This window comes from Eumetopias jubatus, unplaced genomic scaffold, assembly GCF_037043125.1.
Source record: "Eumetopias jubatus isolate StellerSeaLion01/CBP00866 unplaced genomic scaffold, mEumJub1_p1.0 scaffold_8, whole genome shotgun sequence".
NCBI lineage: Eukaryota > Metazoa > Chordata > Mammalia > Carnivora > Otariidae > Eumetopias > Eumetopias jubatus.
In genome coordinates this window covers 122,325,954-122,394,139 of record NW_028274814.1, presented here as the reverse complement: position 1 = coordinate 122,394,139, position 68,186 = coordinate 122,325,954, and the positions used below count along the sequence as shown (strand labels likewise).

Below are 68,186 nucleotides of genomic sequence, written 5' to 3'. Positions count from 1 at the left end.
GGATTCCTCCAGGTGTAGCTCCCTTTTACAGTGGGGGTATTCCTGAAAGGCCACTGGAATTATAAACACCTCCTTGCTCACTAACTTTATAATTTCAAAAGGCCTATTTTTTTCTTTCATTGTTGCTCACTGACATTTCAGCTTCTTTGTCAAGTAGCAATGATCTAATAATTCTATATCATATAACTTTTTAAAATGTGTGAAAATTCACCACCTATTTTTCCCCCGATATCAATATCATGATAATCCAGGGGAGGGGTCAATGATATGTTCAGCTGACTTAGAACAAAACAAAGATATTTTTGTATTTTACTGGTCCACATCACCCAATTGTTTATGAAATAATCTGTTAGAAAAGACCCTAACTTTACATTTTCTAATTGATTTGAAAGGGAAATGGGAGAAGGAGAGAAAGATCTGGATATTTTTTAAGAACTACACTTTTGCAGGTTATGCTAATGATGAGCAAACCCTGTGCGTCAGAGTATAAAATCGGCCCCAGAGAGGCCAAAGTGGAATTTTCACAGCGCTACCTGGGGTAATTGGTCAAATGTGTCATAAATTGTTATCTTCCCTTTCCTGCCAAACCCAAATGCCCATCTTTCTTATCTATTCTGAGAAAATCAGATGTGCTTGAATTGTTCTTTAAGAGAGACAAGAACTCTGTCGGGACATTTCCATATTTACAGAAAAGGGAAATCATACATTTCCATTTCTCTCTTATATTTCTCTTCAAGGTTTATTCAAGGTCGTATTAATGTTCTTTTTTTTTGTAGGAAAAACTTTACAGTCGCTTTGATCAAAATGGCTTTTTTAAAAGAAAGTAAAATATTAAACTCTTACACTGAGCTTTTCTGATACATTTATGTTAAAAGACACTGCTGCCTACCCAAAACAAAATGATGTGTCATCACATTTTTAAAAAATTAGAATTTGCTGTTCCTTCCTTCCTCCTTGGCCATTTTAAACATGTATATTTATAGGTTTGATGAAATGCATACTTTGTATATATTTATCCCATCAACTCTACAAGACTTAAGGAGATTTATGGAGTCCTTTTCCCAAGCATAATGGACTGAAATCGCTCTTCGTGACCTCTCAATGTCCCTGTAGCTCTGTGTTCCCCTCTGTAAACTGAGCGACCCTCACAGGAGTCTGAAATTTTCTGAGAGAAAGGGACAGCTCTGCAGGTTTAAAAAAAGTTCTCCCCTCCAGAATTTCCCAGTTTCTAAAGACAGAGAACTAGAGACACTGGTTGAGAGGCCCTCCTATGGGGGAAGATTCTTCATCCCAAAATAAACTCTTCCTGCTCAAGTTAGAGCCTCGGGCTTAAAGTCTCAGCATCCTGGAACCAGAACAATACAAACATGGGCTAAGTGGAATGAGACAGGAGCATTTGTACATGATGTGATCATCGCTTTGTTAGTTGCAGGCTCGGTGACACATCGGGAATGTGTGGAAGTTAGGGGGGATTTTAGTCAATATAAAGGAAGACTAGGTGCCATCTACTGGTGAAGAAACGGAACACTCTCCATTTTTCCAACAAAACTTACTGTCTTTTCAGACAATGCAGTGTGCCGGAGCTGGTTACAGGATATACAAATCATCATCCTGTAGTCATGATAAGCTGGAAAGTCTGTCGAGCACATTCCCCAGCCTGCTTTGGAAACTTACATTTTCAATTCCAAAAATTTACTCTACAAAACTCTGCACAAGATGGTAAAGATTATGGAAAAGAACATTTACTGTGGCACTGTTTGCAATTACTAAGAAAATGAGCCAAGGGACCAGTAATAGGAGTCTGATTAAATATATTATATCTATCTGCTGCACAATGAGAGGGCACATGCAAAGGAACTTATAGCCATCAAAAAGAAAGAAGAGGGGCGCCTGGGTGGCTCAGTCCTTAAGTGTCTGCCTTGGGCTCAGGTCATGATCCCAGGGTCCTGGGATTGAGCCCTGCATTGGGCTCCCCACTCTGCGGGAAGCCTGCTTCTCCCTCTCCCACTCCACTTGCTTGTATTCCCTCTCTCGCTGTGTGTCTCTCTCTGTCAAATAAATAAATAAAATCTTTTTTTAAAAAAAAGAAAGAAGTAGAGTTAAACAGTTTGTCATGGAGCACCATGTTTGACATATCAGGGGGAAATAAGCAAGCAGAACAGTAATATATATATATATATATATATATCAATATATATATGATACATATAATGTAATCCTGTTTTGTAAATAATATGGAGGACTATTCAATAAAGTAGTGACAGTTTTTATACCATGTCCCATTTGTAACCAGGATTAAAAAAAAATGAATTTTAAAGGAAAATAAGAAATTTGCAAGATTTAGCTACGTAGTTTTTTTTTAAGATTTTATTTATTTATTTATTTGAGAGAGAGAGAGAGAGAGAATGGGAGATAGAGAGCACGAGAGGGAAGAGGGTCAGAGGGAGAAGCAGACTCCCTGCTGAGCAGGGAGCCCGATGCGGGACTCGATGCCGGGACTCCAGGATCATGACCTGAACCGAAGGCAGTCGCTTAACCAACTGAGCCACCCAGGCGCCCCTTAGCTACGTAGTTTTTTATTATTTAAATCTTTTACATTTCTAAAAAATGGTTTATGCCCTTTTTAAAAACTTTGATTTACCTATGCACTTCCTTTTCTAGGAATTTATTGTACAAAAAAACACTTGCACGAAATAGCAAAGATTGTGTAAAATCATGCAGATATAGAAAAGCTAAAGAGGGGTGCCTGGGTGGCTCAGTCAGTTAAGCGTCTGCCTTAGGCTCGGGTCATGGTCCCAGGGTCCTGGGATCGAGTCCCACATTGGGGGGGGGGGTCCCTGCTCAGCGGGGAGCCTTCTTCTCCCCCTCCCACTCCCCCTGCTTGTGCTCTCGCTCACTCTTTCTTGCACGTGTGCACTCTCTCTAGCAAATAAAAACAAATAAAATATTTTTTAAAAAAAGAAAAGCTATAGAAATAGAAAGGGGAAAAATCCCACATGATATACAAAAGAAAAAGATAAATCACCTGAAATTCCACTCCCCATGTATTCAATGTTGTTGGTATATTTCCTTCCTTTTGGTATTGGTTTCACACTGTTCTTTACACACACATTTTATGTGCTGCTTTTCTGCACCACATTACAGTAACTCTAGAAACTGCCCAGTTTTATTTTTTTTTAAGATTTTATTTATTTATTTGACAGAGAGAGAGACACAGCGAGGGAGGGAACACAAGCAAAGGGAGCGGGAGAGGGAGAAGCAGGCTTCCCGCCGAGCAGGGAGCCCGATGCGGGGCTCAATCCCAGGACCCTGGGATCATGACCTGAGCCGAAGGCAGAGGCTTAACCGACTGAGCCACCCAGGCGCCCTGAAACTGCCCAGTTTTAAAGACTCTCCTTTTCACTTCCTATGCTGCATCTTGAGGTAATTTCAAACAAAGCATTCACAGTTTTACCGTACCGTCTTAGCCCCTTCTCTTTGTTAACCTAGTTGAAATATTGTTTTCATGCCGTCACTAAGGATAAAACTCTAGCATCTTCCAAAATAGAGACCAAGGAAACGATCAGATTTCTTTAATGCTCAACTCAGCATAATAACTTGGCTGATGGAATAAATACATGCTGAAGAGTGGCACAAGGGCCTTGTAAATAAAGGGCTGGTTACAAATATCACAATTCTTGCAAAATCTGACCAATTAAGAAAATAAGATCCTTTGGTGAAATGAAACCAACTGGGAAGATAGACTTAATCTGGTTGAAATCTGAGTGAAGAACAGTGTAAGCCACTAGGAAAACTTATTTAGAGAAGTACTTAATTAAGTCTGGCTTATGCACTTTCTCTTTAACTGGCAGGGAGGCTCCTAGTGGACTTGGAAAAGCAAAAAGCGGGGTTTATGCAACCCTGAGTGTTGACGGAAAATTTTATTCAAGTGCTTGGCTCGCCTAAGAAAGGAGAGAACAATTGGGGTGACAATGATAGCGAGCTGGAGGCTTGAAGGTTTTGCTACGTGAGGCCCCACTGTATTACACTGTGAGTTATTTTGGGATGGTCACAAGAGTACTTGAACCCTGAACAAAGAACCTCTCCTTGCCTTATCCTACTGCAGATGGGAGTGAAGTGTTTCAAGTGCCCCAAATCTGAAGCAACTGTGAAACTCCAACCAAAAGGCTAATGGATGGGGGTCTTTTCCATTCTTTTGGTCTGCCTTTCTACTAAAAACCAGTAACATTTCCAAACGCATGTTAGCCCTGTTTTCTCGTGACATTTATAATCGTCTGCTTAGGGGGCATTTGATAGGACTGTTGAAACAGAGTGGGCATCTGATACAGCTGGTGACAGGTACAGTAAGGAAATGTCACTAACTCTGGTTACACTTGGTTTTAGCCAACTTTGTCCGCCTTGGGTACTGGTGGGAGTTGAATTTAGAAAAGGAAAAACAGCACTACCAAGAACACATGCCCGAAGTCATTTTCCCTTGCCGGTAAGCAATTCAGGAATATTCAAGCCTTCAAGACTTTCTTACAGGAGAATAAGTTTTAAATAATAATACAGAGAAAAACACTTTTTAAGAAAAAAATTTAGTTAACATACAGTGCAATATTGGCTTCTGGAGTGAGGGAAAAAAACACTTTAAAAAACAAGCCACACTGTGGGTAAGTTGCGTAATATTAGCTTCCCTTTAAGTTCAACATTACTCAGTATCCACTCTGGAAAATATCCCCGTAACAAGTGAAAACATAGATCCCAAGCCCTATTATAGATTAGTACCGGCTACCTAGAGTCTTCTTCCCCTTCTTTCATTGGCCTGAACTCAACTTGGATCCCAAATGAACAAGGACCTTTCATCTAAGCAACAGACTTCCAGGGCAGTTATAAATATAGGCTCAAACTGCCTTACTCATGGGGTTAGGTTTAACTTCTGATATACGAAGTGCTAATAGTTTCAGTGAAGACCTGGCAAAGTACCTGTAGTGCTCTCTTTCCTTGTACTATATTATGATTCTATTACCCAAGCTAATTCCAACTCATTCAAATGAAAATTTCTCCTAGCCCCTTTGCTTTCTATGCTCATCCCATTTGGATTTAATTACAATGCTCAAGTTCTATTTCATCAAAACATTTAATATAAGAAGAAAACCATTCTCAACTCTCCATCTCAAGAGGACTAATATAATATTACTCTTTACTATTTATGACTACAACAATCCTATGTGGAAGGTAGTATTATCATCCTCATTTTTCAGATGAAGGAACTCCTTTTGCCCAAGTTACACAGCTAGTAAATGGTGGAGATGAGATCTGACTCTGGACTATCAGGTTCCAAGCCCATAGTCTGAAGCTTGGAGAAAATATAAGCTAACTAATACCCTCAGGCTTTCATTTTATCTCCCCCAACTCAATATCAGCTTGTTCATATATTTTGAGCACAATTCAGTGATATGTTTGTTGCTGATACAATTCTTCAATAATTCACTTTCACACATAATACTTAAAGATTTAGGCAATAACATCTTCTCCAAGGATACCAGATTATCTTACACCTATGGATAGAATTCATTCACTGGCTGTGCAAATTCTACCATACTAGTAACATCCAATAGCCATATCAATAGAGTAAAAAAGATACTTTAAGTTACAGTCAGGTGGTTGGGTCACCCCTTTCTCCTTTCCATCTTGGCAACCTACCTGCTGTTGTTACTCCTTTCACATGCCTTACCTCTGCTAACTTGGTTCTCCTCTTCCATTTGACTCTGACACATTCCTGCCTGCAGGTTGCCAAACACCCTTGTGATGGGGCAAAAAAGAAAAAAGTCATGTAAGAGTGTCTACAACTTTCCTTTCCTCTCTGCCAAAGAGAATTCTCCCTCTTCCCAAAGCCCTAAAAAAAGGATTCTTGCTTAATGGAAGAAAAACTAGGTCAATTCAAAGATGAGGAAACTGAGTCATAGAAGTTGCTTTCCCTAAAGTTCATTGTATGGTTAAATGATAACACAAAATTCTAAATCTAAATGTTGCAGGAATTACATCTTGTTAATGCTTGTACCCCCATAGCAAGGTGCTAAATGTGGTAGCATGGTGCTACATGTCTGGTCAAAATTTGTTGTGTGAATGAAATAGATAGGAAAGAAAAAAAAAAAGGAAAAGAGAGAAGAAAAGTGGGGCATCTGGGTGGTGCAGTCAGTTAAGCGTCTGACTCTTAGTTTTGGCTCAGGTTGTGATCTTAGGGTGGAGGGATCAAGCCCCACATCGGGCTCCACGCTCAGCATAGAGTCTTAAGGAAACTCTCTCTCCCTCTCCCCATCCCCCCATGCTCTCTCTCTCTCTCTCTCTGAAATAAATAAATAAATCTTTAAAAATCTTTTTAAAAAAAATCTTTAAAAAACTGAGAGAGGAGAAAAGAAAGGAAATTGCTAGCAAGTGCTATTTATTACTGTGCTTGAACTCATGGGAGGCAGTGATAAATTAGGTGAAATTATCATGGTTGTTTTTGTGCTTCTTCTAACTAGAACCCCTTGCGTGACAACTGAACATACCTAGGTTTATGCCTAATTCTGCTTTAGAGTTGGTTGTGTAATAGTGAGGTGTTGAATTAAGTTGTCCTTGGATGTCACTGAATACCCAATTTTCTTTCTGGGTTTTCATTCCCCATGGATTTTGCCAACCAACAGATTTGGAGGCCTGTTATTTACTAGTGACTATGCAGGGTGAAAGAGGAACAAAAAATGGGTGGGTATGATAATCTTGTTGGGGGCATCACAATATAGAACCAAATAGTTACAGTATAGGATGGTAGGTGGTCTGGTGGAGAAATGTACCCAGTGCTGGGCACAGTGGACAGTAGTTCCATCTTCTAGGGGAAAGAAGAAAATAATCAGGAAAACATTTCCAGAGGAACCCTGGAGGGTATGAAGGACATTCCTGACAGAGAAAGAAGCCAGAACAACGGCACGGAGGCATACACATCATGCTGTGTTCAGGGACTGGTGTAAAGACTGGTGGGGCTGGTGCAAAGTGCCTGGTGGGGCCTGCACAGTGCCAGCGGCAGAGGCAAACAAGGAGGCTGAGCCAGATTCTGAGGGGCCTTCTCTGCTCAGCTAAGGAACTCAGGCTTCTTCTTTCTTTCTTTTTTTTCTTTTTTAAAAAATAATCAGGCTTGGAGGCGCCTGGGTGGCTCAGTCGTTAAGCGTCTGCCTTCAGCTCAGGTCATGATCCCAGGGTCCTGGGATCGAGCCCCGCATCGGGCTCCTGCTCAGCAGGAAGCCTGCTTCTCCCTCTCCCACGCCCCCTGCTTGTGTTCCCTCTCTTGCTGTGTCTCTGTCAAATAAATAAATAAAATCTTAAAAAAAAACAAATAAAAACAAACAAACAAAAATAACCAGGCTTATCTCATTTTCTTGCATAGATTAATATCTGTGCATTCCTTGTTCTCCAGTCTCCTTCTGAGTGGACCTGCTTCACATGCCTTCACCAGCCTGTACCTTGGTCCTTCTGGCAAGAAGTCCTAGAAAACTCTGTTTTGGTAAGACTGCAACTGCCAGCCACAGCTTGATGAGAAGCCTGGAACAATGGGAATATTCTGGAGGGGTGTGTGTGTGTGTGTGTGTGTGTGTGTGTGTGTGTGTGTGTGTGAAGGGGTGTGGGGAGAGACATAAGTCTCTTAAGTATGCCACAAAACATTATTTTTGTTGTCCAAGGAAAAACTTCCTAAGAAATGTTGTTTCTTAAATCGGCTTTCAGTATTATATATGTATTTTCACTATTACATAATTAACTAATCTTAAAGTAAAAGGTCAATAAAATTAAAGAGGTAAATAATTCCATTTAAAATACCAACTACTAGCATTTACAAAATTTTTTGTCTTTTTTATTTTAAGCATTGTGTAAATCATTTTTTATGTAACTAGTATAAAGCACACATGGCCTGTTTTCTACTTTTTCACTTAGGGTATCTCAGAGTTCTCCATTTGTCTATTCATTTGCCCATTTATTTTATAAACTATAAAGTAGTAGTAGTAACCAGAAGGATATGCATATCTTATCTAACCATCAAAGCAAATCTATTGGTTAGATACTCTTGTTATCCCCATTTCAAGATGAAGAAACTAAAGCCCAAAGAAATTAACTGACATGCTTCAAGTCACACAGCCGGCAAGCGATAGACCCAGGACTCAATCATAGGCACAGTATATATCTAGTTCTGGCCTTTATGATTCTATTACAATGTACTTAGTACATTATGGTTTGCTTAATTACTCCCTGGTTTTTCGCCATGTGAGTTTTCTATTGCATTGCTGAAGAAAAATTTACACATTTTTTAAAAAACTAAAAGGGGTCATAAAGAGGGGAGAGGTAGCTATTTCTTCAGGATATATTCCCGAAGTGAGTACCATTTATTCTAGGAAATTTGTTTATGTGGCTCAGTTCCTTTCAACAATCATGCTACTGATTCTTGCAGCCCCCAATTACCTGTCAACATATATGCTGCTCAACAGTCCTGCCAACAACAAGGGCTTTTTTCTCACACTTTATTTGATTTTCTTTTCAAATCTCAAAAGAAATACCTCCTTTTTGCCACAAGCCTGAATAAGCGAACATTCTCCTCTGTAGGATTTCCTCTACCACAAATACCATCCTCCCTCAGATCTCAAGGTAACTAATAGTAACAGTTGAAATAAATCCTTCCATACCTTTCTCTGTCATATACAAATATATTTATACATATGGAAGGCTTTTCCTCTTACCTTTTTTAACTTGAATGGATTGAGCTATACACATTATAGTACAACTTGTTTTCTCACTGTATCATGAATATTACTTAAAATAAATACATACAGCATTACTTTTACTAGTATGGATATACTACAAATTTTCTTTTTTTATGTTAATGGATATAATATTTTTGCTCAAATAATGCCACACTAAACATCCTTGTATAAATATCCTTATATTCTGGTGCTCCAGAAAGAACCAAAGGGTATGAATGTTTTTAATTTTATTGTATACTGCTACATTTCTTTCCCTAAAAGTTGTAGTAACTCAAAATTTTTTTTAGTAATTCAAATTTTTAATAGCAATGCATGGCAATGTCTATTCCCTCATAATCTTGTCAACACTGGATATTACTAATATTTTTAATGTTTTCCCAAATACTTCCCCCCCAAAATGGTATCTCATTGTTTTAATATACATTTCCATGATTACCAGTGAGGTAGAGTATCTTTTCATGTATTTAACATGTTTATTAGCCGTTGAGGGAAGTTTCTCTTCTATGAATCCATTTTTATTTATAAGCACTTTATAATGTATTGCTCTAATTGAAAATCCATGCATGAGAAACAACAGTTTTTATAAATCTTTATAAATTGATAAATGTAGACGTGCTTATTTCAGGTGAGAGAGGAGTTGTATAGATGGGTTGATTGTGAGGTGTTTCTATTTACTATTTAAAAATTTTTAAAGATACTACTCTATGTGCACACACAGAGTTGTTTCTGTGTTCTCTTCATTTTGCTCTTCACTCTGCTTTTCTTTTTCTCCATAACAGATCCTGTTGGTGCCCTCCCCATGACCCCTGGGCACTAACCATTCCAGTGCATGCTTGTAGGAGTCGTCTCCACTTAAGGGCCTGTTCTTGGCCCCCTGGAAGCAGGCTAAGTGGTTGGGAATTGGAATATAAATACCTTAGCTTCCTCTCCTCTGGGGAAGGCAAATAATTTTGAGATGCCTCTGAGATGGTCTCTCAGAGTTCCCCAGTGTAGTTGCTCAGTGACACACCATTATTGCCCTCCTCTTCCATGTCTTTCTTCCCCACCTCTTTATTAATGCTTCCTCCAGGAATATCTACTTCAAGCCAGGCATTTTGTGAACTGCTGGCTACACTCTGTTGAATAAGATGCCCAAGGTTCTTCTCCATGTGAACTTAGTTTTATTATTTTTTTATTCTTTGTTTCTGAACTTGTTGAATAGCATCAGCAAGTGCAAGTTGCAGAAAACAGATGCTACAGAGCCCAATATCGTTCATTCAGAAGGAGGTCTAATATTCAGATGGTGTTGGAGTGAACTCAAAGAGGCAGAAAACTTGGAATCTGCTCCTTTTCCCATTCTTTGCTAGGAATTTGGCATGAACACGTCTAACTTGAGACATGTTTCCATAACCAATCCCAAGTGTTTACATCCCTTACCCCAACTCTACCCCAGCCCCATCTCCCAATTAGGAACCCAACCTGACTGATAAGTAAATCCTCAGTCACAGGAGATCTCAGAGCACAGTGTTGGTCTTGACCCCACATCCTGTTCAATGGATTGTAAGGACTCCCTTCTACACACACACACACACACACACACACACACACACACACACATTAACAAAATGAAGAGTCAGAGTACAAGCTTCAGAAAATTTCTCTTTGAATATGTGGGTTGCTATGGGGATGGGAGTGTGGCAGAATTGGAGAGGGGCTTGTGGAAGTGACTATAAATGAAGCTTAAGTAATTTTCAAGAACGTTTTCCTCTCTAAGTCAGGCTTGAGCAAGAGCATCACGTTGGGCTCCCTTGGCTTGTGATGAGCACATTTTTATGTTCACTTATTTAGTAACTTCAGTGTGGTAGGTAATTGATCAACCATGGTGAACACATACCTGCCTGCCAGGGGTTGATGGTGAAATAAGACACCTTCCTTAGCAAGTAGAGGCATAAGTGAGATATATGGTACCAAGCAAAGAACAGGGGCTATAAGAATAATTCTATTTTATATTTGTTATTTATTTACATATTACATTTGTGATAGCATAAAAGGGGAAAACAGAGAGAGGCTTGGGGAAGGGAAGCTTTCTAAGGAAGCATTACTAACTGTGGTCTTAAGAATGAGTGACAGTCCTGAGCCATGCCTGAGAATGGAAATGGAGAGCAACAGCACTGCAAGGGTTAAGGGGTGGGAAAAAAGGTGCTACATTCTGGAACTGAAAAGCACAAGGAGCATAGAATCTAGTAAATGAGATGAAGAGTGGGGAGTTGGGGTTGGAGTTGGAAGTGGTGCCTTGTGGCTTCATACCATGTGTATTCACATGTCTGTCCCTAGAAGATTATTTCACTCCTAGAAGTCTCTTAAACTTGGATTTTCTGTGCCTCAATTACCTCTCTGAAATATGCACCAAGGTTGATAACTGGGCCACCTGTTTGGGAAAAGATGAACCTGCTTTGAATAGAGACAATTACCAGGAAGGAATAAAAAATGATGTGTGCCAATAATCCCACTAAACCTTCGGGAGTATGTCCCTGTGTTGATACATGAGACCACTTGCCAGGATCACCCACATAGGCTTTCTGTGCTTCCTGAAACACTTCCTTCCCTTGGCTCCCATGACTCATGCCTTTTCTAGTTTCCTCCTATGTTAATATTTGCTCCTTTTTCTCCTTTGCAAGCTCTTCACTGGCTCTGGAAAGGTGGGAGTCCTTCACAGGTCAGCTCTCATTTTTGCTGGTTAGTGCCTACTTATCACTCAAATTTCATTCTAAGCATCAGTTCCTTGGTAAAGGGCTTTCCTGGTCTCCTTGACTAATCAAACCCCCTTGTGGACTGACATTTGTGTCCCTCTAAAATTCATATATTGAAGCCTTAATGTCCAATGTGCTGGTATTTGGAGATGGGGTATTGGGACATAATTAGGTTTGGATGAGGTCATAAGAGTTGGGACCCCATGATGGGATTTGTGTCTTTTTAAGAAGAGGAAGAGACCAGAGCCATGTGAGGACACAGAGAAGGTGGCCATGTGCAAGCCAGGAAGAGAGCTTTCACCAGAACCTGACCATGCTGACATGCTGATCATGGACTTCCGGCCTCCAGAACTATAACAGATCTCTCCTGTTAAAGCTGCCCAGTCTGTGGTATTTTGTGGTGGCAGCCTGAGCTGACTGATACACCCCCTCTTCCAGGCATGGCACCATTCTCCTGTCCTTCAGATGTCCTTATAGTCATGATTTTCATTTAATTGGTGTGATTAATGGATTTCTTTCCAGGATTTAGCTCCATGAGTACAAATGCTCATTTCCTAAGGCTTATCATAAGAACTAGCTTCATGTAATGTAGTCACACAGTCCCCATGCTCAGAAGGACCCCATGCTTGGTTTAATGCTCTGAGGTCACCATCTTGAAATTCTTAATGCTTTTTGAACAAGGGGACCTGCATTCTCCTTTTTTACTGACCTCACAAATTATGTAGCTAGTCCTGCTTATCTTTTTTTTTTTTTATCTCAGCACTAAGCATAGTATCTGGCACATAGTAGATCCTCAATAAATATTAGTTGAATGAGTGGGTGAATGCATTAGTAACTGACTGGTTGAATATAAAATGCCAGAGCTAAGAATTATGGCTGGGTCTGTCTGACTCCAAAGCCTATGCATTTTCTGCCTCCCCATATACTGCTATTTGTACTTACATATGGAGCTGGGTTTGACTAAATCTGCCCAAGGACCTTCCTCTCTCACTTATTTTCCAAATTATTTTCTCCCGGGGCATCTCTGGGGTAGTGTTGCAGTGGCAGCATTCTCTGGCATAAACATCCCTCTGAGTCATAGAGCAATGCCATCGCAAGGGGCCGGGACAGCTGCAGCTGTTAGGCATCTGTGAGTTACTTTGAGATGGCATGAAAAATATCCCCCGATTGGTTAAATCTACCTTACGTCCTGCCCCCAGATCTGTAGGATTGACGTTTCCAGAGAATACTTTTATATACATATGAAAATACACCACCTGCCACTGAAAGGAATGTACCTTCTCAAACTCAATGAAGAGAATCTTTCACTTCAAAATTAATTCAGATTTTTATCTGAAACTCTTTGACACCTCCCTAGTCATAGTTAACTAACAGGAGTAACGTGAAGGGATTACACTTGGAATCAGGAAGTTGGGGCCGTCCGGGAGAATTGATTCAGTTTAGGTAAAGGAATTTGCGAATTGGCTTGCCTCCCCAAAACCGAGAGGTCTGTCTCCATGGTTAAGCGTGCGGTGAGATAGATTGGCAAAATCCTACCTTGAAGCAACCATCAAAGCTAAAAAGCTGGGGCCGCCTTTGGTGCAGTGCCCACGGGGCAAATATTTAGCTCTTTCAGCATTCCAGAGATGAGCTCTGTGCCCATAAACCATCTTCCAATGGCAAGCTGGGGAGAGGTTCAGGCTCAAAGAGAATTAGCTGGTGTGCTTTCAGTCATGCATAAATCATACCCTGGGTGAGGGGCAAGGGGCAAGGGTTGCTGGGCAAATGGATCAGCTCCAGGAATAGCAAGGCCTAACATTCTTTAAATAAAAATCGGACCGGGGCTTTTTTTGTGAGATTGTGCTTTGCGGCATCAACAATGTCACTTACCCTATCACGGTCGTGCCACCTTTGCTTCAGTTTGTCCTCTTGGTATTATGATGCAGGGATGGATAAAAAATCCCATCTACTTTGGGCTCCTTGAAAGGGTGGAGGGTATTATCTTTTGGATTGATAGGTTTAAATGGCTGGTGGTTAGAATCTCAAGGAATCTTCAGTCTGCTCAGTAACTCTGTGTACCCTAAAAAAGTCTCAAGAGCTGTGTTTGAGGTCCACATGAGTCTCTGGGAGGTACAGAAAGGACACTGTAGCACATTTGTCCATCCCAGACAGATCAGGAACTCTCAAAGACCAATTCATTCTCTCTGATACCATCCCAAGAGAACGCTAGACCAGCAATATCTCCTACCAGCCACTCAGCTCTCATATAATAGTATTGATAATAATGGTAAAGTCATCACTAACACTTTTTTAGTGATCAAAATATACAGAAACTATTCTACATGTATAGACATTTTACATGTATTGATTGATTTACTTTATGCAACAGCTCTCTGAGATAGGTACTATTGTTCCTCTCCTTTGACAGATGAGGAAACTGAGGCACAGAGAGTTATGTAGGATCCCTCTGCCTAGGGAAGGGACTACAGTGGTTTTCCTCACCATATTTTCAGGACTCTGTTGTAGGAGTTTGCAAAGGTGACTTGAAAAATAGGTTTCAACATAAGGCATTTGGTGGTGATGCAATCATTCAGTCTACAGCAGTGTTAACCACTAGGCAGTTTTGTGTGGTAATTTTTAGGTATCTCCTTGTGAGGCTCAGCCTACACTTACTCCTTTTTCTCTGACACTCAATAGAAATGTTGGATGACAAGTTTGAAGAAATCTTCCAGACAATATGTCAAAAAGAAAAAAAGAAGAAAAATAGAGCAAATGTAACACCTGAATAATAACAGTTATAATAAGAAAGAACAGAGAAAATGAAGGCAAGGAAAGCCTCAAAGAAATAATTCTAGAACATTTCACAGACTGAAGTATTTGAGCTTCTAGACTGAAAATATCCACCAAGCATCTTGGAAAATGTGTGTGTCTAGTCCCAGACCTTAACATCCACTGCTTACACTACCTCTTCTCTTGGATATCTTTGAGGCATCACCAACTCCACAAGTCAAAAATTGCACTCAGGGTGTTTCTCCCCTCAAATCTTGTTCTCTCTGTGCTCCATATCTTGAGGAAGGGTATAGCCATCCATCCAGTTATACTGCTTAAAATTCCAGGAGTTATCCTGACATCTCCCTCTCTCCTACTTTCTATATCCATTGCATCTCTAAGCCCAGTTGGTTTTACCTTCTGTCTTTCAGATCCATCTACTTGTCTTCACATTTGACTTCACCTCTTGAGTGGCTGATAGCAAGTGTTCTTATCTCCCTGCAACCTCTCTTAGCCTTCTCTAACGCCCCTACCCCCACCCTTTGCTCACCTTGTTATCTAATTATCTTCTCTTTTCTTTTTTTTTAATTTAAGTAATCTCTACACCCAACATGGGACTCAAACTCACAACCCTGAGACCAAGAGTCACATGCTCTTCCAACTGACCCAGCCAGGCACCCCTCTAGCTCTTTTTTTTTTTTTCAAAAGACAAATCTGATCATGTCTTTCCTCTGCTCTTACCCAGAATGGAGATTCTTTGGTGAGACTTAAAATATGTAAGAGCTGCACTTCTTTTTCTGGAACAGTTGGTTTCTTCAGGGGTTCACATATAAGCTGTGATCAAAATGCCTCTATCATATGCTCTGCTAAACACTGAGAGAAACATGAGACTAAGGCTCAGAATTGGTTGGATAACTGAAGAAGAGCAGCTAAAGGGAGGACCAGACGTAGGAGTTGGATTGGCTGTTATTTTAGGTTGCACTTGATAAGAAATAAAGACCATGCGTAGCCCTTTGCCTCGTCTCTATGTCTTGGTGTCCTGACATTTTATTTCATCATAATTACAAAGAATCAAAGTGAGGCTTGACCCAGCAAAGAAAAGCATCCCTAAGGTTTGCAGACCCAGTGACAGCTTCCCAATGTTCTTTATGTAAATATAAAGATGTTTGGCCCTACCTACTTCTAGCTAAAGCTCAGCCAGCCTGCCCTCACTGTTTCAGTCTCTGTCCCTCACTGTGCCCCTGCCACCCCAGGACTTCTACTAATGCTGTTCCCTCTGTCTAGGATGCAGTTCCCTGCTCTCTCTACTTGGTTCACTCCTACTTGTCCAACTCTCAGCCCTATCAGCAACTTCCCTGACCAAATCAAATGCCTTCCTCATAGGCTCTCAAAGCAATCCTTTCTCTTCTCAATAGCAATTATGTCAGTTGGCAATTTTATTTGTGTGACTATTTGGTTAACATTTCTATCCCCCCTGGACTGTAAGCTCATGGGGACAGGGACTGTATGTTCTGCTTCCTTTTGACTCCTCAGTACCTAGCAAAATTTCTGACCCATAGTAAGCCCTCAATACGTATTTGCTGAATAAATGGAGAGTTGAATGACTATATAGGTAAATGAATGAAAGAATTAAGACTTAGTCATCAAAAATATATTTTTAAGTGGCCCAAAACAACTGTTGTAGAATTACTCCATTGTTTGTTCAAAACCTGTCATAAAAGAGCTCCAGGTAATAATTAATATATCATGGTACTTAGGCCCTCAAATATATCCTGTGATATTAATATGGATTTGTAGCTGTAAGCCGTAGTTTCAAGAAGGCAAGTGCTGTCTTCTGCTATAGTGAATCATGGTTTTAGTCTCTTAAGAGATCACCAGAAAGCAAGCTGGGATAATTCTATAGCTGTGAGCTTAATTTTATATCCCAATAAAAATATGATATTGCTTATTTGGAAAATTCAATAAGAATCTATTTGTAGTGGTGTCTGGCTGGCTCAGTTGGTAGAGCGTATGACTATTGATCTTGGGGTCATGGGTTCAAGCCCCATGTTGGGCATAGAGCCTACTTGAAAAAAAATTTATTTATTTTATTTTATTTTATTTTATTTTATTATGTTATGTTAGTCACCATACAATACATCATTAGTTTTTGATGTAGTGATCCACGATTCATTGTTTTCGTATAACACCCAGTGCTCCATGCAGTACCTGCCCTCCTTAATACCTATCACTGGGCTAACCCATCCCCCCACCCCCCTCCCCTCTAAAACCCTCAGTTTGTTTCTCAGAGTCCATAGCCTCTCCATGGTTCATCTCTCCCTCCGATTTCCCCCCCCTTCACTTTTCCCTTCCTTCTCCTAATGTCCTCCATGCTATTCTTTATGGGCTATTCCACAAATGGGAAAAAAAAAAATTATTTGCAGACTTAATAGTATAAGGAACTTAAAAAATAATAATATAAGGAACTTTGTTGAGTTACAGGTTACCCATCTTTGTGAAAGTATAGCTCAAGACCAAACTCCCCCTGATAGTCTTTGTTTGACGTGAGATAGGAATTCTGGAGTGGCATATGATTATCTTCGCAAAATGTCAGACATATAGTCCCTATTTGGAAAGCTCAGAGCTGGACCTTATTGAAAGTTTGCTTTGATCATTATAAGGATGTGATTAAATGAATATCTGATGATAAGAAAAGGTAACATTTACTGAGCACCAACTCTGTGTCAGGCAATGTTCTAAGCACTCATTTAATCCACATAACAATTCTGAGTTAAGTAGGGACTATCATTTTTCCCAGCTTATAGATGAGCAAACTGAAACACAGAGGTTATGTAACTTTCCTAAGATTACATCCCCAGGTACTCTGGCTGCAGAGTACCCACACTGCCCAATATGGCACCCACTAGTTCATGGGGCTGTTGAGCACATGAAATGTGATCAGTAAGAACTGAGATGTGCTATATGCTATATTTTGAAGACTTAGTATGAAGCACATATATTTCATTAAGTGTTTCTACTGATTACATGTTGAAATGATATTTTAGACAGGGTTCATCAAGACATGATTAAAATTAGTTTCATTTCTTTCTTTTCATGTAGTTGCCACAAGGAGGCTCTGCCCCGGGCTGGGGGAGGAGCTGTAACTGTAAATTTGTGCTTTTCTAGCTACATGTATCTATTTAAATTTAAATTAATCAAAATTAATTAAACATTAAACAGTCAGTGCTTCAGTTGTGTTAGCCACATTTCAAATGCTCAACAGCCACATGCGGTTAGTAGCTACTGAAAGGGACACGCCAGAATAGAATATTCCCATCATCTCAGAAAGTTCTGTTAGGTAGCACTGTTACAAATTCATTGTAATTGGTTTTCGTTAACAAATGACAAACAGCAATTGAACAATAATCAAACAGTCCATACAAGAAGTATGGATTATATGTATATTGAATACTTCTATATGATATATAAGGCCTCATTTAAACCTCATAGCAACTTCTAGAGGAAGCCTCTATTATTATCTCCACTTGCAGATAAGAAAACGGAGGCCAGAGGTATGAAGCAGTCGAGATCACATAGCTAAGCGAAATGAGATAGTTGGGACTTGAATACAGCCCGCCTGGCACCGGAGCTGGTGAATCTAACTAGTCAGTCATTCTCAAAGTATCGTCCCTGGACCAGCAGCAGCAGCAGCATCACCTGGAGACTTGGTAGAAATGCAAATTCTCAGGCCCCACCAGACCTCCTGAATCAGCAACTGGTGGAGGGGCACAGCCTGCTCCGTTTTCGCCAGCGCCCTAACCAAGCTGGGTGCATACTCCAGTCTGGGAACCACTGCACTCTGCTGTGCTGCACCCCCACTTTTAGGCATCTCTGACCTACCCAGCCCTGTGCTCAGCGTTTGCTGCTGGTATATCTTATTTTATTTTTTAAGATTTATTTATTTATTTGGGAGAGAGAGAGAGAGAGAGTGCGCACGCCAGAGTGGGGGGAGGGGCAGAGGAAGAGAACCTTCAAGCAGACCTCCTGCTGAGTGTGGAGCCCAACACGGGGCATGATGCCATGACCCATGAGATCACGACCTGAGCCAAAACCAAAAGAGTCAGACACTTAACCAACTGAGCCATCCAGGCACCCCATGACTGGTGTATCTTAAACTTGGAATCGTATGCCTAAAAGAATCTTTTTAGCAGATAAAAGGATAATTAACTAACATGTACTGAGCATTTACTCTGTAGTAGACTCAGGGGGCCATTTCTCACTCAAATGGACTTGGAGTCATCATCTGACTTATCCACAGTCATACAGTTAATAAGTGGTGGGGCAGGGATGTGAATCCAGGCTTCTGGCCCCAAAGCCCATCCTCTTCACCATGAACCCTTACTTAAAGAATGGTGGAGAAGCAACTCTTCATGTCCCTGAATAAAAATGAGTTTTCCAAATTCTCTGCTGCTGGAATGTCCTCCTCCTTGCTTGTCTCCTAAAGGACACAGACTGTCCCTTCTCCTCCCGAGGTCACATTCCATCCATTTCTTAAAGTGCATCCCAAGGGGATGGGTGAAACAGGTGAAGGAGATTAAGAGTACATTTATCTTGATGAGCACCGAATAATGTATGGAATTGTTGAATCACTATATTGCACACCTGAAACTAATACGACACTGTACATTAATTATACTGGAATTTTTTTTTACAAAGTGTATCCCAACATAAAAATAATTTTTCACATCAAAATATATCTGCTCTAGAATGTGCCAACCTGAGGTTCAGGATTTCTATTCCTGAAGGTTTTCAAACAATAAACATTCATTCATTCATTCTTCCATATAACAAATTATCAAGTGCCTTTTATGTGACAGGTGCAGTCCTAGGCAGTGAAGAGCAAACATGGTTAAAAGAGGAGGTTCCTGCCTTCATGGGGCTTGTGTTCCAGTGGGAGAGACAGACCATAAACAGGTAAGCATATAAACAGAAATAATAAACACATTGTAAAAAGTAGTAGGAAGGAAATAAATAAGATGCTGTGCTAGGGGATAAATGTTGGTCATTAGGCATAGGGATAACTTCGCTGAGAAGGTGACCTTCAGGCTGATACATGAAGGATGAGGCGAAGCCTGTCATCCAAAGAGCCTAGGAGATGGCATTCCAAATGGAGAGAACAGAACATGCAAAGGCCTGAGGCAGAAAAGAGCTTAGCTGGTCCTAGGAACTGACAATCTGTGGAGCATAAGGGGGTAAGGGGAGAGCTAAGCTGAGGTTGGAGATGCAAGAAGGAGCCAGGTCATGCAGGGTCATGTGGGCCAAGATAAGAAATTTGCATTTTATTCTAAATGGGATTTTATGCTTTAGCAAAGGAACAGCATGATCACTGTACCTATTTAATAACTATTTGTTGAACAAGTAAATTGATCAAGGGCATTTAAAACTGATTCTAGTAAGAGAACTCTTATTTTTTCTTCTGAGAATAATAAAGTGGCAGCTCTAATTTATGAAACACCTTCTATACGCCACTTGTGCATTCATCAAATGTCCTCGCAACAACCTGGTGAAGTGGTACTATCATCATCCCCTTTTTACAGCTGGGGAAACTGAAATTCACAGACATACCTTCAACACATTTACTCAAGTGTTCTTTGAGTTCCTTATCTCATGGATAATAAGTGGCAGATCTAGTCTTAAACTTAAGACTGATTCTGAAGCCCATGCTCTTTTACTAAGTTATACTATGTCTGCTGAAAATTAGAGAATTGAGAAATCTATAATCTCCCTAGATTTGCTCTATAATTTGTAGGTAGCAGCAAGTACAAAATGGGAGCTGGCTAGGTCGGGTTCAGAGCACACCATAAGCCTGTACCTCTGACCTTTTATCCCCAACTCGGAACACTACTATGCATGACACCAGGATCTCTTGTCAGGGGTGGAGACAGGGAGCTGGCCGGCTCCATGTGTCTACATTCCCACTTGCTGTCCCAAAGGTCCAACTGCCTGCAGCTCCCCGACATTAGGCCCTGACTGCTAAGTCTGGTCTGGCACAGGGACAGAGGGACTCCGAGGCCCACTAGTTGAGAATTCTTGCTGGCCGCTTTGGAGGGCCAGATAACGCAAGTGAGAGGCTGGCATGCTAAAAAGAGGGAGTGCTATTTCGAGCCTCTGTTCAAGGAACGTTTCACAGTGGAAAAATGGTGACACGGTGCACAGGATGTGACCCGACAGGAATTATGTCTCAGGCATCAGTGCCCTGGGTTTCTATTTTTATTGCTAAAACTTGCAATTTGAACCAAAAAAGGCTGGCCCCTAAGAAATAAGTAAAGATTGGTATGAAATCTGGAAAATTTCTGGAAATGTCATGGATCAAGATCGGAGGGTCAATCTATTACATACATTATGTCATATCTACACAAGGAATACCATGAAGCTATTAAGATGATAATATGAAGCTCTACTTGCCCACAAAGAAATATGTTCATACTACATTTTTCTGTGTAAAGAGATGATTACACAGTGCGCACCGATGGCACCATTTTGTAAAATGCATGCATATGTATATGTGTATAGAAAAGGCTTGGAAGGAGATATTTTTAAAAGGTAACTATTGTGCCTTTATATCTATATTTTATGAACTTTTTACAAGAAGTATGGACTATATGTATGCAACCAGGAAAAAAAAATGAAGCTATTGCCATTCTGAAGAAAAAAGATGGTGATGAAGGGGGTCCCTGACCAAGTGATTAAGGGGAATCCTGTAAGGTAAAGATTAGGTAAGAAAGGGCCAAAGTCCTTAACCTGTGCTTTGTTTCCATTATCCTCAAAGAAAGGGTTTTATTCCCAAAATTATACCACAATTGCTTATACTGTGATGATTACATGTGAGATCAAGATTAGATGTATAGTTCTGGGTTCAAAGAATATCTAAAAAGTCAATGAAGGAAAAAAGAAGAAATAAAAATTAATCGGCCATCATATCCACAAATTTATACTCAGTTCATGGGAACTAATTAACATGGAAAGCTTTGGCTGGGACCAGGACCACTATTTACATAGGGGTAACAGAAGTCTACCAAAGGCAGGGAGCCCTGTGAGAAAAGAAACTGAATGCTGCAAGAGCTTCAGGCACCTTGACCATGAAAGTTAATATGATGGACACATTGCAGAGAAAATAAAACTTACCTCACCATGTGCTAGTGTCACATTCATCTACCACGTTAATTTTCTTAGTTCTTCAATTTAGAGGGAGTGTTTTTTTCCTCTCAAGCTCCCCATGACAGGATATTCTGCCTACAAGTTGGTGTATTTAAACTGCATAACATTTTGAGTAAATATTTAATTGGAAAGAGGGTCTTTTTCATTAATACTTTGGAAAATATGTTAAATATTATGCAATTATCATATGTAGCACAAAGTTCTCTGTGGCTGGGTTATGGATTGAATTGTGTCGCCCCAAAATTCATATGTTGAAGTCCCAACTCCCAGTGTCTCAGAATGTGACCTTATTTTGAAATAGAATTGATACATAGTTAAGTTGAGGTCATACGATTGTAGGCTGGGCTTTTAATCCAGTATGACCAGTGTCCTTATAAAAGGGGAAAATTTGGACACAGATAGTTGCATAAAGGGAAGATGAGGTAAAGAGACACAGGGAAAGAGACCAAGAACAGACTCTTCCCTCACGGCCCTTAGAAGGAGCCAATCCTGACATCTTGATTTCCAAGCTTCTAGTCTCCAGAACTTTAAGACAATAAACTTCTGTTGTTTCAGCCACCCAATTTGGTGTACTTTGTTACAGAAACTTTAGCAAATGAATACAAGGAGCAATATATCCTAAGGATATGTGTGCATTAAATTCTAATAATAGGCATTTGAGTTGGGTCACCATATTTTCCTCCTTTATGGGGGATATCACCAAAGCTCTAAGTGAAGAGCATGCCCAAGGTCAAAGCTGGAAGTTATCTCCGTGTTCTCTTTCTACCTCTGGGTTCCTCCAGAAACCGTTCTCAATCCAATCCTTAGAAGGATATTACAAATGGTAAAGCTATTTATCCCAACAAAACCAACCCCTTGAGGAGATGGTTGCAGACCTTTCTACCCATCAATAGCAGAAAGAGTCCTGGATCAATTATTAAAGGTACCACGATAAGTTTAAGGAAGACTTTGTGCTCGCTGAGTTTTCTCCAAGGGAAGAAAACCATTATCTAAAATGAAGAGTCTTAAGGGTCTATGAGCAGTGACAAAGCCCCTCTCCACCATTTCGCTTTTACGTCCCCAGTTTTAGTTCTCCGCAAGATGTTTACAACATTTTTGTTTGTTTGTTTATGATCTGCCTCTCCCTTCTAGAAAGTGAGCTCCATGAGAGCTGAGACCTTGTCTATCCTGTATCCTTGATGGTGCCTGGAACATAGCAGGCTTCAATAAATGTTTTCTGAATAAGCAAATAGATCATTTTAATATAAGTTAATAAAGAAGTCAGGCAGTTTTATAAGATGTTGCAGTCAAATTCTGTTGATGCCAATTCTTAATGCTAGTGTAAGGATGGGAAGATTTTTAACAAATTCAAGCTCACCACACACTCTCTGAGAGGCTGAATGGTTTCTTCCTTAATGCTGTATGGAAAGATATAACTGAATGATTGCTCTGTGTAGTAGAAGAATCTTAATATATGATGATGCATTTTGGGCTGGAAATCTGGCACAATCAACAGAAAAAAATGTTTCTACATAAGGCTAGTAAATTAAATTTCCGAGTTTATTCCTAGGTCTAATGACTTATTAAATTTTCTCAGTACCAGCACGGTAGTTAAAATCAGAGTCTCAATAGTCAGACAGTAGAGACTTAAATTCCAGCTCTGCCCCTTCTTGGCTGTGTGACTGTGGATCCAAAGTCAAATGAGCCGAATAAGTTCTTCGGTATGGAGGTAATAAGATAGCAAAAATATTTTTATGAGTTTGAGTGACATAAACCTTCTCTCACTCAGGGGACATGATAGGATATTCTTGCTTTACAAAAATGTTTTTACATCATCTTGATATCATGTAGTCCCTCCATATAAATGCTTCTAAAAATATCCATAAGAAACGTTGGGTTGTTTTTGCCTCCGGAAAAATTTACATAAGGATGGGCGCCTGAGTGGCTCAGATGGTTAGGCGGCTGCCTTCAGCTCGGGTCATGGTCCCAGGGTCCTGGGATCGAGTTCCGCATCGGGCTCCCTGCTCCCTGGGAGCCTGCTTCTCCCTCTGCCTCTCTCTCTCTTTCTGTTTCCCTCTCTCTCTCTCTCTGTCTCTCATGAATAAATAAATAAAATCTTTAAAAAAAAGTTTACATAAGGAAAACTAAAAGAAATACCAATTTCCTATGACCAAATGCATACAACTCATGTTTTTCCGTGTATTTTAAGGTGCATTACATATTTTAAAGTACAGCAATATAATAATTCCATTTGAAGAGCCTAAGAAACAGTAATGTCTCTTATATTCATTATCTAACCTCCTTATATAAGATCAGTGATTTAAATAAAAGTGCCACACAAAATTGACAAATCATGTCACTGTCTTTAAAGAAAAACTCAAAGTTAGCTTACAAAAAAAAGGCAATGAATAAAATAATGCAATAAGTAGATAGATGATAAATAAATACACAGATATAGTTTATGCCCCAGTCTACCCAAAAAGTCTATAAAGAAGCAGGCAATAAATGCACATAAAAGTGTGTTTGATAGGGGTGCCTGGCTGGCTCAGCTGGTTAAGCGTCCGACTCTTGGTTTCAGCTCAGGTCATGATCTCAGGGTTTCAAGATAGAGCCCTGCATGGGTTTCTGTGCTGGGCATGGAGCCTGCTTAAGATTCTCTCTCCCTCTCCCCCTGCCCTTCTCACCCTGCTGGAGTGCGCTCTCTCTCTCAAAAAAAAGGTGTGTTCGATAAATGAAGATAAGAAAAAAACAAAATAAACATATACAAAAGATGAATAATTGAATCAGAAGTTATGAATAAGAGTGTTTAAATGGATAAATAAATGAAGGGGACTGATTGTTATTGAATGTCTACGATGTTATGTTCTGAATTTCCTGGCCATTGTGGCAACAAGGAAGGAGGAAGAAGCAAATTAGATGCAATCACTGCTTCTCAAACTTCCCCATTTAAGTTTGAGGAGAATGATTCCTGGGGTGCATAAACTGAAACATTTCACTAGAAGTGAAAAATTATTTTATGATCTAGTATAAGAATCAATGGAAATACTGTGTTCTATCATTAATGCATTGAAATTTGTTTTAATAAAAAAAAATCATTTTTCTTGTCCCTGTCTGCAAAGAATTTGTTCTCTAAAATGAAGTAGCATGTTGATCCTTAGCTAAACACCATATTCCCACAACATCATACATTTCCTCTTACTCCTGGGAAGTAAATATGCAGTTTGAAAAACATATGTTTACAAAACTCTCATTATCTGATTTATTTGTTAAAATCATTCAACACACTTTTTAAAGTAAAAAATTTAAATTTAAGTATAACACATGTGCAGGGTTACACCCTAAGAAATAGTATTAAAAAGAAATAGGTTATACCTTATAAAGACTGAAACTCAGTCTTGAAATTCAGCCCCTAACTGGCTTAAGGTGATCTACTCCTAATCTATATTCTAACCAAATCTACGAAAAAATTCTTTCTGGAGGAAATAAGATCATTCAGAGTCTATAATTTTTCATATTAAATATCTGGCATTCATTTAAAAATTACCAAACATACCAAAAAATGGGACCAAGAGGAAAAATAGACAATAGAAATAGACTCACAAATGATCCAATGGAGAGGTAGTAACTGCCTTGGCCAAGAAAAGTGTAAGAACCAAGTTGATTTGCCTCTGCCTGAGAAGTTTAGCATTAGGAGGCAACAGGTATCATAGAAAGCAGAGGGCAACATAGGGTTGAAAACAATGATTAGTTGGAAGTCTTTAAATGGAGCAGCTTCATCTCCAATTCCTCCATCAGAAAGGTAACTCTTCTATCTAATAGGAAATTATAAATTGATTATGTGAGGAAATTGAATCAGAATGGCTCCAACTTATGGTTGGAGGGTAGAGTGAAATGTGAAGCTAAAAACACTAGTATTAAGTGAACATCTGCTTATTGAATACTTCGATCTTTTTCAACCTGCTCTGAGAACTCCAGGAAACTTGTCAGTCTCCCTCCAAGGAGTATTATTCTTGGGAAGATTTCTTTGCAGGTGAGGGTATTTGGGTTTCCTAAAGAAACAGCCAACTCTCAACCACACCATTTTAAAGGGAAGCCCATAGTTAGCAAATTCCACGAAAAAAATACTTTTTAGCGCATGTTAGTGGAGAGTCCAGAATCACCAGACATTTGAAGAAAATCACGAACATAAGACAAAAGGAAAAGTAAATAGGAAAAAAAAATAGAAAGGAGTACTTGGAAAGAAAGGAAACTATGCTGGAAATGGAAGAAAACTTATATATTTAATAACCTTAGAGAGATAGTAGAGGATAAGGCATAGTGGGGAGGAAATTATCAAAGAAGTAACAAGAAAAATATCCTATAACTGAAAAGCTCACGTCTCCAGGTTTAAAAGATCCCATAAGTGCTCAGCATATTTTTAAAGATACACATGTCAGGGCACAAATCAAGAAATTTTAGAATACCTAGGATAAAAAGGAGATCCAAAAGCTTTCAGAAAGGAAAAGAAAAGGAGCTACTGTCTCAAGGGCATGTAGTGTCACAAAAACAGTGAATATGAGAAGGCAAGGGAGAAACGCCTTCGAAATTCAGAAGGAAACTGGTTTTTAACCTTGAATTCTCTACCCAGTCAAACTATAACTCAAATATAAGGATAAAATGAAGATCTTTTACATATACATGGACTAAAAATATTAACCTACTATGAAGTTACATATTATGAAGTTATAACAAAAGTTATTTGAAGGGTGCCTGGGTGGTTCAATCAGTTAAGCGACCCACTCTTGGTTTTGGCTCGGTTCATGATCTCAGGTTGTGAGATCTAGCCCAGTGGCAGGCAGAGTCTGCCCAAGATTCCCTCTCCTTGTTCCTCTCCCTCCCCACCCCACCCCCAATTCATGTGCTCTCTCTTTAAGATAAATGAATGAATGAATGAATGAATGAATGAATAAGTAAATAAATAAAATAAGAAGTTATTTGAAGATGTTCCTTAGGAAAATGAGAGGAAGCCTGATATCCTATAAGTGTGGACCCAGCATAGAAGAGTGCAGGCTGATAATGTTAGTTGATAATATCTAAAGTTGGGAAACCAAGAAATAGTAGCACTAGCATTTATTTAGACGTGTCATAAATATAAAAGAAATAGCTAAAAAATTTGAAGTGGTTGCCTCTGGAGAGCAGGTCTGGAAGAAGGGAGGATTAGAACAAGGTTGCTACTGTTTTTCTTTTTTGTTTGTTTGTTTTTGTTGTTGTTATTTTTTAAAGATCCCATCTATTTGACAGAGAGAGACACAGCGAGAGAAGGAACAAAAACACGGGGAGTGGGAGAGGGAGAAGCAGGCTCCCCGCCGAGCAGGGAGCCCAACGCAGGGCTCAATCCCAGAACCCTGGGACCATGACCCGAGCCGAAGGCAGACGCCTAACAACTGAGCCACCCAGGTGCCCCTACTGTTTTTCATTATAAACTTTTTAGAACTATTTGAAGCTTAAATTCTGTACATGAGTACTTTGACAAAAATTTAAAAATATACTGATTTCTAATTATATGTATTTAAGACTGATTAATATCATCACACTGTTTTCCAAAGGTATACTAATATAAACTCCCATCAATAGTGATGGAGAGTAGGTGGTTACTTTATATATGGTTTTTGCTAAAAGCATTGAATAATCTTAGCAAAGGCTTTTCTGCAAAATGATAATACTGTGAAAAAATAGCAGTGACACAGGAGAGAACCTATATTAATGCATGCCTAAGATAGTCTTTACATCAGCAGACATTATGGTGTAGTAGAAAGAATTAGATGAACCTGAGTTCAAATTGACAATGGGACCCTCATTAGCAGGATGACTTTAGAAAAGATAGTTAAATTCTTCTGGTATCAGTTTCTCCATCTATAAAATGGGGTGCTAACACCCACCTCAATCCATGGTATAGTCTGCCTGAAAGAGAAAGGGAAAGAGGGAGAGAGGAGAAGGCAAACAAACTAGTATTCTAGTAAATTCAATCTTCTGCTCTCATCCAGAATTGATACAACTGAGTGTCATAAGTAACTTGATTCAGTTAATGGCTCATATTGGGTCTTTCCCCTCCTCCAGAAACCAACACTAAGACAAGAATGTGAAAGTCAGTAGTCCGAGAGGTGGTTCCAGGAACTAGCAATAGGGAAATAGGGAAGTGCAAGAACATTTCTCAGCATTATTCCAACTATGGGATGAAGAAGCAGAGGTAAGTATCTACCAACTCCCATATGTCATTGATTGAGAACTGCTCTAAGGAGCCATTAAAAGCTTGAGTACTTCTAATGTACCCCCTCTCATCCTCAAAGCAAGCTCTGGCAACCAGAAAATGCTCGTGGGGAAAAATCAGTATTGGTTATCTTATTTAATTGTAACTGGTTGATTATATTATTTTGAGTTCTTCAAACTTAATCCCAATGAAATTAAATCATGAAACTGGAACATTGTAAGAGACCTTTGAACAAAGGAAAACAGATATGAATAAAGCCTCCATATTGTGAAAGTTAGAAATTATAGACTTCAATTTCTTAGGTTAGCTTCAGTTATAAAATATAAGTTAAAATTTTATTTAATGTTTGGAGAATTTAAATACTGTGCTGAAAGTGTCTTCTCAGAAAGATAAGGAAAAGTTGTTTAGAGACTATTTAAATTCCTACGAGCACAAAAGTACCAAGAACAAAGAGCATTTTTGGAGATTAGCCGGGTAGGGCAAAGGTCTTTAAAATTAAACTATACATGATATGATCCCTGTTACTGTAGTTAAAAATTCTAATGAACTTTCGTCATTCTTTTGGCTGCCCAGCATCTGAACCCCATTCTATGTTTGGGGAATTTTTGACCTTGTAAGTCTTGATAGGATGCAGAAACAGTCTCCCATTTTAAGAATAACTAGCTTTCTTTGCAGTCAAGTATGGGCATATGACCAAGCATGAGCCAACTAGAAGTACCCTTCCCAAAATTTGAATGGGTTCTAGTGATTTATAGAAGCAGGGATGGTAGACAACCACCTGTGAATGCAATGGCAGTTGCAGCAAGATAGTTTCTGGGGACAATGGTGATGCTATGGTAGCTCTTTTCAGTGATACGTGAGATGACGTTAAGTCGAGGCATCTGGTAATTGGTAACACTGGCAGTGTTATGTGATGTCCTAACTTGGCCAGAACTTTGATGTGGTTTAGGGCTTTACGTCTGGCTGCTTATTCTCCAGCTTCCTCAGAAATTCTGTAAGCAATATTTTTAAAAACATCCCAGTGAATACTTCAGTGAGGTAAACCTTCAAAGCTGATTTCAGTTAGCTACAACCAAAAGAGTTCAAAATTCATTACCAGCAAGTAGGGTGTTGTCAGTAGCAAATGCTAAAATGTGGAATTAGCAATCTCAGACTTCTGAACTTGAATTAACATACTGCTACTCAGTACTGAGGAAATACATCTTTCAAATGCCTATTTCAGATATGACCATAGAAAAAATAAACTGGGAGATTATTCCAAGAGGTGGAACCAGGGATCATGAAAGACATGATGAAGGGCATTCCCTGAAGAGAATGTAAATAGGGTCAGCCTCATTGACTGACAGGAATTTACCTCTGTCCCAGGAGGGAATCTCACCATCCCTGTGTAGTTTGGATAAGATATGAGTTATGGGGAAGTGACCGGGAGTGGTTTTCTGCTCTTGCCCTTTCCCAATGTAGTCTATTGCTGAACCATGAAGAGCAAACACAGTTATGGATCAGAGGAGACAAATGAACATTTGTATGAATCATGTTTCTAGCTTCTGTAAACTTGATGCTTTAACGTCTGCCCTGCATGCATAAGCCAGACACACCTGTTTCTGGACAACCCAGTAATATGCCTGAGTTACCTTGCCTTAGCCAACTGCCTCCCTTGTCACCTTCTCCATCCCCCTCCAGGAGGAATCCTCCCTAAGGTGTAATTTTTAAATACAAGTCAATAAATCCAGAGTCTACACCCCAACCACTTCCCTTGTGGGGTTCTCATGCTCTGGGCCACTATGTACCCATCCTAAACACCCTAAGGCCAGGTACCAGGCAAGTAGGGGAAGCCTCTTTGCCCCACTAAATTATTTAAACTAGCCAATCCTAAACCTGTTCACCTGCCTCACCCATTTCTTCTTGCAGAAACCACAATAAAACCTCTTGCCCACAGTTTCCCTTTCCATCTGCCTCATGACTAACCCAAGTGCTTCTCCATGTAGCCATCATGGCATGATGTGTACTCTCTTTCTTGGAATTGTGAGTGCAATAAATGATTTCTTTGATGGCACTCTTACCATGTCTAAATAATAATAGTATTAAAACTACATTTTCCAGCAATCCTGGACTTGGATGTAGTAACCTGATGAGGTTACTTCCTGTTAGGGAACACGTGAATAATTTCAATAAAGGCATGAACACCTTTTAAGTATGGAGAGATATTGGGCACTCAAAGTGGTGGACTATAGCAAACATTGTTGGTTTTCCACTCAACATCCGTTACTCTCTCCTTTCAGGCAAAATACTAGTTTCATTCAGGTATTCATCTCTCTCTTCACTAACCCAAGGGATCATGACCCTTTTCCTCCTCCAGGATTGAATTCCCTTTGGTCTGAGCCAGTAACAGTGGCTCTTTTCCTTTGCCAGTGAATGATTTAGGCCTGAGCAGGGATCCCAAGTATGGACAATAGGACATGAGATGTTCTGGGGGGTTCTGGAAAATTTCCCCGACTTAAAAGAGGACACTGGTAGAAGTGGCTCTTTCTGTTGAACACTGCTGTGCTGATAAGAGTTGGAACTGCAGTAGTCATTTTACTCTTAGCAAACCTGAGGAAAAGGCCAATGGCAAGAAAGTGTAACAAAAGACTCACCAGAAAACGAAGCCAGAACAATAATGTGTCATGGTTGTAGCGTACTCTTCCTTTGGACTTCTTTATCTGTGAAATATTAAATTTTCTTATCATTTAAACCAGTTTGAGTCAGGGTCTTTTGTTACTTGCAGCCCAGAGAATCCCAATGAAATTCCCTCCTTTTACTAAGAGTTAATAAGAAATGAAGTGTTCCAAGAGGTATCAGTCTGACTTATCTGAAACTTGTAAATGTGATCTTTCATCACGTAACTTGCTATAATTTCATTGCATATGTAAAGCATGATTATTAAATAAAATTTTATTTGTTCATCTATATCATAAATTTTTGATTATAGGAAATTCTGTTTGTTCACTTAAGCTGCATATGAACTCACTGGCCTTTTGTTGATTAATCCTCCACTACAAATCCTGGGTGAGTGTGCTTATCAAGGAGAATCTTCCCTAGCTTCCACAGCTGTCAGGAATTAAACTATCTCTGATAGCAGATCCAAACATTGTACAAAGCTTTGTTCTTGCACAATTTGCAAATTTCTCATATTTGAACCACATCTACTTCTTTGACACTGAATGTTGACTCATCAGATCACCACTGAAACATTCATATGCTCTCTTCATTTGGATTTCTGATTCTGGGGCCCACTACCAAAAAACAAAACAAAACAAAAACCTAGATGCTCTAGATTCTTCTTCCACATTTAGTTAAACTAGTTCATGGCCAAGCTAAGTCAGGGCTGCTCCTGACAGACAATCTTTGAGGTAGTCTGTTCCACACATTTATGGGATGCCTCACTGTGCTTGCCTGACAAAGCCACAAATCCCGGGGCACCTGGGTGGCTCAGTTGGTTAAGCGACTGCCTTCAGCTCAGGTCATGATCTCAGGGTCCTGGGATCGAGCCCCGCATCGGGCTCCCTGCTCGGCGGGAAGCCTGCTTCTCCCTCTGACCCTCCCCCTGCTTGTGTTCCCTCTCTCGCTGTCTCTCTATCAATTAAATAAATAAAATCTTTAAAAAAAAAAAGCCACAAATCCCTACCTGCAGACCCTTTTCTTTCTAGTAACTATCCACTGCTCTTAAAATCCATCCAGGCTTAAAGAGGCAGCCATCTATTAAATTCAAGCTAATTTTTCACCATATTGCAAAGGCAAACATAGAGTATCTTCAGCTTTGAAATGGGGGGCAGGAAACTTGAATATGGTTCATTTTAGTTTAAAAGTATTTTCATTAACTTTCAACAATCCATGAGAAAGGAGTAAATTGCTTTAAGCCTATTTTACATTAATATCATCAGGATTTGTATGATCAAAATACAAACTCAAATTCCATCCAGATTACATGAGTTGGGTAAAAATATATTAACCAAAATATCTAAATATAAATTGTGGTTTTATGAGTGTACATCATTCCAACTCTGTGGAGGACAGGCATCAATGTTTGACAATAAAGGAACACTATCCATGTGAATATAAGAATATTCTGGGTCCATTTTATATTTATAAAGTCTGGAGATTGAAGAAGAGATTTCAGGCACTGTCTTTTTAAAAAATCAGGAGCTGAAAAGCAGTAAGAATAAATTCCTCTTATATCCAGCAACACTGATGAACTTCATATTGTATTGAGGGAAACAAAAGCAGATGCAAAAGAATACAAACTGTGATTCCATTTATATGATGTTTAAGAAGGTGGGCATTGGGTAAGAGAACCTTATGAGATGCTGAAGTGTTCTGTATCTTCATCTAGATGATGGTTAAGTGGGTGTATAGATCAGTCTGTACAGGTTAGATATAATTAATGTTGCCACATTGATGCACTTTACATACTTCACAATATATGTGCCCAATCAACCAATAAATTGCTCTTCGGTAAGGCATTAGGTAAACTTTGGTTAAATACTAATAAAACTTACCAATCTGTATTGACAGAATTGAAATTTCCTAACAGAAGAAACCATGTGTTTCACTTAGCACTGGACACCTCCTCACTGGAGAAGAGTTTGAGTCATTCAGCCAGGTGACAGTGACAAGATAGAGGTTGGGATACCATATACTAGGAAATGAAGGGCCATGATAGAGTCTAACAAATCTCTCTTCCCTGTCCTTTGGTGGTGGTAGGGAGTAACACCCCGTTTGAAGTAGGGCACATGGCACACAATATACGGAGGTTTTGGTCTTTAAGGACTGACATGCTTGTGAAAATGGCCTTTGGTCAGCCCATTTTGGGTAAAAGGCAGAGCCCAGATTTCTGCCCAAGAGAAAGCTACTCTGTAGAACAGTACGAAACAGATTAGGGGCTGACTGGGGGCTTTTGGGAGAATTGTCAAGATGAACCGCTCAGGCTGGCATTGAGTTTAAGAGGGACTATGGAGAGAAGTAAAATGTTAATTTTATTGTTGGCTGAATGATCTGTGTAGTAAAACCTCTTCATTTATTTCCTCTTCACAAAGTCTGGTAAAATTTATGTGGTTCATTAATTTACAGAGCATATTTCTTTGTAGGAAAGTGAACACAAAAGTATGCTGGGTCCTACTTTTAAGGTGAGCACTGATTGGAGCTGTCTTGCTCCTTTTCGGCTGCTGTAACAGAATACTGTAAACTGGGTGTCTCATAAACAGAAATTTCTCACAGTTCAGGAAGCTGGGAAGTCCAAGATCAAGGCGCCAGCACATTCAATGTCTGGTAAGAGCCTGCTTCCTGGTTCATAGGAGGCCGTCTTGTGTCCTCAAGCAGAAGGGGTGAGGAAGCTCTCTGGGTCTCTTTCACAAGGCACGAAGCCCATTTGAGAGAGCTCTTCCTTCCAAAGAGCCTGCCTCCAAATACCATCACACTGGGGGTTACGTTTCAACATGTGATTTTGGGGAGGATGCAAACATTGTTTATACCAGAAGGCCAGACTACCTGTGCAGATGGCCAGTATCATTACCTTCACTTAGTCTGCCATGTTTTTAAGAATCCCTGAGGGATGAAGGGCACCAGGAGGACACAAAGAAAAAGGACAATGGTACAAATCAAATAGGGTAGGCTCCAAGCAGCTCTTGGCCTGGACTGAAGATAGCCCATGTAGTCTAGGAAGCTCTCCTGTGTCATGGTAATACAGATGGAATATGTATGAACCTGCCAGGTTTCGTAAGAAAGTTAACAGGGTTTCCTTCTTCATTACTGATGGAATGTTGAGAACAAACCATAGCTTTCAAGTCCTGGTTCCTTTCTGGATTTGCTAGTCTCTATCCTTTATCAAAATCTTTCTTTTCTTTTCTTTTTCTCCAATTGTTCCAGCCTGGTCTTAGCTGGGCTAATTCAAGGGAAGAGGAAGTCTTGTTTCAAAGTTGGGCCAGAGAGCCGTTAACAAGGCAAGAGCACCTTCTTGTGGCTGAGTGGCAGGATAGCAAGAAACGTTAGCTCCTGGATCTACCCCAGGGGAGAAATGCCAGTTAATGACTTGTGGGTAGTATAAGCTTTGGAGTTCTCTTATCAGTAAGGTAGATCACATTTTCCTTAGATCATTTCTTTAGCGCCACAGGATTACAGACCATGAGGTCTGAAGTGCAAAGAAACTATCTTTTTTAAATCATGAATGTATTTTCGCATGACTATCATATGCAATTTTGTTGTCACTAAAGCCATCAGATATGTTAGAGTGGTATTTTTTTTTTGCCTTAGTGTATGACAGGAAAACAATATTTAAATCAATATAGGTAAAATAATCTCTACTAGCATTGTTTATCTGAAAGTGTTGCATAAACAATAGTAAGAGGAAGGACATTTAGTCTGTACTTTCAAATGGGGCTTGATCATTTACAAGTTGTTCACTGGCAGATTTTTTTCACCAAGTCTGTATAGATTATAATCTGTTTAATGAAAGATTAGAAACAATGAAGTTAATTGTTTTTCCCTCTCCAGCATTTGCTTTAAGAGAAAAATCTTGAAATTGGTAGGGATTTCTGATGCCAGGAAATAATGAAATGTTAAGAACGAGTATTTAGCAATCAGGGTGGCTTAGCTCATGATAATCAGCATATGGACAATTACAATTTGCATTCCAGTTACTGAAGCTGAGAAAGCCTTGCTCAGGTTGAACATACGGTGAGTAGAAGATCTCTTTTTCTAAGAAATAAGATGGAGAGAGTCTTTGGAGAATGGCTTCACTGAATTGGTAAGTTAGCTTTCTCCGGATTTTGGTGATTTCCCCAGTTCTTCCATAATTCCTCAGTGCTCTGGCCATTTTCTGGTAAGTCATGGTCTTCCGGTTGCCTTTTCTTTTCCCCCAAAGTTGGGCAAGTTTTTCTTTGTTTTTTGACACAAACTGAAAGATGCCTTTGGTTTTATCTACCCACTGAATACAAGATGCCATCTCAGGATTACACAGGGATTCATGAAGGTATTCGAACAGTCGGAGCTTCTTCCTGCCTAAAATTGAGAAAAACAATGTCATACTCCACCATGGCTACACACAAGGAAACATCCTCAGGAAGGGTTTGCTGAGTGACTACTAAATTCAAAGCTGCATTGGGACTTGAAAGTCAGAGGTCTGTTTGGCCTACTGAAGTTTCAGTTGGACCTTTCTTTGTTGGGGATGTTGTAAAAATTTTTGTACTGTCCTTCACTGGAAAAGGAAAGCCTGGTGCCTTTTTATCCGAGTCTGCCATCTGTCAGGTGGTCTTTCTTCACCATTAAATCTTTAACTACTAGTTCTATGTCATATGTTAGAACAACAAAACTAGGGCGCCTGGGTGGCTCAGTCGGTTAAGCGACTGCTTTCGGCTCAGGTCATGATCCTGGAGTCCCGGGATGGAGTCCCACATCAAGCTCCCTGCTCAGAAGGGAGTCTGCTTCTCCCTCTGACCCTCCCCCCTTTCATGTGCTCTCTCTCTCCATCTCTCATTCTTGCTCTCTCAAATAAGTAAATAAATAAATCTTAAAAAAAAAGAACAACAAAACTGAGCAAAATGAATTGCAAAGTTTAGTGGTTTTAAATAAAGAGAAGCCTCAAAAGCCATTTTCAGAAAGCAAATCATTTGAAAGGGCTTTATTCAAATAGTCAAGTCAAATGAGGTAAGGAATGTGAAAGTATTTTATAAAATGCAAAATAGTATTCAAATATAAAGTAATATTAGTAAAATCAATAACAAAGACTTAAGTAAAAAAAACTGTGGGTCTACATAGTTATGGGAAAAATAAAGAATAGAAAAAACTGGATTGGAAATGCCACCTTCATTGCCATATTCATGACATTTTGACATCATTTATGAGCAATGACAATGGGCATTGTGGTATTTTTCATTGCTGTGAAATAAAATGGTACTACCAGGGTTTTTATCTCTTTAGGAATACAGCCCTATATTTCAGAATGTCTAGACAGAAAACTTCAGGAGGATTTGTTGTGATTTTTGCTAAGTTGATTGGATGTCTTTGGCCTAACAGAGAAGGGGACAGCCCATTTTGTGACTTCTGAATTGGCCTGTAAATATGATGCCTCACCAGATCTATCAGTAGCTAACACATTCATGGCCAAATTCCCTTTTCCCCTAGAGAGAGTGGAATAGTGGATTCCCAAACTGCTTCGAACAGTCTCTGAGGAGTAATACTCTTGCATCAGTCATCATTCATCCTAAAACCTCAAAGGTTTTTATCTTTTTGTGGTTATATTATCTCAAAATTAAAAATTGAGAAATGAAAGGGACTTACCAAAAAACACATCATGAATTAAAAGTCACAGCCTTAAACTTTGTCTCTTATCCGGTGGTCAAATCAATGGTAATGGATCCTCACCTTTTAAAATTTGTTTTCAGTTTTGAAAAAAAATATTTAAATTTTTATTTAAGTATGATGTGGGGTGCCTAGGTGGCTCAGTTGTTAAGCATCTGCCTTCGGCTCAGGTCATGATGCCAGGGTCCTGGAATGGAGCCACACATCGGGCTCCCTGCTCTGCGGGAAGCCTGCTTCTCCCTCTCCCACTCCCCCTGCTTGTGTTCCCTCTCTCGCTGTCTCTCTGTCAAATAAATAAATAAAATCTTAAAAAAAAAAGAAAGTATGATGTGCTCAGAGTAAAAGATTCAAACAAAAGCACAAAGTGAAAGTAAAATTCCAGTCTATTCTACATATTTTTAAAATTTAAAAAATTTGCATATAAACATACACATCCTTAAATACTAGGGGTGGGATGCCTGGGTGGCTCAGTTGGTTAAGTGTCTGCCTTCGGCTCAGGTAATGATCCCAGGGTCCTGGGATCAAGTCCCACATCAGGCTCCTTGCTCAGCAGGGAGCCTGCTTCTCCCTCTCTCTCCCTCTGCTTGGGCTCTGTCAAATAAATAAAATCTTTAAAAAAATAAAAATAAATATCCGTGGTATCATATTATTTTGCAGTTTTTTTCAGTAAGTAATATATCTTAAATCAGAGAACAATACAGAAATTAGCTATAGATGGGTAAAATACCCAGCTGTTGAAGTAACAACTGTTACTTCCGGGACATAACATGGGAAGAAAGAAGGAACACTTCGACTTATTCTTTGCGAATTTCTGAATCCTTTGAACTTTTAATAAATAATGTGCATTATTACTTTTAAATCATGGAATTAAAAAGGATTAAAACAATTTACTTTAGAGTTTTTTGGGGTTTTTTTTAGATTTTATTTATTTGACAGAGAGAGAGCACAAGCAGGGGGAGCAGCAGGCAGAGGGAGGGGGGAAGCAGGTTCCTCGCCAAGCACGAGCCTGATGCGGGACTTGATTCCAGGACCCCGGGATCATGACCCGAGCTGAAGGCAGCTGCTTAACCAACTGAGCCACACAGGCGCCCTAAAGTTCTTTCTTTATCAACACATTAAGATACGCCTTCTTGCCTTTTAACAGCTATGTGTTCTGTTTTATGCATGTACTATTTTTCTCTGGATAATGAGTCCCCAGGTAATTTTGAAATTTCATTCTGTTTCAAATGTATCCCTGTTTCAGGTGGAAGATGAAACGTTAAAAACAGAAAATGGTGGATGATATGGCCCATACTGGCAAAGCAAATAATAATATTGACAAGCTAAACACCTGGACTGAGGTAGAAGTGTTATTCTCCTTATATTAAATTACTACTAGTAATAGTTCAATATTCAATACCAATATTCAGTGATACAGATTTATTTTACATGTGTGGTTTTATGCAGTATTCTTTGCTGGATTAGATTATTGCTGAATATTTAGAATTTTATTCTAGGATACAGTATTCTAAGATGCAGATATAGGAACAAAACTAGTTTTCAAAAAATATTCATTGAAAATAATTTAGAAACTATGATATGAAAAAAATTTCATTGTAAAATTATGATGCATCTTACACATCTCTGTACCTTATACACAGACAGATGCAGTAGGTAAGTTCCATTCTTTTCCTTCAACAAACAACATTGCAAGGAACATCCTAATGTGTATAGTGTACACACAGACACCCCCTATGGTCTCTTGAGAAATTATCCAGTGCCAGTGTCAGGTTATGAGTGTAATGCTTTACAATGACTTTCTCATTTAATTTTTACAGCAATCTTACAATGTTAGTACAATTATCGTTATTTGTTCTTTGAATGAGGACACTGTGGTACAAAAGGTTAAGTGATTTTCCCAGCCTCGCACAATTAATCCAGAGTTCACACTCAGTCACTCAGTTATATAGTCCCTAAGAGTCAAAAGATACAAACATTTAAGTCTTTGTTAGTTATTGCCAAATTGCCTTACAAAACTTTGTACCAATTTATACACTCCCTCCAATAGCACATGTGCACGTGTGTGGCCCACAACATAGCCATCAGAGGCTACTATCCTACTTTATCACTTTGTCCATCTGTTAGGTGAGATCACCAACACCTTCAATTTATGAAATCAAGATTTCAAATTTATGAAATATCGAAATTATTATGAAACTTCATTTGCAGGAAACTTAAATGGAGAGACAACTTCTATACTAAGGCCTTCATGATTAGGGTGGACTGCTAAAACAACTTATGGAAAAGTTCCCCTTTCTATACCCCAAATATAGACACATTATTCTTGAATACAGATTTATTTGAGTGAAGTGATACTTTGCAGCTTCACATTTCTATGAAGCAATAGGAAGGCTTACTCAAGCTGAATGGCTTGGGAGTGGTTCAGTCTGTCAGAGGTCAATTATTCTTAATCACAATACTATAATATTTTGCAAATGCAGTTCTAAACTCAGATATGAAATCCCTTTAAAGTTGATTTGAAGAAGATTTGGTTCTTTTACCTATAAAAAGAGTGCTGGATCCACATACCTTTTCCTCCCTTTTGATGGAGAACAGCAGGTTGTACCAGTTGGTTTTCAGGGATATTTGGCAGAGATGGATGAGTATTTCCTTCAAAATAGAGGTCCGCAGCACTGTTCTACATAAATAATGCAGCAGGATGTTAAAAGGGACTTTCCATGTGGCCCCCAGTTGATGGCTAAAGTCAAAAGCTGAGGACAAAAAGAGTGCTAAGCATCTCCCAAATTCTAAAAAGCATAATCCTCAACTGCAGCCAGATTATCTCCCAGGGCAGAACTAGCCTCAAATCCACATAAAGAGAGGACCAAGGGATGGAAGGTACTCTTTGGCTTTGTGAAGACTTTCATATCATCCCTTCCCTATAAGAAAGAAGAGGGGGTTGCTTCCTTCCTTCTCCCTAAAAATACCAGGAAGAAAAATTTTAAAGAATTATCAGTACAAAATTGAAGTGCCAGCAAAAAGGGGAAGATGAGTTTCCATTCCTCTGTTGGATGCCCATCTGGGCAAGAGGAGACAAGAGGAGAAAGATGACAGCCAAGGGAGGGCAGAGCCAAGAGAGCGGACAGGAGGAAGCAGCTGTTACCATTACATATGGCAAGGATATGTAGGTCTCCATGGGTTAATTCGACAAAGATTGACTTGAGCCACCTTACCATACCCCATAAGAGACTTCCCAGCAGGCAAGGAGTGCCCCCAGCCACAAGAGGCTGTGATATATACTGGGGAGTGGGAGTTGAAGGGGAAGCAGGGTTGCCAGATTTAGCAAATAAAAATGTTCACATGCTGTATTTTACCTGGCAACCCTAAGTGAGGTAGAAGAGGTTAAGTTGGAACCCAAACCCCCTGTTCAAAGAAATGTCTTGTGGAGAGGCCCTAACAGAACAATTTAAAGGGTCAGGGAAAGGACATTTGACATAGCACAATGACTGGGAAAAAAAAAGAAAAAAGAAAAAACATTTCATATTTACACCGCACCACATTAAGACAGCCGGCATTAAGAAAACAATACAGGGGCACCTGGGTGGTGCAGTCCATTAAGCATCTTACTCTTGGGTTTTGGCTCAGGTCATGATCTCAGGTTCATGGGATCGAGCCCTGCATCAGACTCTGCACTGAGCGCAGAGGCTGCTTAAGTTTCTCTCTCCCTCTCCCTCTGTCCCTTGCCCCACTCACTCACTCTCTCTCAAATAAAGAAATAAATCTTTAAAAAAAGGCAAAAGAAAATAATGCAAAAGAACACATGGAGAGATAGATGGTGGGGACACTTTGTTTGCAGGGAGCTATAACAATATCCATGAGTTGGTCCAAGACATGTAGCTAGCTCTGAGCTCGGGAAGGGAAACAGAGCAGGTTAATACAAGATTGTAGGTAAAGCCAGTGCAGGGGAAGTTTGGGCTTTGCCCTATGGCTTATAGGGGAACCATACTTTTTTGCAATTTTCCAGGTGGACGAGAAGCAGTAATGTGAGAACCCTAAAAACACATCTTTCTAGAAGTCATTCAAACCCTCTGATGCTGGATGGAGAGCAATGATGGAGGGCAGTTTCCTTCTTGACAGCCTTGCTGAGATCACCCATGTTGACTGTAAAATTCACAGCATTGATGTCTGTGAGTGTTCTCACAGTCACCACTGCCTCTAAGCTGGGTTTCAGCAAGCGTACACCAAGTGGAAGGCAGGTGTGAATAGGGAATTTGCCTGTTACTGGGAGATTGGTCTACTGGTACATGTACTCACTATTACTGTTCTCCAATTATAGACAGGTTCCTCTGTAGGCAGCACACCATAGCAGTTGGAATTTCCTCTAACATGAGAGCAGTGGTTGATGAAAGCCAGGTAATTTTTGTAATCTAATTTAAAAACAGAAAAAGAAAACTCCAAAAGTCAAAGTTTATAATTGCATGTGAATGTATGTTTATATATGCATATAAGCTTATATGTGTGGTTGCTTCATCATGTGTTCTCTGTCACTTTGCATTTCCCTACATTTATTGCATTATACTGGTATCTTTTACATATCCCATTTCCCTTACTGGAGCACATGTTCCTTGCAAGCAGAGATCCCATGATTTCTTTTATCTTGGAACTTCCCGAAATACCCTGTATAAATTCAATAGGCAAGATACCTGTTTCACCTACACTATCTTTCCACAGTCTATAGGGCAATGGGTGAGGAAGAAGAAGAATATTTACTCTCAAAAGAAAAGAATTCTACTTCTGAGTAGAATATCTCTTGTATGGAAGGTCTATAAGATAAATTAGAATAACCGAAAAGCCCACTCTGACAGTTAAAAATTTTTTCTATTAGATAAATATCAACCAGATATGCTTAATAGCTAATAATTTTATGTGCTAGTATTCCTATGTGGAATGTCATTCTCTATACTCTTGCATTTTCCTATGTGACACTTTAAATTTACGTAGGCTAGGTAACCCTGGAAGCTTTTTGCCTTTGTTAGAATAAATCCTAGATGCACTAGATTAAAATGGTCTTCTCTGTTCTGATAATTATTATGTCTCTGTGACCAAGAAGCCATTTGATTACCACTAAAAGAAGGGGACTGACATCTTTACCTGGAGAGTACTGAAGATCTCCGGCTGAATGTTGCCTCAGCACCTCAAAAGCATCTTCAAAGGCTTGTCCCAGCTTGTCTTGTTCAACACAGGACTGCTACAATGGCAGAACCCTCAAGTTATGAAATTATCAATTGAACTTAATCTTTCTGATATAAAGGAGGGTTTCTCACCCATGACACTATTGACACGTAGGGTTGGCTAAGTCTTTGATGTGGAAGGCTATCCTGTGCATTGTAGAAAATCTAGCAGCATCCCTGGTCTCTACCCACTCACTGGATGCCAGCAGCACTCTCAACCCTGGTTGAGATCCACTGCTCTATAATATACAGTATTTAGAGAACAGTATTCATGCTATGGTATAATATTTAACATTCTCATAAATTTTAGTAAGGAGTTGTATAGCAGGAAACTGATTTGGAAAGAAGGATCAAGGAAATATCTTTAATGAAACAGAATCTGAATCACTACTTAAAATGGAATGCTCTTAATTTCAAAAGTATGTCCCCAAGATGTAAAATTAAACTGTTTTTTTTTTAAAGATTTTATTTATGTATTTGAGACCCAGGGAAAGAGTGTGAGCGGGGAGGGAGGAAGAATCTGAAGCAGACTCCATACTGAGCATGGAGCCTGATGGAGGGCTGGATCCCACCACCGTGAGACCATGACCCAAGCTAAAACCAGGAGTCGGACCCTTAACAGACTGAGCCACCCAGGTGCCCCCAAATTAAACTATTTTGCAAACCATTTCATGCCCTTATAATCTAATCCATATATTTTCCAAAATGGAGGATATTCATCCTTCAAAGAGGATGCTCATCCTCCGAAGATTTTAAAATGCCAACTTACCATGCTTCATTAATATATTGACAATTCTGAAAAAGACTAATAAATAAACAAAATTAATAGTGTATTTAATTTGCCTCTGAATTAAAAGATCTTACTCAAAGTATTTTCTGAAAATACCTTGTATGAATCCAAAGTACCATCTGAAGTCTCTTTAATGAGTACACATTTTTCTTCTTATAAAATTGCCTACAAACTTTTTTTGCTTTTCTATTATTACAAAACTTTTTAAATGTTAAAATAGCTAAATAGAGTTAATTACCTAAACTGCTTAACTTATAAGAGAATATAAAAATAACTCAGGAGAACACTTAAGTATTTCAAAATTCTTTTAAAGAATTAAAGTATTTAAGGGGCGCCTGGCTGGCTGAGTCAGTAGAGCATGTGACTCTTGATCTCAGGGTTGTGAGTTTGAACCCCACATTGGGTGTAAAAATTACTTAAAAATAAAATCTTAAAAACAAAAGAAAGTATTTAAAAATTCTGAAAATCAGAATCCTTTTTACCTTAGCATAGCTCTCCATTTACATCGGTGATTTTTTTTCCCCCAATCTTTCTGGTGTCAGCCTACTGAGAATCTGGTGAAAGATAGGTTTTTTCTCCCTTGAAATGGAAATCTACATTACAAATAAAATTTACCCTGTAAAACCCATCCATTGACTTCTTAATATCCTAGGATAAGAGCCCCGGTCTACTTTCTTATCCATGTAAGTTAGATTTTGTTTTAAATAAACAGTGATAAAAAAAAAACATTAAATGGTTTTTAAAAGATTTCAGTTCTATAGAACTAAAAAACAAACAAATTTACATAACAAGAAAGAGCATGTGGGGGGTCCAACACTGCTTATCATTTTATTTAGCACAAGCAGCTGTTTACAAGTTATCATTTACCCTGCAAACAGTGAGTTTACTCGTTAACACTGTAGAATACAAAGAGATGATATAATCTAACACACTATTACAATATAATAATTACATCAGTATAGTATGTCAGACACTGAAATTCTATTCTGCTCTTCAAAATCACTATGCCATGTCAGTTGGAAGAAAATATGAGGAAAAAAAATCCCTAAAAAAGGTAAAAGTAATTATGTAAGGTGATGGAAGTGTTAACTAATCTTATTGTGGTTATCATTTCATAATATATTCGTATGTCAAATCATCACATTTTCCACCTTAAACTTATATCTCAAAAAAGCTGGAAGACAGCTTTCCACTGTGAGAGATATTGAACATTTTAGCAAAAACTTAAAAGAAAAAAAAAAGAAAACCCATAAACCATGCCTGGGCTATGATCCCTAATGATTATCATCAGTATATGTATTTTTAAAAAGCCATGTCAATGACTTTCAATTAACTATGCCTCAACTCATAAGCACCAAAGCAAATACATGAGTGTTGTACTTTGAATCAAATACTTAAATGACTTTAAAATACTCCACAAAATTATCACAACAATCACAACTCTTAAAAGTAGCAAACCCAAAGGGAAGAAAAAAGCTCAAAAACGCTATTGATCACTTCAATTGCATAATATTTCTTGTATCTGAACAATCAATATGAGAAACATTCTTTAGGGCAAAGGAGAAAATTATCACAAGGTATTTTGGAAAAACAGAAGCTAAACACTTACCAGGAAGACACTTCAACCCTTTACAAAGATGTTTCATTAATATCAGAATCGTTAAGACAGAACTGTCAAGAACTCACTGGCAGAGTTGCATTAAATAGCTGTTTTTAAGGAAGTGCTACAAAAGGGGATTTTTTTTAAAAGATACAGTGTACTCATGATTTCTATTTCACGATACAGCCAATAGACAACAGGGGCTATTATTTTGAAGAGACACATTGAAGTTTATATCCCGTGGGCCAAAAACATCCAAACAAACCCCATGAATCCCCCGCCCAGCCTAAACTGCAGTGCCTCTGGCCCCCCACAGACACACTGGAAACCTTTGACCTGCACAACTCTCGTTCATCCCTTTTTTGTTCCCGTTTTTCCCCCCGATTCTAGACCCTATGTTGCCTTTCTTGCCTGAACTGTAAACAGCCTTCACTCTGGCCTTCCAAAACTGGCCTCTTTCCTCTCAAACCACTTCGCTCCTACTTATCGCCTTACTTAGAGATCTTAAAGGCACAAGCTTTTGTCCTGGCATTCGAGGCTCCTCATCCCAACCTTAGCCTTATTTACCACCATTCATTTAGGAGCAGGAAATGGAATCCATTGCTATGGTCTTCCCTCCATACCTAAATCCAGCAGAGGTTCCCAGTCAAGAATGGCTCATGCGTGGTGATCCAGGATACACTTGAAGCTGCTGATCTGCAGAGAGGTCCAGTTCTCTTATTTAACTATAAGTTCTACTGGAGATGGATTTGGGTGACTCTGATGGAAATCATGGGGTGCACCCTCCACCTATAATTCTTCCTTCCCAGTCCATTTATCTGCCCAGTTACCCATTCCATTTTACCTGTCTATCAGAGTCTGATCTAGTATCCACATGTAGCAACCAGAAATAACTTTCCCTTCTGAAACACGTGTCTGAACCAACCTTACCTAACTGCAAACTTCTACCATTTTAATAGATACCACATTTTGCCAGGGGGAAAACCACCTGAGAATTTTTTGTAAACCTTTTGGGTGGGGAGAGAGATTTTCTGTTTTGCATTGTTGGAATCTGAGCTCACCTTTGATACGGGACTATTGTTCTAGACCATTTACTTTTTGGACCCAATTTGTTATGCAAATGTAAACACACATCCCCTCTTCTGAAATGTAGATGTTATAGTAACGACCATATAAAACTGTAATCACTAATGTTGATGAGGTTTTAATCTGTACCATTTCCATGTCTACGCCCTCCGCTTTGTTCCGTTCGATTCATTTATTTAACAAGTATGTATTTCTGAGCTTTTTTTCTCTACTGGACACTGTCCAGTGTCCTGGGACTATAACCCTGAACAAGTTCTAATGAGGAGAAATGATTTTTTTTAAAGCAAACTACTCAAGTGTTAGATAATGAATACTAAGAAAATGATAAGAGAAAGGTGACAGGGACAGAGTATGGAGTCATGATGAATGGTCACGAAAATTCTCTGAGGAGGGAATGTGTGTGTGAGCTGAAATCTAACAATAAGAAAGAGTGAGCAAAAGAAATTCAGGGATGCAAAGAACCAGGGAAGTAGCTCCTGGCAGAGGAAGCAACAGGTGTAAAGAACCTTAAATAGAAATGAGTGTGGTTTAGTCAAGGCAGAGGAAGAAAACCATGGGGGGCTCAAGCAAAATGAGCCTAGGGGCTGAGAGGCAAAGTTAGAAAGTAGGAGGGAGGATCCAGAACAACCCATACATCAAGCCAGAAGAACCAAAAATATATTTCAGAAGAATCTAAAAATTGCATGCTTAGCCCCATTTTACAGATGAGAAATATAAACCTAGGCTCAAAAAGGCTTCATGAGCACATTGATGCAAGTGAGAGATAGGCTGGGCTGGATCTAGATTTGGGTCTAGATGTGGGAGATAGGCTGAGCTGGGTCTAGATTTGGGTAATTTCATGAACACCCTCTCAAGCAACATGCTGGAGCCCTGTGTCTGCAGGTTAGGTTCCATTTGACCAGGGTTCTCAGTCCGCATGGCAGCCTCTGTAGAACTCAACAGATACTTAGAGGAGTGCAGGCTTGGTACATATTTGAAATGAATGTAAAAATAAGTGAACTTTTTTTTTAAAGATTTTATTTATTTATTTGACAGAGAGAGACACAGCGAGAGAGGGAATACAAGCAGTGGGAGTGGGAGAGGGAGAAGCAGGCTTCCCACTGAGCAGGGAGCCCAATGTGGGGCTCGATCCCAGGACCTGGAATCATGACCTGAGCCGAAGGCAGACGCTCAACAACTAAGCCACCCAGGCGCCCCATAAGTGAACTTTCTAAGCCAGTATTTTCCCAGCTGGTGTCTCCAGAGTTTTATTCTGCAAGATATTAATAAATGGACCCTTGAGTGGCAGCCAGGCTTGCTATGCAGAACTTCTTCAGCCAAGCTCAGTTTGTAGAGTAGGTGACTCTTGATCTTGGGGTTGAGTTCAAGCCCCACACTGGGGGGGTAGATTGTACTTAAAAAAAAAAAAAATCTGGGCACCTGGGTAGTTCAGTCCGTTAAGCTCTTAGTTTCGGCTCAGGTCATGATCTCAGGATCATGAGATTGAGCCCCGTGCATTCAGTGTGGAATCTGCTTGACATTCTCCCTCTCCCTCTGCCTAAAATAAATAAATAAAATAAATCTTAAAAAAAAATCTTTAAGAACTTCTTCAGCCAAAGAAATGAGCACACTGATGTTTTTTTTTTTTTGACACAACCCAATATTACAGATGAAAAAACAGAAACATAGTTTTGTGTCCTTTGTAGGGCTAAGATGTAAAAATGCTTTCAGCAACTTGAAAAGATGATGCAAGTCTTTTTAGCATTTTAGAGGTCAAAGCTTCTATTCCTTGAGAATCTACTGAAAGTTGTGAGTTCTGTCCCCAGGAAAATGCTATCACCACACATTATCTGACAATCCTCCAAGTAGGGCCAACAGACTCCAGTTTAGGAACTCCTGCCATATTGTATTCTCAAAGCCTTCCTATTTAAGGTCTAAGTACTTTTTTTTTTTTAAGATTTTATTTATCCATCTGTGGAGGAGAGAGAGAACACAATTAGGGAGAGTGGCAGGCAGAGGGAAAAGCAGGCAAAGGGAGAAGCAGGCTCCCCACTGAGCAAGAAGCCCAATGTGGGACTCAATCCCAGGACCCTGGGATCATGACTTGAGCGGAAGGCAGACGCTCAACCGACTGAGCCACGTAGGCATCCCTAAGTACTGCTTCTTAAGACATTTATACCCAATAGACAAACACATACACAGAACATCTTTATCGAGGTAGACATCAACGATTCCCTCAACACCAGAAATGAGCTGAGTAACAGGGGCTCTAAAGAGACGATTCCTGATGAAGTCTCTTTTGCAGAAGTTCATTGTCTGCAGTGGTAACTGAGATTATTTTAGAGAATCTTAAGCAACAGATGTTCTGGATTCTATATCATATGGTGCCAAGCTTCAGGTGGAAGATTGCATTTTCTGAGAATAGAGAGAATAGAGAGCTTCATATATATGTTTTTTTTTTTTTTTGAGAAAGAGAGTGAAGTCCTCTGTTGGGCTCCATGCTGGACATGAGCCTGCTTAAGATTATCTCTCTCCCTCTCCCTCAGCCCAACCACCAGCCCCCTAGCTCACGTGTACACTCTCTCTTTCTAAAAAAAAAAAAAAAGAATGTGGTGCATATATACAATGGAATATTACTCAGCCATAAAAAAAAGAAATCTTGCCATTTGCACCAACATGAATGGATATAAAAGGTACAACTAAGTGAAATAATCAGAGAAAGATAAATACCATATGATTTCACTGATATGTGGAATTTAAGAAACAAAACAAATGAACAAAGGAAAAAAGAGACAAACCAAAAAACAGACTCTTAACTCTAGAGAACAAACTGATGGTTACAAGAGGAGAGGTGAGGAGGGGGCAGGGGTGAAATAGGTGAAGGGGATTAAAAGTACACTTATCATGATGAGCACTGAGTAGTATATATAATTGTTGAATCACTATATTGTACACCTGAAACCAATATAACACTACATGTTAACTATACCAAAAGTTTAAAATAATAATAATAATAAAATAATAAAAATAATAAAGAAATAATTCCATTGTTTAGGGGATTAAAGAACTGAGTCTTAAACTTAGTAAGATCTTGGGGTGCTTGGGGTGCTCAGTCAGTTAAGCGTCTGCCTTCAGCTCAGGTCATGATCCCAGGGTCTTCAACGGGAAGCCTGCTTCTCCCTCTTCCTTGGCCTGCAGCTCCCCCTGCTTGTGCTTTCTCTCTCTCTGCCTATCAAATAAATAAATAAAATCTTCAAAAAAGAAAGAAAGAAAAACTTAGTAAGTTTCTGAAAACCTAGCAAGCAAATAATATTGCTAGATTTGGAAAAAGGTGCTAGAAAATTTCTTTTATCAGAGTAGGAGAATTCACAGAATCACAGATTATAAGACAAATAACTAGCCTTCTCATTTCAATAATTACTTACACTAGATTCTTTGAAATTTATTGAGACTTGTTTTATGACCCAACATAGGGCCTATATTAATGAAGGTTCCATTTGTATTTGGAAGAATGTATATTTTACAATTATTGTACATAGTGCCTGATAAATGTCAGTTAGATCTACGTCACTGATAATACTGTTCAAATTTTCCATATTCTTACTGACTCTTTTTGGCCTGCATATTTTATCAGTTATAAAGATTACAGAAGGTTACAGAGATTACAAGGAGTAATGTCCAACTATAATTGTGGATTTGTCTATTTCTGTCTTTAGTTCTGTTCATTTTTGCTTCATGTATTTTGAAGCTCTATTATTAGATGCATACTCATTTGGAATTGTTATATGTTCTTGATAAATTGAGTCTTCTGTCATCATAAAATGTCTGTATTTCTTTTTGGTAATCCTTTCTTGTAATCTTTGAAGTCTACTTTTATATTAACCATACTAGCGCTCTTAACCTTTTTACTTTTGACATGTCCAATCTGCTGTGTCCTTGTATTTAAAGTATGTCTTTTGGATTCAGTGGGTTAAAACATCCAACTCTTGATTTCAGCTATTTGTGATCTCAAGGTCGAGATCTCAGGGTTATGAGATCAAGCCAGGTGTCAGGCTCCTTGCTCAGCGGGGAGTCTGCTCTCTCTCCCCCCCCCCCCCGTATGTGTGCCCCTCCCCCCGCTTGCTCTCTCTTTCTCTATAATAAATAAATAAATCTTAAAGAAAAAAAAGAAATTTAGGTCTGTTATCTTCCTATTTGTTTTCCATTTGTCCTATTTATTTTTGTTCCTTTGTTCTTTTCTTTCTTGCTTTCTTTTGGATAAAACAAGCATTTCTATTATTTCATTTTATTTCCTCCATTAGCTTTTTATATTTTGATTATATGTTATGATATGATATACTTCTGTAATTTTTTTTAAAGATTTTATTTATTTGAGAGAAAGAGAAGGAGAGATAGAGAGCACGAGAGGGAAGAGGGTCAGAGGAGGAAGCAGACTCCCCGCTGAGCAGGGAGCCCGATGCGGGACTCGATCCCGGGACTCCAGGACCATGACCTGAGCTGAAGGCAGTCGCCCAACCAACTGAACCACCCAGGCGCCCTACTTCTGTAATTTTTGAGTTACCATTATACCATTTCATGTATCATGTAAGAACCTTATTTCACTGAGATGTGGAATTTAAGAAACAAAACAAATGAACAAAGGAAAAAAGAGACAAACCAAAAAACTGACTCTTAACTCTAGAGAACAAACTGATGGTTACAAGAGGAGAGGTAAGGAGGGGGCAGGGGTGAAATAGGTGAAGGGGATTAAAAGTACACTTATCATGATGAGCACTGAGTAGTATATATAATTGTTGAATCACTACATTGTACACAGTACACAGTTGACCCTTGAACAACACAGGTTTGAACTGTGCAGGTTCACCTATATACAGATTTTTTTCTTTTATAAATATAGTACAGTGCTGTAAGTGTTTTTCTCTTCCTGATTATTTTCTTTTCTTTTTTTAAAGATTTTTATTTGACAGAGAGAGACACAGCCAGAGAGCGAGCACAAGCAGGGGGAATGGCAGGCAGAGGGAGAAGCAGGCTCCCTGCTGAGCAAGGACCCCGATGCGGGGCTCCATCTCAGGACCCCAGAATCATGACCTGAGCCGAAGGCAGATGCTTAAATGACTGAGCCACCCAGGTGTCCTCTCCGTGAGTTCTGATTCTGGTTCCATATCTCCTATCTGTGTAAACTGGGGCAACTTAAACTTTCTGTTTCCTCTCTGTAAAATGCGGATAATGATTTTACTTACACATAGAGTTTTGGAAAATCTGAGGGAATCCATGTAATGTACTTTCGACTGTCCTGACATTTAATAAATGCTCAACAAGCGTTAGGTACTGCTTTATAATTATCCCCCTTCACTGATGAAGCAACAGAGGTTCCAGGAAGCTAAGTGCCTTTCTCAAGGTCACATGGCTAGTAAGTGGTAGAGGTGAAGGTTTTTCAAACCAGTTCTATCTGACTCCAATCGAAGACTTTTAACCATTCAACCAGACTTTGCTTCCTTATCTTTGGAGTGAAACTGAGACAAAATGAGAATGAGAATAAGAATTTGATAATGGCTCTAGAGAGGTTTTATTGAGATAGTGCGGAATAGTAGTAAACATATAGTGTGGTAGCCGTGCCATCACCAAAACTGTGCACTTTCTACCACATTTGGGACCTGCAGCCTAGCTGGCAAGCAACAGAGTCAGGACTCAATACCAGATCTTCCCTTGCTGTATCTGGTGCCTCTTTCCAATAACCGGGTTGCACGAATATTCTCCACAGTCTCTATGTATTTACTGTAATTAATAGCTCCTATCAGTGTTCATACCAATGGAGGAAACTCCTTTGACATAAGACTAGTGAAAAACCAGGTGCCTTGGTGGCTCAGTCAGTTAAGTGTCTGCCTTCTGCTTGGGTCATGATCCCAGAGTCCTGGGTTAGAGCCCTACCTCGGGCTCCCTGCTCAGCGGGAGTTTACTTCTTCTGCCTCTCCACCACTCCTCCTTGCTCTCTCTCTCAAGTAAATAAATAAACTTAAAAAAAAAAAAAAGACTAGTGAAGGCTCCATAGAGAAGGGGAGACAACAGATCTATTCTCATGGTCTCTGTGGGGTGCTGCAAGGGTGGCAATTTGTTATCCTGTGTTCTTTTTTTCTTTTTAATTAAATTAGCCAACATATAATACATCAATAGTTTTTGATGTAGTGTTCAGTGATTCATTAGTTGCTTATAACACCCAGTGCTCATCACATCACGTGCCCTCGTTAATACCCATCACCCAGTTACCCCAACCCCCCACCCACCACTTTCTGCAGCCCTCAGTTTGAGAGTCTCTCATGGTTTGTCTCCCTCTCTGATTTCTTCCCATTCAATTTTTCCCTCCCTTCCCCTGTGGTCCTCTGTACTATTCCTTATGTTCCACGTAAGTGAAACCATATGATAGTTGTCTTTCTCTGATAAACTTATTTCTCTTAGCATAACACCCTACAGTTCCATCCATGTCGATGTAAATAGTATTTTTTAAAAAGATTTTATTTATTTATTTGAGAGAGAGAGAGAGCATGAGCAGGAGGAGGGGCAGAGAGAGGGAGAAACAGGCTCCCCGCTGAGCAGAGAGCCAGATGCAGGGCTCCATTCCAGGACCCTGGGATCATGACCTGAGCCGAAGGCAGATGCTTAACTGACTGATCCACCCAGGCACCCCCTATGTAAATGGTAGTTATCCTGTGTTCTAAACCATGACTGATCCTGTGCAGGGACACTCTCTGACAACCTACTGGTGTACCTGACTGCATTTTTAGGCAGGGAGAGGTGAGCTAAACCATAGCTGAATTCTTAATACATCCTTATCTTCAATCTAGAGAGCAAGTATCCCTCTTCCCTTCAGTCTTTCCGGCCTCAGAAGCTTCTAAACTCAAACTATTCACTGGCCTAGGAAAGGGAAGAGGAATGACCTCCCTCCCTCCTCTTACTGGGGTCATCATGCCTATTTCACTTTCTAGTTCACCAGGAAGACAGGCTTACAATGGGTTCTGCTTCATCTCTAGGTCCTTTTGGTTAGGATTTTTTTTTTTTTCCTAGCAGTTTATAAGTGGTAACCCTATGTTTTAACAAAATCCATTAACAAGGCTACAGTGTCCTTAGTTATGGAGAAGCAGCAACCCATTGCTACAGAAGTTAACTGGTTAACTGGTAGGAAACTGGTACGGAAAGTGGGGTGGAGGTGGGGGGTGGGATACTCTGAGCTCAAAGCAGTTTGGGAAACTGACACTTAATGAGACCCCAAGTTACAGCTAAGGTATGTGTTTATAACTGGCTCTAAGTTTCTAGAACCAGTTGGCATTCATTATGAAATATATAGTATCTTTATATTGAACTTTTATCAGATAACTGAAATTAACAATGAAAATACTCATTTTTAAAAATCTATCAAGTGCCTTTGGTATGGTTAGAAAAAAGAGGAATTGCAGGGTGCCTGGATGGCTCAGTTGGTTAAGCATCTGCCTTCAGCTCAGGTCATGATCCCAGGGCCCTGGGATTAAGCCCTGCATCAGGCTCCTTGCTCAGCAGGGGTCTGCTTCCCCCTCTCCCTCTATGTTTCTCTCTCTCTCTCTCTTTCCCTCAAGTAAATAAATAAAATCTTTAAAAAAAAGAGAGAGAGAAAGAGAGATATATCCCTCAAAGATCTTCTTCAGGGGATTCTCAGTACTTTATGGTCCAGTTTTTCACTTTTATAATTTTTATAACTTTTACATATTCTTCATGATAACCACCACCACCACCATGATCATATAACCTTCTACTTCCATAGGATTCTGTCGTTTTCAGGGGGACGCCTGGGTGGCTCAGTTGCTTAAGTATCTGCCTTCGGCTCAGGTCGTGGTCCCAAGGTCCTGGGGTTGAGTCCTGCTTCGGGCTCCTTGCTCAGCGGGGAGCCTGCTTCTCCCTCTGCCTGCCTCTCTCCCTGATTGTGCGTGCGCGCTCTCTCTCTCTGACAAATAAATAAATAAAATCTTTAAAAAAAAAGGATTCTGTCATTTTCAGCATTATCTCTGCTGTAGTACTTTGACAACTCCAAAGAGGAAAAGAAGAGTTCTCATATATCTTTTGCCTTCCTGAAGTAGGTGGCAAAACACTATAACCCAACGTGGGACGTCAGTGAAGGTCAGATGAATAAATGAGGGCCGTGCATCATCTACACTCACAAAAGCCCATGAGGCTGGCAAGGCAAGTGTTATCACCATATTGCTGGTGAGGAAACTGATGCTCAGATAGGTCAGAAATCACTCAGTGAGTTAGTGTTACTTAGAATTCAGATCTCCTCATTTGCAATTCAGCTTTTCAGTTATCATCTCTGGAAAATGTTGGCAGATACCAACATTGTCTTTTATTTTTTTATTTTTACTTTATTTTAATGTTTTTCATCAATGTCTTTTTATTTGCATATTGGGCTGACTGCCCTCTTCAAGCAAGTATGTAAGGTACAATGCTCAGGTATCCTGGTTTATGGTTTGCATTTGATTCAGGGTGTCAGTCTGCTTCTGTTTTAATTATATCCATCTCGATATGTTATTACAGTCTCAGGAAAACTTCTTTTCATTCTATAAATGGCTATAAGTATATACACTGGTACATGAGTGCCAGGTTATCTGTACAAAGATGGTGTTAGCAGCCATGTCTATAATAGAAAAGATCTGCAAACAACTCATATCTCTATGGAGAGGGGAAGAAAGAGGTATTTATATACACAAACACACACAAAGATAGATACCTACATAGATACATCTATATACACATTGGCAAGAGAATGAGTAAATTGTGGTATGTTTGCATAATGGAATCATACAGAAGAGTGAAAATGAATAAACTCCAGCTAAATGCAATGACAAGGAAGAATCTTGACTACAATATTCAGTGAAAAAAGTAAAACCTAGGGGTGCCTAGGCTCAGTTGGTTAAGCATCTGCCTTCAGCTCGGGTCATGATCCTGGGGTCCTGGGATAGAGCCCTGCATTGGGTTCCCTGCTCAGCAGGGAGTCAGCCTCTCCCTCTGCGCCTCACCCTACTTGTGTTCTCACTCTCTCTCTCTCAAATAAATAAATAAAATATTTGTTTAAGAGAAGGAAAACCTAGAAAACCACTTAAAATATGGCAAGATTTTTAGAGTTCAAAAACAATTAAACAATATATTTTAATCAGCTTTTCTTTCTTTTTTCTTTCTTTCCTATTTTTTTTCTTTTATCTCTCATCTATCTAACTACCTATCATCTATCTAGCCTATCATCTTTCCATGGTGTGTGTGTTTGTAAACCAAGGGAGTAATAAGCACAAAGTTTAGAGCAGTGGATACTCCTGAGAATGTAAAAATGGAGATTCAAGGAAGTAGCACATAATTTATTAAAAATGTTTTAGTTTTGGGGTGGGGGGCACTTGGGTGGTGCAGTAGGTTGAGCGTCCAACTCTTGGTTTTGGCTCAGGTCATGATCTCATCGGGCTCTGTGCTCAGTGTGAAGTCTGATGGAGATTCTCTGCCACTCCCTCTGCCCCTCCTGCTCGTACTCTCTCTGTCTCTAAAATAAATAAATACATCTTTATATATCTCTTTAAGATTTTGTTTATTTGAGAGAGAGAGAGAGAAATCACGAGCAGGGGACAGGTAGAAGGAGAAGTAGACTCCCCGCTGAGCAGGGAGCCCAACCCGGGACGATCCCAGGACCCTGGGAGACGCTTAACCAACTGAGCCACCCAGGTGCCCAATAAACAAATCTTTAAAAATGTTTTAGTTTCAGGACCAGGAGATGGCTTCATATATGTTCATCTTATCAGTGAAAGCATATATACAAAGGGAACAAGCAATATAAGAAAGTCATCTAACAAAGTTCCAAAAAAGAAAATTCTAAGGAAACAATTTTGCTTTGAATATGAAAATACTCATTAGTGTTGCAAAATTAATTTTTTATTCTATTAAAAGTCCTTCATGGTTTAAATATAATCTGTGTACATTTATGACAGAAATTTGGAAATATGACAGTAATGAAAAAGTCTGACCGTTTAGAAAGCCGATTTTGTCCCGCTCACCTCAGCCTCCAATCAATTCTAAGTGCAATTTCTTGTTTGAAGACCTACACTAAGTGGGAATAACTTTTCCATCAGATAACACTGCACTTTACATATGGACTCTAGATTCGTGTTTCTTGGCATGCTACTTTGGAAAAATATAAAAGCAGACCCACCTGATTTTAAATATATTTGGTAAGACATCTATGTTCTCTTATTTTGTTTAATGAGAAACCAAAAAGCCCAGTTATTTTTCTTTTGCATTCATGGTGCCAATTCCCACGGTTTCTGTGAAAAAGAAGAAGTTAGAGATTAAATTGTCAGATTTGTGGTACTGATTTGTGCTAATGTGCCTAAATGTTCAGGCGTTTGCAAGGATCGCCATCAGATAGGTTCAAAGTGAAAGTCTCTCAAGAAACTGGACAGAGGAAACATAATATTGTTCTCATTAGATGAAACAACAAGAAGAATAAAAACAAGCTCAAAACCTCCTGAAAGAAATGGGTGAGCCGGAATATCCAAAAAGAGGAGGAGAGGATGAGTCATTCAGGAGGGAATGCTACTAATCCTCAGAGAAAGAAGCCTATTCTAGAACTATCCAAGAAGTATCCAGAAGGAGAGGTAAACCGCTTCTGGGGAAAACCATCTCTATTGTGGAAATGGGTGCTGGGTGTGGTAGAATACTCGGGAATCTCTTAGGAGACCATCCTCACGGTGGGATGCAGAGACAGATAAGGGTGGGCTGGGCTGGTAGGTTCCAGGAATAACAATCTACAATATCTAGCCCTAATCTATCACCACAAATGTATAGCGGTAAAGGAAATATATTTACCCGAATTCCTCTTGAGGGCTGTGCTATAATAAGTCATTGGAAAAAAAATGTTTGATCAACTGTGGGGCAGTTTGGGGAAGTGAAACACATGGACATCGGTGGGAAGACAGTCCAGGCAGAAGAAGCCACCAGGGAGATAGCAGGTCAAGGGCTGAAAGAAGCAGTGGGGCTGTGGGCTGCTGAGGAGAGAGTCCTGTTTAATTACAGGATTATATTGCTTGCTTGGAGGCACTGAAGAAAGTGATCTTTATCTGACCTTTCCTGCACTCAGAAATCACTTCTAAGTACTTCAAATGTCAGATATTTTAGGGATATGGATTTGAGCATGCACCAAATTAGGAGCCTACCTACGATGCCTGTTTTGTTTCCGTCTTTTCTGATGCTGTTAAACATTCACCGTGGCTTGCTCTGGGGAGGAGAGGCATTTAAATTCCCCCTCTAGCAATTTGAGTTGAGAGCCTTCAAGCCTTCACACTAGGAGTACATCAAAACAAAAGGTAGACTTGCCCTACTAGGAATTTTAGCCTGATTTTGTACCTGTCATTTCAATCCCTGAAATTGGATTAAGGCAATCCCTGTTGTTAATGTCCTTAGGCACTTTTCTGTAGGAGATTACATCATAGCCTCAAATTACTTCTACGTTGTTTCAAATACAATGTTCAGCAGACATTAAAGAATCATCAGGCACATAGATTAGGCAAATTGAAGGAGAACCAGTTCATGACAAAAAATAGAGATAACCACACAAGGGCTTCTGACACTAGGCTTATCAGCCCAGGCTTAAAAATAATTGTATTTAAAAATAATTGTATTTATAGTGTTTAAGGAGATAAAACAGAAGATTGAAAGTCTCAGCAGGTAACTGGCAATTATTATTTTTTGTTAAAAGCAGAGTTGGGGGGCATGGCAAATATGAAGGACCAAATAGAAATTTTAGAACAGAAAAATGCAAAAACCACAAAAAAGAACTCAATACATCCATTCATGCTTTCTCTATTTTACAAAACAAAACAAAATAATTTTGTTGACCTTTTCAAAAAATGTCAACTGTTGCTTTTATTGTTTGCTTCTTTGATTCATTCTCATATTTACTATATCCTTCCTTTATTCTCTTTGGATTTGTTCTGTATTTCCTTTCTAACCTCTTATTTGGGATACTTGTCTTTAATATTTGTTTGTGCTTGTTTTGTTTTTTAACCACTATGAGCCTATGTAAGACTAAAAACATCACTTTTGCCCTATCTCACAAATTCTGATAGAGAATATTTTTACCACCATGCTGTTCTAATTGTTAACTTTCATTATGATTTCTTCCTTGACCCTTGAGTTATTTGTAAGTACATTTTTAATTTCTAAATACAGTATCTCAAGGTCTTTTAGTATTAACTTCTTTGTTATTAACGACTAACTCAATAGTGAGTGATTAGATCATGCTCTCCAATCACTCACTGTTGAGAAAAATTAGTAGCAAAAACAGAACCTAGCAAATTTTTTCTGTGAAGAACCAAGTAGTAAATATTTTAGGCTTTGTGAACAATTTATGGTTTCTGTTGCACATTGTTCAATGAAATGTTATGTAGCTATGGCAATGAGGTACTTTTTTATATCAAAGTGGAATTCTAAGATATATTGTAAAATTAAAAGATGCACGATACTAGTGTATATGGAAGAATTTGATTGTATTTATAAGACTATATTAAATATTATGTGTGCTTACATACACATAGAATAGCCTGGAAGGATACATAAGAAACGGTTAAAAAAATGAGTGTCTTAGGGAACACTAGGGGTTGGGTACCAGAGATGGAAGACTTGCTTTTCATTATATAGTGTTTGATACTCTTTGAATTTCTTTTTTATCATATGTATTACCTAGTTTAAAAAATATAAAACCTTTTCAAAAATGAGAGGCTGGCATTTTATCATATAACACATGTTTAATATATACCTTCCTCCTTCGTTCAGAAGAAATTTTTCACAATTAGGGATAAAAGAGGGGATGAGTTAAGAGTATACTTACCGTGATGAGCCCTGAGTGGGAGTGCTATTGTTCTTAGTGCACAGTTCAAGGAAGCCAACTTTATTTTTGCTTCTACATGCTGTAGACTAACAATATATTAACAGGAAAAAAAAAATCATGTGCCGATGTGGTTTAGAAACCAAAAGTTGGGGCGCCTGCGTGGCTCAGTCGTTAAGCGTCTGCCTTTGGCTCAGGTCATGATCCCGGGGTCCTAGGATCAAGCCCCGCATCCGGCTCCCTGCTCGGCGGGAAGCCTGCTTCTCCCTCTCCCACTCCCCCTACTTGTGTTCCCTCTCTCACTGTGTCTCTCTGTGAAATAAATAAATAAAATCTTTTAAAAAAAGAGATTAAACTGAGGCACATTAAAGTTTACAAGAGTTTATATGAGCAAATATTGATTTGAATTTAGATTTCTAAAATAGGATACAAAATATTGATTTGAATTGGGCAGCACCAAACCAAAAGTGGTTAAAAGCACCCCCCGGACAGAAGCTAGGGGAAATGTTCTTAGATGCCTATAGAGCAGATATAGAAGCAAAGCAAGGAAATTGTTTGACAGGCTACAGCTTAAGCAGTTATTTTATGTGAGAAAGCCTAGTTTACTGTTTGTGATTGGTTGTTCTTAAATTTCTTTTTCTTTCTTTCTTTCTTTCTTTCTTTCTTTTTTTTAAGATTTTATTTATTTGGCAGAGAGAGCACACAAGCAGGGGGAGCAGCAGGGCAGAGAGAGAAGCAGGCTCCCCACTGAGCAAGGAGCCCTATGTGGGACTCAATCCCAGGACCCTGGGATTGTGACCTGAGCTGAAGGCAGAGGCTTAACCGACTGAGTCACCCAGGCGTCCCGGTTGTTCTTAAATTTCATCCTCTTGGATATGAGTGCATTTACAATTGACTGTGTCCTAGGTTTTGGTTTGCTTATGTAGGCTATCAAGCATGAGAGTCACCTCAGTCTAATAGTCTCTTTGTTTAATTGCTTTAATTGCTTTAACTGATACAATTTACATTCAATAAAATGTACCCACTTCAACTGTATACATTTCAAGTGTCTTCAATTTGCTCTATTTAATATTGTACTGGAGGTCCTAACCAGTGTAATAAGGCAAGAGAAAGGAATAAAAAGCATACAGACCGGAAAAGAAGCTACAAAATTGTCTATACGTAAAGATGATATGATTAGCTATGTATACAATACTAAGAAATCCACAAAAATGCTACTGCTACTAATAAATGAATTTAACAAGGTGGCAGAATATAAGGTTAATATAAAAAAATCGATTGTATTTCTATATATTGGCAACAAACAAGTGGACATTGAAATTTGAAAACAGTATCATTTTTTTAAATTTTTTTTTTAGATTTTATTTATTTATTTGAGAGAGAGAGACAGAATAGTGAGAGAGAGCACAGATGGAGTCCTGGGACTCCATCCCAGGACCCTGGGATCATGACCTGAGCCAAAGGCAGACGTTTAACCGACTGAGCCACCCAGGCGCCTGAAAACAGTATCATTTATAATAGCATTTTAAAAACACAAAATACTTAAGGATAAATATGTGTAAGGCATGAATACTGAAAGCATTGTTGAGAGATATTAAAGAGATCTGAGTGGGGGCGGGGCCGCAGGCACCCACCAGATCCCATGGCCTCCACGCCGGAGCCCGGCGAGCCCACCAAGTGGAAGCCCTTTAAGTTCCTAGGAATTTTAGATGTTGAAAACATTCCCTGTGCACGGGATTTGATATTGTATGGTTCATTAGGATCTGTTGTGGCTGGCCTTGGACATTTTTTGTTAACTAGTAGGATTAGAAGATCATGTGATGTTGGAGTAGGAGGATTTATACTGGTGACTTTAGGATGCTGGTTCCATTGTAGGTATAATTATGCGAAGCTAAGAATCCAGGAAAGAATTGCCAGAGATGGAATTAAAAATAAGATTTTGTATGAAAGTACCCACCTTGACCCTGAAAGAAAACAAAGCCCCAGGGTGGCTGGGTGGCTCAGTTGGTTAAGTGACTGCCTTCAGCTCAGGTCATGATCCTGGAGTCCTGGGATCGAGTCCCGCATCGGGCTCCCTGCTTGGCGGGGAGTCTGCTTCTCCCTCTGACCCTCCCCCCTCTCATGTGCTCTCTCTCTCTCTCATTCTGTCTCAAATAAATAAATAAAATCTTTAAAAAAGAAAAAGAAAAAAGAAAACAAAGCCCCAGTAAGAGCAGCAGTTGAGCGGAATCATGCTTGAGAATACAACTCCGTGGAGTCAGTGTGAATAAAATGGAGAGCAACTCGATTAAACCTCATATGTACCATTAGACTTTCAATCAAGTAAATAAAAGATGTGTTGGTTGTAAAAAAATAAAATAAAATAAAGAGATCTGAGTAAGTGGAGAGTTATACAATGTTCATGGATTAGAAAGCTCAATATTGTTATGAAGTCAAATCCTCTCAAATTTAATTATAGATTTAGATGATGCCAATCAAAATACAGCACATGACTTGTAGAAATTGACAAGCTGATTATAAAATTTATATAGAAGTTCAAAGAATGTGAAATAGCCAAACAATTATATAAAAGAAGAACAATGTTGGAGACTTACCATAAAGTCACAGTAATCAATATCATAGTTTGATATTGGCATAAGGATAGACATGTAGATCAGTGGAAAAGAATAGAGAGTCCAGAAATAGACTTACACATGTATGATTGATTAATTTTTTAAAGTGAATCTGGAATAATCTGATATACAGATGGAAAAAAAATAAACCCCAACTTTTACCTTATAACATATATAAAAATTAACTCAAAATAACTCGAAGATTTAAAGTAAAGAGGTAAAACTCGAAAACTTCAATATGAAAACATAAGAAAAAGATTTTATGCTCTTATATTTGGAAAGATTTCTAAAATAAGATACAAAATACACAGAACCTAAAACGGAAGAATTGATAAGTTGAAGTTCATATAAATTTATACCTTGGCTCTTCAAGAGATCCTGAGAAGATAATTAAACTGGGAGAATATATATGCAAAACTTATTTCTGATAAAGGACTTGTATCCAGAACATTAAAAAAAAAACGTTTAAAACTCAATAATAAGACTAAAACTCAAGTTTAAAAAGAGGACAAAAGATTCACTTCACTAAAGAGAAATATATGAAGGATAAACACATGAAAAGATGCTCAGCATCATTCATCATTGGGGAAATTCAAATAGAAATCACAATGAGCTACATCTACACACATGCTAGAATGGGTGTAATTAAAAAGATTGATAATTACTAAGTGTTAGCAAGGATATGAAGCAATTGGAACTCTCATACATTGCTGGTGGGAATATGAAATGATATAGCCATTTGTGAAATAGTCTGCTTCTTTTTTTTTAAGATTTTATTTATTTATTCATGAGAGACAAGGAGAGAGAGAGAGAGAGAGAGGCAGAGGGAGAAGCAGGCTCCCAAAGAGCAGGGAGCCTGATGCGGGACTCGATCCCAGGATCCTGGGATCATGACCTGAGCCGAAGGCAGACGCTTAACCATCCGAGACACCCAGGCGCCCTAGTCTGTTTGTTTCTTATAAAGTTGAACATGCACTTACTTTTTGACCCACTCATTCCACTCCTAGGTATTTGCTCAAGAGGAATGAAAACATGTCTACACAAAGACTTGTATAAAAATGATCATAGCAGCTTTATTCATAATATGCCCAAACTGGAAATAATCCAAATTTCCATCAACTCTCGAATGAATAAACAAATTGCGGTATAGCCATACAATGGAATTTTACTGAGGAGAAAAAGGAACAAACTGTTTTGCACACCCACTCAACATGGATGAATTTCAAAAGCATTTTGCTTAGTAAAAGAATTCAGATATAAAAGACACCATACTGTAAGATTCAATTTATATGAAATTCTAGAACAAGTAAAATTATAGTGTCACAGACCAGATCAATACTTATCTAGGATCTTTTTCTCAATTTAAGAAATCAAGAGAAATGGTTAAGAGCTCAGACTCTTAAGGTTGGAGACAGACTCCTTGGTTTGAAATCCCAGCTCTGCCTTTTCCAAATTCAATTTTTCCTGTGCCTAATATCAATAACACTAACAATGACATCACTGACATTACTTATGATATGGCACAGAGTGGTTAAATAACTTGCCCAAGGTTACATAGCACTATCTACCTAAGGAAAAGACTCATCTTGGTATGAGTATCACCTATGGTGATACTATGCAGAGGGAAATTAATCCTGACCCTCCTATTTGAAGCCTGGAATCCAGCAAAATTCAGTTTAACCCATTGATTGAGCCTGTGCAAAAACAGGACAAGACTTCTGTCCTTTGGGCCCTGAAAATCTTTAGGGAGTTATATGAGGAAACAGCTGGAGTAGTTGTGCAAGAGAAATAGACACGGGAAAAGAATTTTGAAAGCTGGGCGCCTGGGTGGCTCAGATGGTTGAGCGTCTGCCTTCGGCTCAGGTCGTGATCCCAGGGTCCTGGGATCGAGTCCCACATCGGGTTCCCTGCTCCTTGGGAGCCTGCTTCTCCCTCTGCCTCTCTCTCTCTCTCTCTCTCTCTCTCTCTGTCTCTCGTGAATAAATAAAAAAAAAAAAAAAAGAAGCATTACTAGAAACAAAAGGGACATTTCAATCAGGAAGATATCAATCATCCCAAATGTGTATGCACCGAATGGCAGAGCTTCAAAATACAAGCAAAACTTAACAGAACTGGGGAGCCCGGCTGGCTCAGTTGGTGGAGCATGCGACTCTTGATCTCAGGGTTGTGAGTTCAAGCCCCATGCTGGGTGTAGAGATTACTAAAAAATAAATAAATAAACTTAAGAAGTAAAATTATTTAAAAAAAAAAGAATTTTGAAAGCTTAGTTATGCATGGATATGAGAGGATATGAGATGAAGGTCTGCATGAATCAGGAAAAGCCACAGAGAGAAGGGACCTTGGAAAGGCACTTTAAAGCATGCTATTCTGAATTGTCTTCAGAAGAAGTTCTAGGTCCCCAGGACATTGCAATGGGGCCTGACTTATTCCCATATAACTGTGGTTTAAGTGGGAGTCAATCTCAACTCTGTTCAGCTAATAGTTTTTATCTCTTTCAAAATATAAGTTATTAGGAATGTAGCATGTGCCTAGCATTGTTCTGAGCACTTTGCCCATATTAAATCATTTATTCTGTACCTCTTGTATTAATCAGAAGCATGTATGCAGAAAAAAAGACATTCAAGAGCTTTTTATCCTCTTTCAGAAATGATGATGGCTGGTTAGATAGGACAAATCTATGGGAAATGGGAAACAATTCTCCAGTAAGTATTTCTCACAGCTTATCTCTGCTTTGCAATATTCTGATTTATAACCTATTTGTATCCCTTTTAAATACAATTTTACTCTCCCAGTTTAAGGTCCTCTATAGAACTATTCTTGATTCAGAAACTCTTCTGACCTGGCGGAAAGAAGATTGGGAAACTTTGCCATTTGTTTGCTTGTTTTTCTTGGGTAGTTTATCCGCCCCCATGCTTTAGGGGAGGATGGGAAGCCACCAGTATCTGTGGTTTTTGTTGAGTGATTGATTTAGTCCATCAGTGCTTTGAGCAAGAATGAATTTGAATGGAAGGGGTGGTTTTACTATATCTCAACCACTCCACCAGAGCCTTGGATTTCTGTTGCCAGAATGCCTTTGCTTTCAAAGGGGATTTCCATTTCTCCTCAGTTTTTATATTGCCATGGAACCTTTGGTTACAAAAATTCATGTCCCCTTCCAAACACCCCACTCAGAAACTTCATTTTTTTCCTACTTCAAAACCTCCAAGGAGGGGGAAACCATAACTTTGCTTTGAAGAGCAAGCCTAATGAATCAAAAGCCTTTATGATAAAGAAAGGCAATTATAGTTTGGATTCTACCAGTCTTATCTACAGTAAATTATCTACAGTGAATTATGTAGCATGCTGTACATATCCTTGCCAAAAACTTACTTTTCTGTGGCCAGAGTAGTGCCTGGTGCCAACCAGTCCACGAATAAATGCTTCTTCTTCTTTTTTTTTTAACTTTCTATTTTGAAATAAGACAAGATTTAAACAATTTTAAGAATAGTACAGATTTGGCAATTGTTAATGACTTGCTATATTTTCTTATCTTTTTTATTTATACATATATTTACAAATCCTTTGAAAGCAAGCTTTCATGCCCCTTTATGTCTAGATAGCTCAATGTACATGTCCTAAAAACAAGGACATTCTCTTTTTTTTAAAGATTTTATTTATTTATTTGACAGAGAGAGAGACAGCGAGAGAGGGAACACAAGCAGAGGGAGTGGGAGAGGGAGAAGCAGGCTCTCCACCGAGCAGGGAGCCCGATGCGGGGCTCGATCCTAGGACCCCGGGATCATGACCTGAGCCAAAGGCAAACACTTAATGACTGAGCCACCCAGGCGCCCCTAACAAGGACATTCTCTTATATAACTGTGAGATAATAGAAAATATATATTGGTCTCTGCCCCTGGTTTCTGACACAGAGCTCCTGAAACTCTTATAAATTCCTAAGTGATAAGAGCAGTAGAAGCATCTTTTGTTCTATTGAAATGACTCTGGTTAGGCTCCTGGATGGCTGCTGGATAGGGGTAGTCACCAGAAAGACCTAACCTTGATTAGAAGCTTGGGATCTTTGGCCCCAACCCCCAATTCTCCAGAGAGGGGAGAGGGGCAAGAAATGGAGTTAATATTTGATCATGTCCATGTGAGGAAGCCTCCATAAAAATCCCAATAGTATGGGGTTTGGTGAGCTTCCAGACTGAACATATCCACACCAGGAGGGTGACACACCCCAATGCCATAGGGACAGAAGCTCCTATACTCAGGATCCTCCCAGACCTCTCTTTGTGTATCTCTTCATCTGGCTGTTCATCTGTATCCTTTATCATATCCTTGAATAAACTCATAAATGTTAAGTGTTTCCCTGAGTTCTGTGAGCCTCTCTAGCAAATTAATCAAATCCAAGGAGGGGGTCACTAGGACCTCTAATGTATAGCTGGCTGGTCAGAAACACAGGTGACAACCTGAGCTTATGATTGGCTTCTGGACTGAACCCGTAGGTGTGGGATCTGACACTATCTCGAGGTAAATAGTGTCAGAATTGAGTTAAATTGGGGCGCCTGGGTGGCTCAGTTGGTTAAGCGACTGCCTTCAACTCAGGTCATGATCCTGGAGTCCCAGGATTGAGTCCCGCATTGGGGTCCCTGTTCGGCAGGGAGTCTGCTTCTCCCTCTGACCCTCTTCCCTCTCGTGCTCTCTATCTCTCATTCTCTCTCTCTCAAATAAATAAATAAAATCTTAAAAAAAAAAAGAATTGAGTTAAATTGTAGGACACTCGGTGTCACAAAGAATTACTCGGTGTAGGGGAAAAAAATCTCCACACATCTGGTGGCCAGAAGTGTTTTGTATGAGCAGTAAAGGAGACTCGGAGGGAAGAAACACATAGGTGGAAAACTGAGGTTTTTCCTTTCAATAACCATGGTATAATTACCTTAAAACAGCTGTCTCTGACTGCCATTGTAGGGGTTAATTATAATAATAACAATCACTAATTTTTATTGAGCACTTACTTTGTTCTAGGTCAAGAATTAAGAAGTGCTTTATTACATTCATTGCTTCCTTTAATCCTCATTACAAGCAAATGAACTGCTGACATTCTCATTATGATCAGTTTCCAAAGGAAGAAACTAAGGGATTCATTAATTTGCTCAAGGTCACAATTGCTAAGTGGGATCAGAGATTTGAACCAATATGTCAGGTGCTAAAGCCTGTGCTCCTAGCCACTCTGACTTAATCTCACCTATATGATTCATCAGAGTAAGATTTTGAAAAACAACAAATTGGTTTTTAATAATAAGAATTATAAAATCCATTTGTGTGATGATAAATGACCTCAATTTAGCTATTCAGTTGAAGTGTCTATTGTTAATGTCACCAGTAGTGGAGAAAACTGAGATCATGTGTGTCCTGATGAGACACTGAGAACACAACATGTGCAGCATTTCTGCCCAAAGTTCATGATCTGAATCTAATTGAGAAAAACCCAAATTGAGGGACAGTTTATGGAATAACTGGCCAGCACTCTTCAAAAATGCCAGTGCTATAATGGACAAAGGAAGACTGAGGAACTCCTCTAGATGTAAGGGGATTAAGAGAAGCACAAAGTGCAATGTGTGATCTTGAATTGGGTCCTGGAAGTGGGGGTCAGAAATGCTACAAAGGACACGGGACCTTAAAACTTTCTCAACCTCTTTTGTCATGGAGGTGGGGCCATGTGATCAAGTCTGGCCACAGGACTACAAGTGGAAGTGTCATGTGCCACTTCTGGACTAAGGTCCTCGCAAGACAGTGTGCTGCCTTCATCTTGCTCTCTCACCCTGCCATCATGACCTTGGAGGCTGTATGTTCTACGTAGAGTAGCTACAAGATGGAGATAGGGTGCTTATCACATATAGAATTTAAATGAATAAGAAGTAAACCTTTTTCCCTTAAGCCACTAAGATTTCAAAGTTTATATTTTACTATACAGAATCTAACATTTCCTTGATTAATTTAAGTAACGTCCACGTAATGTGTGAGCAATGACTTGACAATTATTTAAAAGACTAAATATACTTTCAGTTTTATCTTTACTGATAAAAGAGTCTATGTTTACTGATTGAGTCTATGTTTACTGATATTCAACAAATATTTATTGAGCTCTGACTATAAACCTGATTGTTCTGGTAAGTGGCAAGTGAAATCAGAGTTCCTGTAATCATGATAGGAATAGTCTAATGGGAGAGACAGGCATTAATTGAATAATGACATAAGTAGTTGCAAAGTGTTCTGCTTGGAGAAAGGGAGAGGAGCAGAGTGCTACAAGAGTCTGTAACTGAGAAATGTGGTCTATCACTAGTTGAGTTGCTTGGGTAACTTGGCTTGGCAGCCTCAGTTTCCTCTATAATACGAGTCCATTGGCTTTGCTTATCTTAAAGATCCTTTCTGGCTCTGTTATCTTATATTCTTTGTCAATTCTTCCTTTTTCTCTTGTTTGTGTGAGGATTTTTTTTTAAGATTTTATTTATTTATTTGAGAGAGAAAGGAGAGCAGGCCTGCACATGAGTTGGGGGGGGGGCAAAGAGAGAGGAAGAAGCCGACTCCCCACTGAGCGCAGATTCCCAACAGGGGACTCAATCCCAGGACCTGACTTAACTGATTTAGCCGCACAGGAGCCCTGTGTGAACACTTTTGAAGTGAGAAAAAAAACTAATTTAGCAGAAACACTGGTTAGCAGACAAGGCAACATGACTTCTTTTCAAACCACTAATTTAAATCTAATACTGTTAGGCAGCCTCTCTCAAATGTTTTTGCTGAAACTTTGGAATAATGCTTATTAATCATCTTCAGGGGAACTTTGTGAACTATGAGTAAGCAAGTTTCATTGAGTAAGAAAGGCAGGAGGTTTACATCCATTTAGCAAAGATGACCCTCTCAGGGTAGAAGTTGAAAAGTACCCATAGAAAGCGGCGAGAGGGGGAAATATCTCCCCTGCTAGCTACCTGAAACTGTATATTATTCATGACTTCAGAAAATGTTTGAACGACAATGAAAGTGTTAACTGGGGAGAACACTTACTAATAATTTCTTTTTTCCTAATACTTGAGTGTGAATGTCTTGTAGTAACTGGAAGTCACTAAGGGATAAACAAGGGAAAGAGCTCAGAAAGATCTAGAACTTGAGAGACTTGGCCAGAGACTTGGGTCTGAGTGCAGAAGTTAGTATGCTCTAGGAGGGCCCTTGCAGCCAGGCAGAAGAGACAACCCAAATGAAGGATCAAGGAACAATAACTTTACTTGGCAATGTTGCCCAAGGGCTGACAATCAATACCTGGCATGTTCATTAGCAAATAAATTCATTACCTAATGCCAGGCACCACAATAATGTGGAATAGTGGTCTCACATAGTCTAAGGAAAGAAATATAGTCTAAATACTTTAAGCCAGAGAAGAAAGGGGTATGATCTTTTTTCCCTGAAATGACTGGAGGTCTTTGCTATGAATTTCATAACATCTGTATACCGTAGAAAGGTGTCAAAGGGAAAAGGACAGAAAAAAATTAGCACTAACTTCATTTCATGTGACTTTGTTTCCCACGTTGATGCCAGCGAAAAAGCCAATACATAACTGCAAAATAACTTAAAAAAAATACATGACTAAGCAAAACTGGTATTAATAAGCCAGTTCTTCTTTTTGTAAAGGACTCGAAACTTGCTAACATAATAGGAGCAGTTTTCTCATGCCCATAGCATCATTTTCACATCCCACATTTTGCCAGTTTGGTATTTCCTTCCTTATTGCTTAAAAGATTGTTAGAAAATTTGAAAGGAGAAAAGAATTCAATTAAAATGCATGTAAACTGTTCTTTAAGAATTCTGGTAGACAAGGAGAATTTTAAAAATCAGAAACAATTGAATATAAGGGTGTTTTGATTATGTTTTTGTGTTTTGAGAGGGCAAGGAACTCTGGTTAATGTTCTATATCCTTAGGGAAAAATGTTGTATTTGTGTTAAAAGTAAATATGATTTTTTCATTCATTGAAGCATAGTAATTCACTTTATTTCATATG

At 39.2% G+C, this 68,186-nt stretch overlaps 1 protein-coding gene, 1 non-coding gene and 1 pseudogene across 2 annotated transcripts; 2 read left to right on the top strand and 1 right to left on the bottom strand.

Annotated features, from left to right (window-relative positions):
* The first annotated feature begins 16,225 nt into the window (after positions 1-16,225).
* On the top strand, positions 16,226-16,298 carry TRNAN-AUU (transfer RNA asparagine (anticodon AUU)). Its single transcript has one exon. It is a non-coding gene; the product is annotated as a tRNA-Asn (tRNA).
* A 17,695-nt stretch (positions 16,299-33,993) lies between these two features.
* Positions 33,994-42,012, bottom strand: SPIC (Spi-C transcription factor). The gene is made up of 5 exons (XM_028121662.2): positions 41,976-42,012; positions 41,127-41,223; positions 40,290-40,402; positions 38,565-38,673; positions 33,994-34,697 (listed from the first exon to the last, which is right to left on the bottom strand). The coding sequence occupies exons 1-5, from the start codon at positions 41,976-41,978 to the stop codon at positions 34,270-34,272; spliced, it is 750 nt and encodes a 249-aa protein (XP_027977463.1). The 5' UTR covers positions 41,979-42,012; the 3' UTR covers positions 33,994-34,269.
* Positions 42,013-59,186: 17,174 nt separating this feature from the next.
* On the top strand, positions 59,187-59,376 carry LOC114222923 (cytochrome c oxidase assembly protein COX20, mitochondrial pseudogene; annotated as a pseudogene).
* Positions 59,377-68,186: the final 8,810 nt, after the last annotated feature.

Excerpts from the sequence above, each read along its gene's own strand:
- SPIC (XM_028121662.2), bottom strand. Across the intron at positions 38,674-40,289 it reads ATAATTGGAGAACAGTAATA|AACAGTGCTGCGGACCTCTA; the intron begins GTGAGTACATGT and ends TTATTTATGTAG. Across the intron at positions 34,698-38,564 it reads CCATCAAAAGGGAGGAAAAG|GCAGGAAGAAGCTCCGACTG; the intron begins GTATGTGGATCC and ends TCTCAATTTTAG.